This window comes from Amphibalanus amphitrite, unplaced genomic scaffold (assembly GCF_019059575.1).
Source record: "Amphibalanus amphitrite isolate SeventyFive unplaced genomic scaffold, NRLGWU_Aamphi_draft 002197F_arrow, whole genome shotgun sequence".
In the NCBI taxonomy this organism is placed as follows: Eukaryota; Metazoa; Arthropoda; class Thecostraca; order Balanomorpha; family Balanidae; genus Amphibalanus; species Amphibalanus amphitrite.
Genome location: NW_024883688.1, coordinates 1 through 50,537, shown reverse-complemented (window position 1 = coordinate 50,537; position 50,537 = coordinate 1). Strand labels below are relative to the sequence as shown.

Below are 50,537 nucleotides of genomic sequence, written 5' to 3'. Positions count from 1 at the left end.
AATGGACATTACAAATTGTTAATATTACTATATGTCACATTCGCAAAAGTGGCCGACCCTAAACCTGTAGCCGAAGCGCCTGTCCCCTGCCCTCGGCTAGCGCAGAGAATAGTTTCTTCGCATGTTTTTGTTAGTCAGTTCTCCCTTCGATCGTCAGCTTATCTAATGTCTATTCTAGTGAGAAAATCTCTTCGTTTGGAGAATGAAGCGCTGGACAGCCAGCGCAACGTTAGTTTCAGAGTCCCTATTTGTTTTAGATGGACCCTTCGTTAGAATTTCAATTTGGGCTTCCCGCGGAATATTTCTGAAGTTGTTTCAAGCACTGCTGATAAATTGTCGTATAATGTCGTTCGTTCTACATTAAATAGTGGGCATACGAGTAAGAAGTGTTCCACGTTTTCTTTAGCGCCTCCACATCTACAAGCTGTTGTATTGTTTTTTCCAAATTTATGTTGATCCTCGTGTAGATCCGAGGCCCTCAGTCTGATTCGTGTATGTAACATGTTTCCTATTTTGGACCCTACATTGAAGAAAAAACGCGGTGGCGTGATTCCTATATATGCGTGCAACGAGGTCTTGAACTGTCTGATGCTGTGTTCTGTCCGCATGGTGTCAGGCAGTTCGTTCCATGTTCTGGTCGTAGCTGGGACGAGAGACCTTGCATACGACGCGGAGCGAGCCGCTGGAATAGTGCGTTTGTTGTATTGCGTACAGCGTAATTGTCGTGTTAGCGCCGAATTTCTTGTTGCTGGTATTATATCTTTTATGTAAATGGGCACTCGTTCGTCGACGATAATCTTATGATAGAGTTTCAGCCTGTGGGTGCGGCGCCTATCTTGTAAGGTGGTCCAGCCAAGCTCAGTCCTAAGTCCGGAGGTGGGTGTCCGGCGGTGAGTGGCAGTGATGAGGCGTGCTGCCCTGTTCTGCGCCTTCTCCAGTCGTGATTTGTCAAATATTGTTATATGACAATCATATATGGTATCACAGTAGTCGAGGTGAGGACGCACGTACATTTGATATATATTCAACAATATCTGTCTGGGAATCAAGGGTGCGATTGGAAATAGAGGACTCAGCGTGCGATTGAATTTTAACAGGACATTATCTACATGTGACTTGAACCTTAGGTCGGTAGAAATCGTTACGCCAAGATGCTTATGGGAATCTCGAACGGGAATTCCTACGCCACCAAAAACCAGGGTGGGAATTTTACCGTTATTTTTCGTGAAAGTCTGCTGAGTAGTCTTCGTTGCGTTAAAAGTTACAATCCAATTATCTCCGTAGTGACTGATGCGTTCCAAGTCACGTTGCAGTGATCGTTGAACTTCGTTAACGTTGTCGGCATTGTGACTGGCATACAGTGAGCTGTCATCAGCAAAAAACAGCATTTCATTGTCGGTGATGCTACTAAGTCCGTTTAAATACAGGATGGCCAGAAGCGGGCCGAGAACAGATCCTTGCGGCACTCCTGTGAATAGTGTGCGCTGGGTGGATATGGCCTCCCCTACCTGAACTGATTGCTTCCTATCATGAAGGTAAGATTTAAGCCAATCGAGATTTGTGCCTCGTATTCCAAACTCAGTGTCACATTTTGCAACTAATCCTTCGTGCCATATCTTTTCGAAGTATCTTGATATGTCCAAGTTAGAGGTGGCAAAATGTGGACCCGAGGACCCGGTCCAAAGAACCAGTCTGGACCCATATGGGTCCAGACCGGTTCCTGGAAATTTTCTGACGGGTCCAACCGGGTCCTAACATAAACTATACATCTTGCACACTACACATTATTGCAAAATATGAAGTGAATGAAGTGAATGTTTCTTTGCACACAGTAGCGCATGAGTATTCCCTGTGGGAAATAGGCTGTTTTACATGATACAACTAAAGATACCTACAAGTAGTTTGTATTAGTTGACTTTTGGGGAACGGGTCCAACTGGTTCCGGTTCCAACTACGACCGGGTCCGACTGGTTCCAGAAATGTCCAGCCGGGTCTGGTTCGAGTCTGGTTCCCAAAATTTTCATCTTTTGCCACCTCTAGTCCAAGTATATGATGGTGTAATCGTTTAAATAAATCGGTCCAAAACCCCTAAAAACTGTTGCAGACGAGCCCATGCTCCGAAACTACTGGACCAATTTGGACCACTTAGGGTGGACTAATCAAAGAATTATCAAAAACGGCACCGTTTCAGACCACGACGCGTCTAATGGTGAAGGTTTCATTGAAATCGGCCCAGTAGTTTCGGAGCATGGGCTCATCGGCTTTTAAGGGGGTGTATAGTTCTGGACCATTTTGGTCCGATTGGTCTACTCAGAGTGAATCAATCGCCAAAAAACGATAAAACGTCACCTATGTTAGTTCCCTGCTATTGAATGGTGAAAGAATTATCAACATCGGTTCAGTAGTTACTGAGCATGGGCTCGTCTGCTAATATCGTCTGCTTTTAGCCCCCCCCCCCCCGAATCTGCCAGTAGTGCAATTCTGTCATGCATAAGCCACAGTGTATATACTCGTAAGTATAAACCAGTATAATTTCTCAGCCACCAGTCAGGGGAGAATATGAACTTTAGGGTGGGTAATGGGTACCTATACTATACTGCTATCGATGTTACCGTGCAAATGCGTGGGAGGAGAAACGAGCAGAGTTCACAGGATGGCCGAAACGCCCACCTCCCTCTGATGTTCTGCGCAGACCTCCCCTACATCACGAATTGATAAAGAAACGCTCATCACATCACACATATTTATTGATAAGTTTGCATTTCAACATAGATGAAATGTAATACCGTTTATTGTCGATAACCGGTGTGTTTATTGAAGTGCCTGCACATGTTCAAATATCACCTAAACATTCTCTATCCGACTAGAGCATCTTGTTCCTTCTTTCCAGAAGAAACCAAGTAAAACGGAACATGATCTGCTGAAAACGCAGCTCAAATGGCATCATCAAATTGCATAACCACGTGGCTATCATCGCGTTAGTTACAATTAATTCGTCAACTTTAGGCAAAGACGCCAATAAAGGTAAAGTCTGCAACACATCTTTTGACGCCGAAACAGCCGGGAGCGCTACACACTGTTGGTCTAGATGTATCCGGGGCCGGCGATACTGTTGCTGATGGGTTGCACAAATCGTGGGTAGCCAGCCATCAGAGGAGCCGGCGCTCCCGGGTAGCCGCCCGGCTGCGGCGCCAGGCTGATCACCTGCGGGCCGCCGAAACCGCCCGGTGGACCGCCCGGCGGGGGTCCGCCCGGCGGGGGACCACCCGGCGGTCCGCCCGGTGGGGGTCCGCCCGGCGGCGGCCCTCCCGGCGGGGGACCGCCGCCACCACCAGGAGGCGGGTTCAGGTATATCGGCACGTACTGCACCAGCGGAGCAGGCGCTCCTCCGCCACCCGGAGGTCCTCCACCTCCTGGCGGAGGTCCTCCACCGCCGCCGAACGGCGGACCGCCACCAAACGGCGGACCGCCTCCCCCACCATGCGGGGGAGGTCCGCCACCAGGGGGAGGTCCTCCGCCCGGGGGAGGACCTCCCCATGGGGGAGGTCCGCCTCCCGGTGGATGTCCGCCTCCAGGAGGAGGCCCGCCTCCAGGAGGAGGCCCGCCTCCAGGAGGAGGTCCGCCTCCAGGGGGAGGTCCGCCACCAGGAGGATGTCCGCCTCCAGGAGGAGGTCCTCCGCCGCCAGGAGGAGGTCCTCCGCCGCCAGGAGGAGGTCCTCCTCCAGGGGGAGGTCCGCCACCAGGAGGAGGTCCTCCGCCGCCTCCAGGAGGCGGTCCGCCACCGGGTGGAGGTCCGCCTCCAGGAGGAGGCCCACCTCCAGGGGGATGTCCGCCTCCTGGGGGAGGTCCTCCACCGCCTCCAGGAGGCGGTCCGCCTCCAGGGGGATGTCCACCTCCAGGAGGCGGTCCACCTCCTGGAGGATGCCCGCCTCCCGGGGGAGGCCCTCCGCCACCAGGTGGATGTCCACCTCCTGGGGGAGGTCCACCTCCCGGAGGAGGACCTCCACCTCCCGGGGGAGGTCCTCCACCTCCAGGGGGAGGTCCGCCTCCAGGGGGAGGCCCGCCTCCAGGGGGTGGTCCACCTCCAGGGGGAGGTCCTCCGCCTCCTCCTGGAGGATGTCCTCCGCCGCCTCCTCCGGGCGGCATCATGATGGGCAGGATGATCATCTGAGGTGGTGGTGGAGGACCGCCTCCACCGCCTCCGTGACCGCCTCCTCCGCCCCCTCCACCCATCTTCTTAATGAGAATAATTTGACGACCAGGAGCCCTGGAACGTAGGTAAACTTGGCTCAGTGCATCCAATAGTAAACAGCGGCCGGCTGCATGTTAAGTTTCGTAATCTGTGTACCACGTCGTTCACATCGTTACATCGCACCGTAGTTTCTTGTGAGCTCGCGGAGCGGACATTGACATGGACGATACCATGCATGTGGCTGCAGGTAGAACTAAGAGCTCGAACGTCATTAGGAAAATACGGTACCACTAACCGCATAAGCAACTACCACAGCTCTGTTTAGTGCGTTGCGTTCTTCAAGTAACAAGCACTGCATGCCGTATGGAAGCAAGCATACTCTAAGGTATGCTACAGACTGGATGAAACTGACACACAGTCGCAGCAGCCTGAGATATTCGTGCAGTTTGCACGTGTTTCGTCGCTTACTCACCCTCCTGGAAGGATGAAGGCCGTCTGGCCGACCGCTGTCGCCAGACATGCCGTCAGCAGGACCTGGCAGAACAGGGTCACTCTGTCAGTATCACATGCACGGGATGTATGCCGAGGCCTGGAGCTTTCAGCTTGGTCTTGGTCAAGGCCCTATTGGAAGCGTAAGATTGTTTACAGGTAAGCTATACTCGTATATAAATATTGTTCGAGTATCTCTCCTCCCACTTATCTAGAGCTATCAATCGTAAGAGTCCGTTTTATTGCGACACACTTTGGTATAATTGGGAAATTCAGAAAAGACTCAGCATATTTATAACCAAATAACCAAACGAACGTATTTACAACCAAACATTTCAACACCTTTGCTAGGTTGCCAATGTTTAAATGGTGTTACGTTTCCTCAAACTCATCAAGTTAATTTGCCGTTGTGGTATGCCTTATTGGCCTCAAATTTTATGATGATTTGAAGTAACGACTACGTAATAAATGTATCGAGCTCTGTTTGCCGCTCTATATAGAAAATATTTCTAGATATAAGGCTTCACATATTCTACTATGAAAATAAACATTTTGAAAAATTATTGATACGGTGCACACAGCAGGTGCAAAGAAGTGAGCCCGCGAGGCAACTTAAAGGAAATAAACAAAACCTGATGAAGGCATTACCAATATATCTGTCCGGCAACTTGCAGACAATATAACAAAAACCTCGCAGCAGTAGCACAGACGCAATCAACGCTCCTCCTAAACGCAGACACTTCCGCAGCAGTTCAAGAGTCGCGCACACTGATTGTCTGCTCGGAGCTGGTCTGCTTTACTCACCAGTTGCTCCATGTTGGTGTTGGAGGGCCTACTGCGCCTTCCCGTCCACTGTCCGGTCCTTTATAGGCTGACCACCGGTCCTGGCGGCACAAAAATCACCGGAACACACCACTCCGGCCGCCGCGCCGGAGACGGTTTTCCCTACGCCGTCCTGTGTCGGCTCCCCGGAACGGGCCCGGGTCGCAGGGGGAGACCGTGCTCCGCCTGCTGGGTGCTCCTCCGCAGTCTCCGCGGCTCCCCGGAACGGGCCCGGGTCGCAGGGGGAGACCGCGCTCCGTCTGCGGTACGCAGCTGTTTGTTTTGTTTATTTGTTTTGTTGGGTTAGGCCCTTTCGGTCTGACAAGACCATTTCAGAGCCGGGAGAATGATAGGATAAAGGGGGAGACACTGGTCTGGGCAGGCACCCTAGTGAGTCGCCGGGGCTGAGCCCGTCCTGAGGACAGGCCACCCAGCCCCAAGGCACTCACTGCACCCGGCTACGGGGTGCGCTCCCTCGGGAGCAGCGGTGCCGCTCCAAGGGAGCAGCCCGCATGAGATAAAGTTGCCTGTCCAGCCCGGAGGGGAGTTGCGGCGTGGAGGAGAAGGATTTCTGTATCCTGAGGATAGAAGCACGGAACGGTCGGGTACGCACTACGCAGCTGGAGGAGCCTCCAAAGTGATCGGCGCCATCAGAGGTCAGACTGGGCCGGGGACATGCGCAGAGCCGTGATACCCTGATTCATTCGGAACGGACTCATTACTCAGGTGAGTGGGACTGGAAGTTTACAGGGGTCAAACGTGCCTAGGGTGGGTGTGCAGCTCTAAAGCTGTTTGGTGTCATGTGCTTTATTTATTACATTTTTGAACTATGTTTCTTTATTTCTTTCAACTAACGAATTTCTGTTAATATCCTTGTCTCAAGTTTGTAGTCAAGTGGTCTGAGTTCATTCAAGCAACAATCGAACACCTGCTTTCTGTTTGCACTCCTTCCGGCCCGGAACTTTTTACCATCTATTGCATATTGTAACAGGAACAATATCTTGCCGGACCTAAACAGTGTTGTTTTACCTATGTAGCCGACCACAAACAAGCCAATCCCTAGTCTTTTAACCTTGGCAATGCCCGCTTCTTAGAACTTCCATTAGGTAGCAATATAAGAGGTGCTGCTTGGCGTGCTGGCACGCATTATGCCGGGCAGGGATAGGGAACTTATAGAGCAAAAGTAACACTGTTGATTTTGCCTCCATAAACAAAGAATTAGTCGATAGATAATGTATGACCGAATTAGTCGATACTCGATAGACTAATTCAGTCATTCACTCCCTCTCCCTCTCTCTCTCTCTCTCTCTCTCTCTCTCTCTCTCTCTCTCTCTCTTCTCTCTCTCTCTCTCTCTCTCTCTCTCTCTCTCTCTCTCTCTCTCTCTCTCTCTCTTTGTCTAACTTTTCTTCTCTCTCCCATTATCTCTCTCCCTCTCTCTTTCTCCCTCTCTTCTCTCTCTCTCTCTCTCTCTCTCTCTCTCTCTCTCTCTCTCTCTCTCTCTCTCTCTCTCTCTCTCTCTCTCTCTCTCTCTCTCTCTCTCTCCTTCACTCTCATCCCAAAAATTATTGTGTTATGAACTCAGATATGAAACAGACTGAATCGTCTTAATTCTTAGCTGCCATGTGTCCATAAAAAAGAGTAAAATGTAATGAACCACTGCACGTTCATAAATGAAGTTCCGAATAATTCCACGCCAGGGAGCGTATAATTAGTAATTACACAGTCCTACGCGCAAGGTTTGATATGTTTCAGTCGAGAATCATAAAAATAATTTATGCTTCCATGATGTATGTGTTTATACTGTCACTTTTTATAAACCAGCGCCGAGCCGGGGATGTTCGTAATCCCCTGCGGTTTTCGCAAATATCTCAAAAATAGCGGCGCCGAGCGCTGCCCTGTTTGGCATACCTCTTTTTGCAACTTTTCCGCACATGCTGTTGAAATTTCGGACCCAGCGCAAATGAGGTCACCAGGTGACGTCAAATGACCTCACCTTATATTTTTTAGAATACTGGTCATTCGTCAATAGCTACAACTACTGAAAGATCGCTTTGAAACTTTCAGTTGTTCATAAAAGTAGCGTAAAGTAAAATAAAAGATTTAAGTAACGTAGCGTAAGGTAAGTATGCATGAAGTATATGTTTCAGAGCTTTGATATTGGTAACCTTGGGTCAGGTCAATTTCGCGCCCTCTCCATTATAACTCATAAGGAGAAAATTGCTAGGCGTCTCTAAACAGCCTCAAACATCGGGATACAGGTAAACTTGACACAACGAATCGGAAATTGCGTCTGCCACCTTAGGTTAGGTGGCAGGCTTATATCCTTGAGGTCATCTCAGATCAAAAAGGTATCAAGCAGTTTTTGGCAATAACTTTTGATTGGGACATGCTATAGCGGTAACACTAGAGCGATGTGTTCAGGTCGACGATACGGATCGACTGATATGTAACATGATTTTTCCCGGCGAGGTCATGCACCTTGCCCTTCAAAATGACCATTTAAGGTCAAATCATAATTTATGTGATGCGTCTCGGCGAAAGTAACACGATGATAGCAAACTAAATACCGTGCCTTTCTTGAGTCAAAAGCTAGAAGCTACTGAAAAACATTTTTCGTAAAATGGCTACTATTGAATTTTTTGCCCTCTGGATGCTAAACCGTTGGTCCTAGCCCTAGGTCACGTCTGATCGCTTATTCGAGAAAGAGCGTCAACCCTCTCTGGGACAGGGGGGATGATGCAACCCCCTTAAGGTTTTCGCAAATAACTCGCGTAAAAAGCGGCCGATCGTGACGAAATTTTCAATCCCTTTGCATTAATCAATTTTACACCTACCATGACAATTTATTGACCCTGACCCAAATGACCTTTGACCTGTGACCTAATTTCCGAGACCATGTTTAGCCGGAATCGTGATTCGGCGTATGTCGGCTCGCATTAGCCGCGCGTTTGCAAGCTTTTCGTGGTTTCAAACGTTCAAACATGTGATTTGATTTTGCTTCCATGCATTAGGGTGAATGTCAGGGTCACTTGAAGGTCAGGTCAGGTCATCGACCTTTGGTGACCTCGGTTCACGTTTTCGAGTTTTACATATTTCTAGGCTAGTTTTTGGAGCTAAATTCGAATTAAGCAACCATTTGAACATTAACGAAGTAATTTTGGTGCCTTCGTAACATGTAGCGAAGCTGTCAGAGGCGGTTGACACGTACTACGAATACCCGTCACGAGCCCTACTGGTTGACCTGACCTGACCAGACCCGACCTGGTCTAAATACTGAAAGACATCATCGGTGTTTAAAACTAACACGATATTCGTGATCAGCACCCCGAAAAACCCTATTGCAGCCATACTTTACGACTTTCTAACAGGTCCCGATTTTCCCGACTTTTGGGTCATTGACCTGACCTGGAAGGTGAACCGATGACCAAGGACCTTAAAATTTGGTATCATCGGCTTCCTCTCGTGAAGGACAGCACGCTCGTTTTTCCGCAAAGCTCTAGCTCGATCAGGGGCCAAACGCGAGAGGGGTCCCTTTTTGCCGTCGAAGGTCTCAAAATGGCCTGTGCCGGCGAGGGTTAATAGAGTATTGAACACGATCTTCCGCAGCGCTGTAGCTCTATTGGCTCCTGGGTTATGCGCCGGTTTTTCGAACGATGTTGAAATAAGCAAAGTCTTACCTTTGATGACCTCTGGTTACCTGCCCTTTGACCTAACCTTAAACATGGCAAAAATTATTTTCGTCATAATTTTTGACGTTCTTTTGAATGCCGTTTACCGCACGCGGCTACGTGGCCCAGGAGCCGAGTTAGAGTGGGTGGGGTGTTCAATCCCCCGGCCAGGCGCAGTTAGCGTCAAGCACTGGCCCGTCGCGAATGAAGTATGTATTCTTTTTTTTGCTTACCTTCTTTTCTTTCAAAAGAACTAAATTTTATCAGGGTTAGTTGAGATCTTATCTTCTAAATGAAGAGCAGCATGATATACAAACACTTCAAATTGGCACTAGAAACAAAATGTGATTCATCTTAAAAGTCATCTTATAAGATGATTTCATCTTATCATCAGATAGGGAGTCTAAAATGTAATAATAATGTTGCAGTTTAACCCGCGCCCGGCTGGGGGTCCTGGATTTCCACGCCCTACTGGGGGGGGGGGTGTTTGAACACCCCCCCCCCTTGTAACTCGGCTCCTGGGCCACGTAGCGATACGCGGAAGGCGGCGTTCGAAAGAGCGTCAAAAATAATGACGAAATCACTTCGGTCAATTTTTTGGTCAGGTCAAAGGTCAGGTCACCAGAGGTCATTGAAGGCAAAATTTCGCCGATTTCCAGGTCGAATGTCGAAAATTTCCAAGAAGCCAACGCATAACTCGGGAAAAAATGGAGCTACAGCGCCGCAGAAAAGCGCATTCGATAGCCCTATTAACGCCCTTTCTGAGTAATTCTCTCAGATTTGACCTAACGTCAACGGTTTTGCCTGCAGGGGGCAAAAACTGCAAAAATAGCCGATTTTTTCGAAAACAGTTTTTCTGCAATAACTTTTGACCCAAGCCTTGTACGAGCTTACTTTTACCAGCATCGTGTTCCTCTCGTCAAGACGCATCGAATGAACTATAAGTTGACCTTGAAAGGTCAACTTGAAAATTTGACCTCAGGTCAAGGTCATGACCTGACCGAAAAGGGTCATGTTGCATATCAGTCGATCCGTATCGTCGAGCTGAACACATCTAAGGCGTTTTCATCGCTCTAGCATGCCTCTATCAAAAGTTATTTGCGAAAAACTGTTAGATACCATTCGTGACCTAAGATGACCTCAGGGCATAAACAAGGGTCACGGACACCATTTTCATGTTCAGTGTGTCTAAACCACTTGTGATTCGGTGATTGGGAGTGTTTATAATGTCTTGCATCCAAAAGAGGCGCATTTCAATTTTCTCCCATTGACTTATAATGGCGAGGTCGCAAAATTGACCTGACCTTAGGTCATCGATATCAAAATTCTGAGATATACATTTTGTACATGCTATTGCCCTTAGCAATCGCTGAAAGTTTTAAAGCGATCGGTCACTCGTTGTAGCTATGACAGACATTGAAAGTTTTTATGAGGTGAGGTCACTTCAAGTGACCTGGTGACCTGACCTTGAATGACCTTGGTCTGAAATTTTTACAACATGTGTAGAATTGATGTATGATAAGGTGTACCAAAAACGGCGGCGCTCCGCGCCGCCGTTTTTGAGATATTCGCGAAAAACCACAAGGGGGGGGTGTTCAAACACCCCCCCCAGCAGGGCGCGGGTTAAAAGACCTAATAACCTGGGCTACCATTACTTATATAATCATCAAGGCATAGGCCTTCAGTTGATCGCTCTGCTATATCAAATGTTGAAAGTGTCCAAGCGCCATTGCGGTTCGGCTGGAATTAAAGCTTGGCTTGTAACTGTGTGGCCAGCTGTTTCTACGGGTATAATCACTGACGGGTGCGTAGCTAAAAGTTGGGTATAGCTTTACAGTTGAGAAAACACTTCCAAACGCTGTGCACTTTTGTGTCGGTGACTGTCTGTCGGTCTATTATAGTTCGTTTATCTATGCTGTTTGTTCATGTTGCGCGCCGCCCAGACAGTAGGCCTTCTTCACTCTTCTGTGCCCAGCTACTAATTTGAACGAGTGATGGCCGACCATTTCGAGAAACCCATTACTTATTAAATGATTCAAAACAATATGGGCACCGCGCCACCGTCGTGCTTACCAATAAACAGTTCATTATAATTTCTAGGGAATGAATCAGGTTTGCCTGAGTAGAGGAAAACTTTCAATAACAATGGTTGCTTCACATCCGTGAGAAAACGACATACTGGGACAGGCTATTTTTGCCATTATTAATGTTAATAGGAACATTTGAATGTCATTGGTTTGTTTGACGAAGCTGAATGAAACGTCTCTTCAGAGCAAGGGGAAATAATACGGGCTACGGCTAGACTGGTGTTTGATTCACCCCTGCTTGAATTGATTGGATTGAATCAAACAAAATTTGTTGAATCAAAAAGGTTTGATTCACCGTCAGGATTGCTCGTTACGGAGCGAGCGAAGCGAGCGTAGTCTTTCCTTAGATTAACGGAAATTTCTGAGTATGAGCGGCCGGCCGGCCGGCCGGCCGGCCGGCCGTGGTCACGCTTTTGCGAGGCTTATATCTCAGCAACCACTTGACCGATTTACATGGGGTAAATTTTGTAGGGTAGCTTCATTCCTTCTACCAAGTATTGGACTATTCCCGATGCATGTGGGTGACCCCTTACGCACGTGCCACGTGCAAAACGAAGAGGTGTCACTTTTGTAATTGTTGCAATATCTCGGTAACTACTTGGCCGATTGCGCTGAAAGTTGGCATGTAGGTAGGCACCCACTAGGCACTGCATATCCATGTGCCAGAGTTGGGGTGCTGCTGCACGTGCGCACGTGCAGGGGTCGTTTCCAGATCTCGAGAATGGCTCGACCGATTGCGCTCAAATTTGGTACACAGTTAGGGACCGGTTAGTAGGGTGCCGTGCAAAACTCAGTTGGAACCCATTTTGCACGTGCGCACGTGCAGGGTGCCGCTTCCAGATCTCGAGAACGGCTGGGCCGATTGTGCCCAAATTTGGCACATCGCTAGAGACCGGTTAGTAGGGTGCCGTGCACAAGTCAGTTGGAGGTACCCCCTCGCAATTTCGCACGTGCAAGGCCCACCCTCTCGCTCGCTCCGTTAGTCGCCCCAAAAGGCGTTATACTGGTTTCACAACTGCCATGATTTAATCAAACGCATTGGTAATCAGGACTGATTGAATAAAAAGATAACAATTCATGAGCTTGCAAAAAATGAAATGAACATAGTTAATCATCAACAAATGTTAACACTGCTGCCATGTGATGGTATTAGGATGATAATAGGACAAGTCTTCTCTGGACTCTGAAACTGGCACCACCAGTACGCAATCACTCAGCTAATGCCTCTCGGGATCATTTAATACCTCAGGGCCGATGAAAGATGGGTCATATTTAGTAAATTTAACCTTAATGATAGGGATCGGAAGCCATTTATCGATCTGTCATTCTATGGTCTAAGAAACATGGATTGTAGTTACGGAGCGAGCGAAGCGAGCGTAGTCTTTCCTTAGATTAACAGAAATTTCTGAGTATGAGCGGCCGGCCGGCCGGCCGGCCGGCCGGCCGGCCGGCCGTGGTCACGCTTTTGCGAGGCTTATATCTCAGCAACCACTTGACCGATTTACACGCGGTAATTTTTGTAGGGTAGCTTCATTCCTTCTACCAAGTATTGGACTATTCCCGATGCATGTGGGTGACCCCTTATGCACGTGCCACGTGCAAAACGAAGAGGTGTCAGTTTTGTAATTGTTGCAATATCTCGGTAACTACTTGGCCGATTGCGCTGAAAGTTGGCATGTAGGTAGGCACCCACTAGGCACTGCATATACATGTGCCAGAGTTGGGGTGCTGCTGCACGTGCGCACGTGCAGGGGTCGTTTCCAGATCTCGGGAACGGCTGGACCGATTGCGCTCAAATTTGGTACACGGTTAGGGACCGGTTAGTAGGGTGCCGTGCACAAGTCAGTTGGGACCCATTTTGCACGTGCGCACGTGCAGGGTGCCGCTTCCAGATCTCGAGAACGGCTGGGCCGATTGTGCCCAAATTTGGCACATCGTTAGAGACCAGTTAGTAGGGTGCCGTGCACAAGTCAGTTGGAGGTACCCCCTCGCAATTTCGCACGTGCAAGGCCCACCCTCTCGCTCGCTCCGTTAGTCGCCCCAAAAGGCGTTATACTGGTTCTACTTCGACTTAACCGCTTCATGACGCATCATTATTACGGAGCGAGCGAAGCGAGCGTAGTCTTTCCTTAGATTAACGGAAATTTCTGAGTATGAGCGGCCGGCCGGCCGGCCGGCCGGCCGGCCGGCCGTGGTCACGCTTTTGCGAGGCTTATATCTCAGCAACCACTTGACCGATTTACATGCGGTAAATTTTGTAGGGTAGCTTCATTCCTTCTACCAAGTATTGGACTATTCCCGATGCATGTGGGTGACCCCTTATGCACGTGCCACGTGCAAAACGAAGAGGTGTCAGTTTTGTAATTGTTGCAATATCTCGGTAACTACTTGGCCGATTGCGCTGAAAGTTGGCATGTAGGTAGGCACCCACTAGGCACTGCATATCCATGTGCCAGAGTTGGGGTGCTGCTGCACGTGCGCACGTGCAGGGGTCGTTTCCAGATCTCGAGAACGGCTCGGCCGATTGCGCTCAAATTTGGTACACAGTTAGGGACCGGTTAGTAGGGTGCCGTGCACAAGTCAGTTGGGACCCATTTTGCACGTGCGCACGTGCAGGGTGCCGCTTCCAGATCTCGAGAACGGCTGGGCCGATTGTGCCCAAATTTGGCACATCGCTAGAGACCGGTTAGTAGGGTGCCGTGCACAAGTCAGTTGGAGGTACCCCCTCGCAATTTCGCACGTGCAAGGCCCACCCTCTCGCTCGCTCCGTTAGTCGCCCCAAAAGGCGTTATACTGGTAGGTATGTTGTGATTTATTTCTGCTGAATTATTAATAACCATAAAAAAGAAAATCAATTTGATTCAGAAATAAACACTATTTATGTTACCAACATGCCTATTGCCTAGGCTAATTTGCCTTGTGAGCATAAAAATGGCTCAAATGTGTGTCACTGCTGCTGCGCCAAAGCTTCTGATGTTTGGCCGGTAAATCGGTCTGCGGCCCGCTGACGAATGCGCGCACCTGTAGCGTAGCGAGTGTGGCTTCCAGGTAAACAAACCCCGGGGCCTGGCCGCGAGCAAACTATAATCCGGGAAATAATTTGTCTCCATTGTGTGGTTCAACGTACTAGGAGTGCGCCGAGTAGCTTATTACCTCAGCAATGGCGAACAATGACAAAGGGTGTGATTAATAATGTTTTTAACTAAGATGTTAGTAAAATACTGAGCTCAGCTTACCTGTATTGTATCTAATTTGACTTTAATAAGCATTTGGATTGTTCAACATATACCCGCAAATATGTTTTCATTTCATTGCTCTGTTTGACCCTCCCCGGCCAAGAGTGAAGGGATCGTGTGCCGCCCCTTCATATTTTTTTTTTTTACGATGGCTCGGAACACGCCGGGATAGAGAGCTGAAATGTAACATATCTGACTATGCCTAGAGCGAGATCTTGTGATATCAACTGCATTTTCAGGTCAGGTCAGGTCGCTGACCTATGACATCATTAGTAAACCTCTGCACGGTCCTAAAATGTCGTAACTTCGTAATGCTGTCAGTGCCAGAGGAGGTTTTACAGGATGATGAACGTACCGGACCCAGGTATCCTTTATTGGTCCTAAAACTTACATCTCTCTTATTTTTCCTCCAGAGGTCAGGTCGGTCGGTCACGTCACCTAGTCCTACCGATTACGTGACAAAAGATCGTAAGACAAAAAATCGTATGGAAAAAGATCGTACGAAAATGATCGTAAGATAAAGATCGTATGTTGTAAAAGATCGTACGGTAAAAAGATCGTAAGCAAAAGATCGTAAAGCAATTGATCGTATGTAAAAGATCGTACGAAAATGATCGTAAGATAAAGATCGTATGTTGTAAAAGATCGTACGACAAAAAGATCGTAAGCAAAAGATCGTAAAGCAATTGATCGTATGAAAATGATCGTAGGAAAATGATCGTAAGATAAATATTGTATGTCGCAAAAGATCGTACGACCAAGGATCGTAAGCAAAAGATCGTAAAGCAATGGATCGTACAAAAAAGATCGTAGGAAAATGATCGTAAGATAAAGATCATATGTTGTAAAAGATCGCTCGACAAAAGATCGTAACGTTACGTTCGTAAAGTAAATAATCGTATAGAATAGTGTTGTTACGAGCGAGCGAGCGCAGCGAGCGAAGCGAAGTCTTTTCAATATAACGGCTGGAAGTATGAGCAGAGAACTAGAAGCTGCCAGAGCGAACAGAGTGGCATGATATGGTCTGCGGGCCGCGGGCATTGAGCTTTCGTTAGGAGTCTTTTTAGAAGTCTTTTCAATATAACGGCTGGAAGTATGAGCAGAGAACTAGAAGCTGCCAGAGCGAACAGAGTGGCATGATATGGTCTGCGGGCCGCGGGCATTGAGCTTTCGTTAGGATGCAGGCATGCTATCGGGGAAACTGGCCGGGTGTTTGTCGTTTGAACGGCTTGTATTTTGCATTTTGTCAAAAGAAATGATCGCATACAAGTTGTTTGTGGTTATTACCAATAACGGACAATTGACATCTTTAACCGGCCTTCGATAACAATGACTCCTATAACTAGGATTGGATTGAAACTAGGATCCTATAACTAGGAGGATTGCGACTTCGATAGTGATAACGCGATAAACATCTGTTGATGAGTCGTAAAGCGATGACGATTCTACATGAAAATGTAACAGTGCGAAGGAAAAAGTATTTTTAACGCCGTTTACTTCAGCCGCTTAAGCAACATTTTAACCTTCCAGGCGGTGGGGGGGGAGGAACATGGGTTTAGTTGTATTCACTTCAAATAGGTACATGAAAACGGCAGCACATACATTCATTTATTCGGCACATATACAACGCGTTGCTTTTAGGTGTCATTGAGCCATCTAAGCTCTGAAATAACATCAATGTATGGTCGAGCTTACGACGGCCACTTACTAAGCGAAAATAGAAATTGATAAGCTTTGTATGCGCTGGAGTTGGGCTGCACCATGTGCCATGTGATTGTTTGTTTGTTTTGTTTTGTTGGGTTAGGCCCTTTCGGTCCAATGAGACCATTTCAGAGCCGGGAGGATGATAGGATATAGGGGGAGACATTGGTCTGGGCAGGCACCCTAGTGAGTCGCCGGGGCTGAGCCCGTCCAGAGGACAGGCCACCCAGCCCCAAGGCACTCACTGCACCCGGCTACGGGATGCGCTCCCTCGGGAGCAGCGGTGCCGCTCCAAGGGAGCAGCCCGCATGAGATAAAGTTGTCTGTCCAGCCCGGAGGGAGGTTGCGGCGTGGAGGAGAAGGATTTCAGTATCCTGAGGATAGAAGCACGGAACGGTGCCTGCCATGTGAATACCATATTTTGACTGTACGATCTTTATCTCTCATACGATCATTTGGCGTACGATCATTTTCCTTGACGATCTTTAGCGAATACGATCTTTTGTCCATACGAGCATTATGTCGTACGATCTTTATCCATTACGACTTTTTGGCATACGATCATTTTCCTTGACGAATGACGATCTTTAGCGAATACGATCTTTTGTCCATACGATCATTATGTCGTACGATCTTTATCCATTACGACTTTTTGACATACGATCATTTTCCTTGACGATCTTTAGCGAATACGATCTTTTGTCCATACGAGCATTATGTCGTGCGATCTTTATCCATTACGATATTTTGCATACGATCAACTGCCTACGATCTTCTGCCATACGATCTTCTGCTTTACGATCTTTTGTCCGGTTACCGTCCTACCATTGTAAGTGAACGTGGGAAAAATGGAAACTGTCACTTTGGCACCGAGAATAATTTTAAACTACCCAAGCACATCGAATCGTGATTTTATGGATTTCTTCAAGGTCCGATGCCTAACCTTTGCATCAATAACCCTGCGTCACGTCATTTACGACGTCAACAAGGTCTAGGACTTGTATAGGAGTTTTTGTCAATAAATCCCAATGAAATTGAACTAGAGAGTCGGGAAAGCCATCAACGGTTTTGGGAAGACCTGCCAAATCAAAAGATATGCAGCATGACCTCCTTCGACCAGCCTCGTAACATGCGTGGCTCTGACCTGACTTTGACCCAAGGCCGACACCTTTAGTTAATCTCACACACACGGACAAAAAGTATGATCATATCATTCGACGTATCGGAGCTTGGAAAACACCATGGTACCAAAATCGCGGCTCTGCGACCATTTTTTGGCGAAGTTAGTTACCAAGTGCCGAACCCACACCTTAGAGCACTTGACCTGACTTGACCAGGTTACCGGTTGACCTGAGAACTTCAAAACCGGTTAGCATATAAACACTAGTGATGCCAATTATAGACAATCGTGATACCGATACCAAACCAAATACCAACAATAACAATGGAAAAATAATGAAACCGAACGGACTTGGCAATATGAGGGAAATGCCAACTTTTTACCACATTCTCAGCCTCTTTTACATTAATGAGGATTCACATTAACAACGAAATACCAAATGCATTCGCTTTCAGATACCAAATACCAAGCTGGTATCGGCTTGGTATCGGTATACCTACCAAAAAGTTTATATCCGATTCACATCTCTACTAAACACGATTATAAAGATATGAGCCTGTCAATAGCAGCACAGGCCCGGAAATGGCATTTTGTTTCGTTTATCTTCGAAAGACTGAATATCCTTCTGGCCTCAGGGTTCCAGGACAACACATTATGACCTCCATGTATAGATAACTGTATATTTTCACCAGCCTCACAAGTTTCAAACATTGACACACATTAACCCACGCCGTGCCAGTGGTCTTGGTTATCAGTAAAAAACAAGACTTTTTGTTCTATTCCTATGTCGCTTCAGCTGCTGCACTACAAAGAGACAAGTCACGCCAAAGTTATTTTCCCGAATTAAGCGTTTCCTGATACATTGCTGCGAAAATTGTCAAGAAGATGAAGTCAGGCTGTGCTATGCGAGAACAATCGCCGAATCTTTTCATACATAATTTGACAGGATGTCAGCAAAATCGCTTCCAAAGAGCTGGGTTCCTTCCAGAGCCAGTCATAAACAACAGTGGCCATGTTTTTGTGGCCAAGCCAAGTGCGTTAGTTTTGGTCATTAAGGTGTCCAAACCTAACACAAAACATATAGGTATGTATTATATATGCATACAGGTCTTACCTCTTCACACATCAATAAATTTGTTCAAGGTTACCACCGTTGCAAAGACACAATTCTTGTTGTGTAGTTATGGAAATTAAAAAGCAAATACATTTAAATGTTATGAAAATATGCCAGTAAATAAGGAAACATGTGTGCTGCTGTACTGTTTTTCTCCATTTGAAGCCGAACCAGAAGAAGGAAAAGGAACATCTCCAACCCTGGCACGGAGCGGGTTACCAAAATAACAACATTAGGTACCTACAGAGCAGGGTATATGCCTACAGAGTCCAGGGATCAACATTCAACACTCAGCACAAGTGGACCGCGTTAAACACACACGATAGACGGCATGAAAACCGTATACAAAAGGTGTTTAGCCCTCTAATAATATTTTCCGTAAATGCACGATCAGCTAATGACTTTGCCTCGCGATATGCACCACAATCACATGTGCTAGATAGTGCAGTGATATTTCACCTGACGGAAATGTTTACGATAACATAATACCAACGAGGGGTTCTGACTTTATGACTGAAATATGATCACAGTTCACTTGCTTGACAGACAGTCGAATTATAAGACCAGCCTCTGATGTAATCCGATTTTAATATTTTGAAATGCCTGCTGATTCTACAATGATGTAGAATGCTGAGGTTTATTTGCACAAACGAAACATGAAAGAAACAAAGAGGACTGTGGGGCTAATTTATGTCCAATAGCAAAGCATTGCTGACTAATGGTTGTGATAAATGACAGAGGTCAAATCAGGACAGCTAGTGTCACCAGCGGAATAGAGGGCTGACCTAATGTGACCTCAGGTGCAGTGCTGACCTTCGTGAGACCTTGCGGGCTCTCCTAGCTCCGAGTGATTGAATTTTCATTACATTTTGCGCAAATGAGTCGTTGGGTGCTGCTTTGTTGACAAAACTTGACGGAACACTGGCATACACCCGCGATCTGTCGTGATGAAATCGGTTATTTGAACCTGCATATGACCACACAGTCGGTATCTGTCGCGCTTGCGTACTGGGTATCGAAGCCAGTGGCCCTTTGCCGCAGATAAGCACTGCAGTAGTTACAGAGTCAGACTGAGGTGCTGTCTGCAGTCTGATTATCCACGGAATGCAGTCGATATGTAAAGTCTGGATACCGGCAGCCTGACGCTGGTCCTCGTAAATAGACATCCTCCATTGGCTACCGCATTCAGACCGTCCGCAGTCTGGACACTCCCTGCCTGAGGCCGGTCCCGGCAGACACTCGCCGTCTGCTCCATGGGTCTGGTCCTCTGAGACTGCCCGCAGACAGTCTCCGGTCTCAGCCGTGGTCTGTGTGGTCTGCAGACCACCGTCCGAGGCCTGTCACGACAGACAGCGCTGTCTGCACTCCACACAGCTGACTGAGAGCTTCGGCAGACAGCCACTGTCCGCAGATATCTCGGTGTTTTCTCGGCTGTCGCCGTAGTGGAGCTCTAAGTTGTCTTGTAGATATCATAGATGCTGCTTTTTACCCGGCAGGCAGCAACTCGGTTCGCCTCCCGCTGGAAGAGCAACGGCAAGGTGTCAACCAGGAAACAAATACAGCTTTTCCTTACATTGATTTTGATGTCATGCATATACTTTTCGCAGCTAGTTGCAGCCATAGACAGTAGACACTGTTATGCAAGCATTTCAATCGCGGCAGCGTGGGCTCCGTGTTTCGCCATCCTCCAAGCGGGACACCGTCGACCGACAGTCTTCTACCCACGCCCCCAGGTGGCACTGGTGCCTACTTTGTGAGTATCGAGCTCTGTTCGGTCCCACCGAGCCAAACAGCTGATCCAGCTGAGTTTGATGTATCAATGGGTTGCACCTTTACAGACGCCTTTCTGCAGGAATCCAGTTTGTGCCCTAGGTAATGAAATCTGATGGCCAAGAGCTACAAATAAATAAATGATGCCTAATTAGGCTTATAATCTAAATCTCATATACCTAGTTTAGGGGCAGTAAAATATATCAGAATTATATGATAATCATTTATTTTTTATTTGTGACTCTCCGCCTTCAGATTTCATAAATAAGTCCAACAGTTTTGTTGTACCCTAATAGACGGGAGCTCTGGCTGTACAGAACAAAATTCTGTCACTCGACACCCCGGATACCGCTGTTATCTTTTGAAAGATATCAGAAAGGCCGTGGACTATTGCAAAAAGAATCGCAGACAGTGGCTTTGATCGAAGGACCTCAAACACTGAACTTGACGTCACTTACTAACTGGAACACACTGATAGACAGGAAAAAGTCCTTAGAAGTTATACTTGAACCCCTTTACTGGAAGTAAATTAACTGTGAGACGGGGGAGGGGAGGGAATTCGCTCCCTTCATATCTTGAGAAATGTTTGGTTGATTTCGATGCGTTGAACGATATCTGTGATTTTTAACTGTGAGTTACTTTGTAATGCATTAAATAGCGTACCTATTAATTTGCATACCTACCTATTGTAATTACCTATTTTTGTTTGCGTGCAATGCAAAAATGAGACCTGTGACAATGCCGTATTTATGACGAAACTTGCGTGATATGTATGGAAAGGGTCGAGCCGGTGCGGTGGGGGAATCATAGTCATATCGTTATGGTGCTCAATGTACATACTTTGAGTTACAGATAGCTGGTAAAACTACTCCCGTCTCTGTCCTTCGTAAGTGAGACAGTATTGGGTGAAAACGACTGTGCGGTAAAAAAACAATGCCTACATTGTTAAGCCCCTAATGCAGAGAGTCATTTGAGTCGATAGGATGAACTGTTTATAGTTTCAATAACCGTCCCTTAGAAATCCCAGCATACAGGCAGGGATTCGAGGCCCCAGGCAGTCAGCATTGTGTCCAGACATCGTTTGTCAGGCTTTATGCGAAATTTATGCCGTCAAATTCTGCAGATTATTGTATCGCTCGTCTAATAAACGCACGCGATACGCGACGTGGCTCAGATTAGAACCTGGGTATATGTGAAAGCACCAAGTGCTTTCAGGGGCGGATCCAGCCGAACCGTTTGGGGAGGGCAAAAGTTTAGCCGACCATCGGCGACCCCGACCCACCACCGCGCCAGTGACCAAGTTACTTTACAACGCCAGTTACACCATCTTACCGTAAGATGGTATAACATGTCTTATGTTAACCCGTGCCCAGCCGCGCTGGGGCTCCTGGATTTTCACGCCCCTGGGGGATGTTTGAACGCCCATATCCCTTCTAACTCGGCTCCTGGGCCACGTAACAACACGCGGTAGGTGGCGTTTGAAAAAGTGTCAAACATAATGACCAAATTACCCCAGTCACTTTTAAGGTCAGGTCAGATGTCAGATCACCAGAGCCCATCAAAGGCCAAATCCCGATAATATTTATGTCCAGTTTCGACAATTTTTGAAGAACTGGCGCATAACTCGGAAACGAATAGAGCTAGAGCGCCCCAGAAAAGCTAATTTGATGGCACTGTTGCTGCTCTTTCTGGATAATTCGCTCAGATTGGAACTAAGATCAACGGTTTAGCCTTCAGGGGAAACTTCCATAATATATACTATTTTTACGGGAACGGATTTTCTGCGATAGCTTTTGAATCAAACCTTGTGCGATCTTACTTTTACCGGCATCGTGTTCCTCTCGCGAAGACGCGTCGAATGAGTTATAATTTGATCTTAAAAAGTGAACTTACAACTTTGACATTTGGTCAAGTCATGACTTGACCGGAAAAGGTCGTGTTGCATATCAGTTGATCTGTATCGTAAAGCTGAACACATCTAAGGTATTTTTAATGCTCTAGAATGCCTCCAGCAGAAGTTATTAGCGAATTGCTGCAAACTATTGCATATCTTTCGTGACCTGAGATGATCTCAGGGACATAAGGAGGGGTCACGGGTGCTATTTTCCGGTTCATGTGTGCTGTTTAGTTTGTAACTCGGTATTGTTAAGAGTGACGTTTCTTATAAATTTAGCACGAATGTTTGAAAGGGCGGATTGACGGGAGCCGGAGCCTACGCTAAGCAGAGCTTGTTGCGTAGAGCCCGACCTCTACCGTCCGATCGCGTAATTCCGGGTGACAGGAGAATTTAGTTTAACGTTTAACAATGCCAATGTTTTATGTGCCCATCAAAGCCGGACACGGCCTGTCCCATTCCTGACTTTGACTGGCTGCGGCTGCTCCCACCAACCTCAGACCATCCCCGTCGGGAGTCTCAAATATCGAGCGCCGGAGCGACTCAAACCCGGGCTCTCACTACCGGGAGTCCACTGCTTTACCATCTGAGCTACCGGACAGGAGGTTTGCCAAAAAAAAAGGTGCCTTTCAATTTTCTCTTATTGACTTATAGTGAAGAGGTCGCAAAAAATGACCTAGCCCTAGGTCATCGATATAAAAATAATGTGACTAACATTTTGTAAATAGGTAGGTACTGTTACCCTTATTAACTGCTGAAAGTTTCAAAGCGATCCGTCACTCGGTTTAGCTATGGCAAGCATTGGAACTGTTTTTAGGTTATGTCACTTGACGTACAGCTTAGTGACTTCGTGACCTTGAGAGACCTTGGTCTGACATTTTCAGAACATATGCAAAAAATAGGTATAAAATGGCGGCTAGGCACGTCGCCGTTTTTTACGCGGAACGCTCCACAGCAATGAGGCTCCTAACAAATGACAAAACTGTGGATTGCTTAGGTAATTTCGAATATAGGGTGGTGGGCGTCTTACCCGACTGGGCATCTTGCCCCGTGTTACCCCACACCATGGCCATTGGCCACACTGCATATGCTTATGCATGCATTCAGTTCAGGGGGTTCAATCTAATATCAGCATATCGACCCAAAATATCAGCAGCCACTGGTCAGATCCTTCCTTCGGAATGGCCGTCACGGAAAGAAGCCCTGCTTTTCGTCCATATAGGCATCGACGCCGCATTAGATTTGCTCATCGCTACATGCTTTGGGAGGGGCAAAAAGATAGTCTTGCCCACACGATTTGGCTTTGGGGAGGGCAAATGCCCATTTTGCCCTCCCCTGGATCCGCCACTGAGTGCTTTGTATAACTGATTTCCATCAATGACAATGAAAATATTTTGCTTACGCTTGGAACTATCCCAGGGTTTCTTCTCTCCACGTTTATTATGGAATTTATAAGCTATTTTACAAGATTCCATTAAGTTTTCTCTCCCCCTAAAAGCTTGCAATCTAGAGAGGCTCAGTAGAATCTAAAAACAAAGGTCACACCACTGCACTGGTGCCAGAAGACGCCAAACCGGTGAGCAGAGAACACGAGTGAGTCTGACGCATTAATCGTGTCGAACCAAGAGCATCCTATATTGTATCCGTCGTTGGCCTCGGTGCCCAGCCTCTCTACCACGGTTGAGACTGGCTGGCTCACGTGTCCCCATCACCCCCCCCCCCACACACACACACACTGACTCCGCTCACCATAATCGTGTCGAAGACCTGGCGCAGGACGGCGCCGTCGACGGCACAGGATCGGCGCGGGCCGCGGTGGCCGCTCGGCGGCGGGCCGCTCAGCTGGTGGACCGCCGGAACGGAGATCTCGCCCGCGTCGAGCTCGTCGAGTAGCCTAAGTGCCGACGGCCCCGCCGGCCCCGCCGGCACCGGCGGCACCGCCGAGCGCTTGCCGTGCGCCCAGTCTACGGAGAACTGCATCTGAGCGGCGGCGACCGTGGCCTGGATCCAGAGCGGCAGCAGTGCCACCAGCACGGCCGGCGCGATCGGCATCTGAGGCACAGATAACAAGAGACACACTGAGTCAGTGAGCTGCAGCGCTCCCGGGTCCTGGACCTCGGGCAGCGCGCTAGGCATCTGAGGCATACACAGAGAGACACGGTTAGTGAGCTGCACTGCAGTGGCCGAGAGTTGCAGAGTCTCTGGGTCTGGAACTCGGCCGGCGCGCTCGGCATCTGAGGCACAGATAAAAGAGAGACACGTGGGCGTGGTGTCAGTAAGCTACATAAAGCGTCCGAAAATTGACTCCTGGGCCCTGGTTCGCCCTGCATCTTAGTCCATTCCAGCCCTCTTATCAGTCCCCCACATCATATCAGTCCCTAGCACTTCCGCACACCAGCTCTCGCTCACCATTAGTCTGCTAGCAGTTATCATGAGGAGGGGGCGAGCTGACGTTGGGCTGAGTAGCTCTCTAGGGAGTAGGTAGCCGGGGCCACCACTGGAAATATCGCGCCTTATCAACTGGCCGACAGGCACCGGGCATTTCCGACCGTTGAGTGTGGACACTGCCGGCGGTGGAGTGTGGACACTAGACAGTGGCCTGCCGAGTGTGGACGGCGCTGGAGGGACGTCCATCTACCCCCTCCCCACCTCCCACCCACGTCCGGTCGAACCGTCCGCCGAAATCCCAGAGAAATGACGCCCACACTTCACCGTCGGCTGGATCAGGCCACCGTCACAGGACGAAACAATTACAAAGGTACGAGCTAGACAAGGTATGAGGAGGAGGGGTAACACAACTCAGACTAGTAAATTGCAGCTCCACCGAGTGCTTGGCAACCGGTGATGGCTGACAACTCGTTGCGAGATAAACGATGGTAGTACAAGTATGTATACTGAGAGAATCAGCCACCAACACCAATACATCAACTCATTCTAATCTGCATCTGCTTGACAACTTCCTTGTTGAAATTCGTCGGTTTTGACCCGGTATAGTTGCTGGGGTATTTCGCCCACCGCCGTTTGCTGGGGGGAGGGGGGGGTGGCTAAACGCCAGCCGCAGCTCGAGAACCAATAAGCACAGCGCAACGCTCGAGGTGACAAACGAAAGAACGTGACGAGACGCTTCGAATGAGTATTTGAAATTTGAATTTCGAGGTCACAGGTCGGGTCAATGTCAGGTCAAACACCTGAAAATGGGCTTACAAATTTCGATAGCATGGATTTAAGAACCTCGTACACAGCGTTTCTCGTCATAAGGTTTCCTCTTTTTACAAGCAATAAGTAAGTGCGCTCTTTTTGCGAAGCTCTAGCTCGATCAGAGGTTAATTGACCCGCCCCCCCCCCTCCTTCCCCGTTAGCGACTATGAAGACAGTACGTGCATTAACAATGGAATGTTCAAAATTACAAGGAAAAAAGTGAGAAACAATCTTGAATCTGCCAACATTGGTAGGGTAGACCGGGGCAAGTCGCCCCGCCGAGGTAAAACGCCTCACCGATGTTTCTCGGAACTGGCAAGGATCTGGGGAAATATTCTCTCTTCTATAAAACGTGCACTATATGATCATTATATGACCAGACTTGAAAGAAATTGTGATGACTCCTTAGGGAGATATAGCCAAAAATGTGTTTTTGGAGTGATTTTTATGTTTTGTTGTCAGGTTATGCATCATGGCGTTCTTTTATGGTCTACATCAGGTTAACGACTTTTATGTATTTTGAACAGCTATTATCTAACGCTTATAATGCCGGGTTGGTTCGTGTTAAATTATGTCTTGCTGGAGTGCAAGGCGTTGTTTTCTGACCGAACTACGTGATGGGGTAAAACGCCCCAGCAGGTCGCGGGGCAAAAAGCCCCATGGGGCGTTTTGCCTCATGTGTTGTTCGTACTACCCATTTCCTAATGTTCGGTAGCTGGCAAACAGTAAGTTTCTATGCATTTATGTGTAGTTTTCTCAGCAACCGGATGGCAAAGGAAGTATTTGGTTGACAGTTGCATGGCAATAATTTATTATTTGGCCTTATGAGGCAGGTGAAAAACCTGCTCATACAATAGTGTCATAGCTGAACACCTGATAGGATGGAAGGTGCTAACTTCAGTGCCGTGCCTCCCAAGGTCTAACGGACCTCTCATATAAGATTTGGTCAACTAGCATGTTTAATCTTTAATCTAGAGTATGGGGCTTCTTGCCCCGGGCCGTGGGGCGTTTTGCCCTGGGGTTGGGGCAAAATGCCCCATTTGCAGTTGCTTCACAAATCACTTCCTAACTTGGAGTCCGATCATGAGTGAATGAATTTGAGGGGTGGAATTTAAAGTAAAATGTCCAAAGAACGCATTGAGCACAAATTTGGCCTTCCAGGTGATGTAGGACAAAAGTTATGTAGCAAAATAAATTATCTGGGGCGTCTTGCCCCAGGCTACCCTACCAGACGAAAGAAAAATGATCCTGTTAAAACGTTTTAACTAGTTAGCACGGATACAAAAACGAAGCTTTAACAGGCAATGAGCAGCGAAGAAGCAATTTTCTGAAATTAATGACCTAGGTAATTGGCAGAGTAACTTTGAGAAAAAAACAGCGGGCTCGCCATTCGTTTAGATTTCGACACTTAGCAGTAAACGGCGAGTGCAGGCCGCCAAGCGCCTCTGGGTCATGACACATGCAACGAGATCAACGTCTCTTTAAAGGCCGCCCCACACTGGACGTCGCATGCGGGTTGCGAGTTTTTGGATTTTCGGGTTTCTTCAAAATCAAAAGATACAATCTAGGCTGAGTGACCCACACTACCATCTAACAAGCGAGTCTGCGTGTTTTTAGCTTGCGAGCGACTTCGCATCACACTCCAAAAGTAGATTTTGAGTCAACTTTCGATTTTCCTCGCTGCTAGGTCTGCGAGTTCTGCGAGGTTTGCGGGTTTTTCGTTGGAGTCGAATTTTGGTTCGTTGCGCTGGTATTGCGACTATATGTAAGTTTCTGAAGGTGCACCGGCTTCACTGCATTCGTGAAGTTACCATAAGGGAACGGTCTAATCACTCATGAATTAGTATTATGCCCGCAAACTCAAAACCCGCAAACTCGCAACCCGCATGCGAGTTCCAGTGTGGGGCAGCCTTAACCCGCGACCGTTCTGGTGTTCTGAGTTTTCCATGCAGTGCTGGGGAGGAAGCGTTTCACCGCCCCCCCCCCCCCCCCCCGTCTAACTCTGCTCCTGGGCCAGGTATATAGTGACTTGCGGTAAGGTAAGCGGTATTGAAAAGAGCGTCAAAACTCAAAAGTAATTAAAATATTTACTTAGCCGTTTTTCTAGGTCAAGTCAGGGAAAGACCAGGTCACTAGTGGTCATCAAGGGTCAAACTTTTGCCTATTTCAACAATTTTTGACAAACGGCGGCAAAACTCGGGAGCCAATAAGACTACAGCGCCACAGAAAAGCGCATTCGATAACTCATTAAACGTTCTTTCTGCAGACCGCCCTCAGATTCGAGTTAAAATCAACGGTTTAGGCTTTTGAGGGAAATACTCATAAAATAGCCGTTTTTTACGAAAAGCGTTTCTGAAAACATTTTACTCAGGAATACCTATACGACATGGCTTTTGCCAGCACCGTGTCCCTCTCTTCAAGACGCGTCGAATGGACCTTGAAAGATCGTTTTAAGAATTTGACCTAAGATCAGGATATGACCTGACCGGAAAAGGCCATTCGCATAAAAGTCGATCCGTATCGTTGAGCTTATCTCAGCTCAGGTGTTTTCATCGCGCTAGTATATATCTAGGTATCTCAAAAGTTACTGAAAAACTGCTGAAACTTTTCGTGGCCTGAGATGACCTCAGGGAGATAAGGAGAGGTCATGGGTGCAATTTTCCGAATCAGTGTGCCATTTTCACCTGCATAGATAACATGATTCATGTCACCTGTTATCCGATGTTTGAGAGTGTTTAGTTTGACATTCGTCTCGAAAAGGTGCATTTCAATTTCCGCCTTACAATGGAGAGGTCGCAAAATTGACCTGACCATATGGTTACCGATATCAAAATTCCGAGATACCCATTTTATACATTGTCTTTTTTCTCTAATACATTATAATACATTATTTTTTCTAATGTTTGTCAATCGCCTGAAGTTTCAAAGCGATCGCTCTGTCGGCATGGCTATGGCGAGCATCGGAACTTTTTCTAAGAAGAGGTTACTTGACGTGAACTGGTGACCTGACCTTGATCGACCCGGGTCTGAAATTTTCACATGGGCAGAATAGATGCACGCTAAGGTCTGCCAAAAACCTTAGGGGTAAGCCCCCCCCCTCCCAGCACGGCGCGAGTTAACCCGCGCCCAGATGGGGTCTGCCGAGCAACGCGGTCTGATGGGGGGGGGGGCCATTTTGGCCCCCCCCCCCCTCAGATCTCGAGAACCACGCAACATAGCGACAAGCGGTAAACGGTGTTGGATAGCCCCAACAGGGAACTACCTTGTGACCCAATTTCATTGACCTCGGTCAAACCGATGACGTCACAGGTCAGGTCAAAGGTCGAATTTTCACCGTTTACAGGCATTTCAAGAAATACGTTGTAAAATCGTGTAAAATGCATTTCATTGAAAATCATCGATGGGGAAATGTTCTTCAAACACATATTTTGCTATTTGAGGTCACTGATACCAGGTCAGGTCACAGAGGTCAGGTCACTGGGGGTCACAATATGAAAGTGTCGTGTGATACATGTTTTATGGTCCATTTTACATGACAAATGCGATTATGTGGGTCAGACAGACTTTAGGGCCAGCTTAGGTCACGTTTTGGTCAAGGTTAGGTCAAGGTCAGGTCAAGGTCAGGTCAAATTAGGTCAAATTTCAAAGTTGATATTTTTGCATAAAATGGGTATCGATTCGATGCAGCTCGTCACGGGGAGTTCAATGGTGGTCTCCGTTTTGCGCTACGAGGTCTAGAATTGCTAAAAATTGAGTTCAAAAATTTGACGTCATCAATTTTTAACAGTTTTTTCGCTATAACTTGGCCAAAAAAAGAGGTATCGATCTAAAATTTGGTATGTATATCGAAGAGCGCAGGGACTATCACATATATTCCTGTTTTTACGAAATTCGAAAAAATTTTGGAAATTTTTTGAGTTTTTCTAAAAAAATCATTTTTTTTATTTTTGGGGGTCAAAATCCAAAAATTTCAAAAATCCGAGATAGCAGTTTTGTAGCACCGTCTTTTCTCTACACAAACACATAAAGAACTTTAAAATTGCTTGTGAACTGTAGAATTGGTGAGCGTTTCAAGATGTCATGTTTTTTGCTCATTTTTACTCGAACATGACCTCAGTTTGACCTCAATAACTCCTGACCTGAGGTGACCTGTGACTTGAAATTTTGTGTGAAGGTGTCAAATTGATGTCCGGTAAGGTACCCAAAATTTGGCGGCGCTGCGCGCCGCCGTTTTCTCGCTATTTAAGAAAAACCACAGGGGGGGGCCAAAATGGCCCCCCCCATCAGGGCGCGGGTTAACAGGAGTTTGACGGCAGCAGATTGGCGGCGGTTTTCTGTGCGAAAGGTCAAGGTACTTGATTATGACGTAACTGAAATGTGAATTTCCACTTAAGTAGATGCATTTATTACACGTGTACTACTACTCTTGTGTACATGCAAAAATGTTGTGTGTATGCGTGTGACTTTTCACGTACCGTTGCGGAGTCTCGCCTCCCTCTGCTGACGTGACCCGACCACGCTGAGGGCCGCGGCGCGGCGCGCTGAGCAGCTCTGACACCAGCTCGGCCCGCACGCACCACCTTTGTATCGGCACGACCCGCCCACAGCCGTGACGTCATCAAAGCGGGGGCGGGGCCTGCACAGCTGGGAAATTCGTCAGCCGTAGATAGCAATGGAAAATTTCACTTACGAAACGCAGCGAAAAAAAAAAACTGAACCTTCATCAAACCAAAACGTATACGTAAATTTTAATAGGGTCAGATAATGATTTTCTCATTTTCCTTTGAACTGTGGCAAATATTTCCTATTGGGGCTGATGTAACTTCACATAACATTTTTTTCAAGCGATTCATCTTTTTTTCTATCCCAAAAATATTCGGAATGGCTGTCGAATTCGCGCTTACGATTCATGAATATTTGCATACTCTTTTTTAGTTTTAGGCAGCGCGTACAAAAAGCGCAACTGAACTCACTTTTTTACAAGTCTCGAAGTGCAAAATGTTTATCATGGTGAGCACTTTTGAGTGCTGCCTTTTACTCTACGCCAACGGCTCCAGAGTTGACATCACCTTCTCCAGAACGGCGCGTTTACCAGGAGACCCTGCAGCGATGCGCGTGCAATCCATTCACTAGGAATCGAGAGGGCATGGATCATTGGACCCATGATAATAAGTATTGATAAATTCGAAGCGTTTTTTATTCAATTTAGCATTGCGTTTTATTTTCATATTGCATAGGTAAAGTTATCATGCTTATTGAAGGCACTCGGCAAAGTTCGATAGAATCGTGCAACGCGGATAAATGGAGGTGTGTTCGCTTTTTTCTTGGTGTAAAACCGCATGGTCTTGCTGCCATCGTGTGATTTTAAACGACATTGAAAATGTTATCTCGCTAATATTTCAAAATAGATAGAGGAACCTAGGGATCAGTGCACTTTACGGTCATTCAGCAAAATTCATTGTGAACCATGTCACGACCCGACGGCCCTTCGAGGATAGGTAGGTACTGCTGACTAAATGAAATTGCGCTTTCATCCAACACCACCAAGTGTTAAAATCGTGCACTCGCATTTAAACAATAGCTCATGAGCAGCGTGGAGAGGACGGTTGTTTGCGCGTTATCGGTCACACAGCCTCTATATAACGGGTGGAACTGTGACTGACGGCTCCGACGTGCCCCTGGGAGGCGCGCCCTCGGGCAGACAGCCGCCGTCGAGCCTGGGATAACGCTCTGGCCCGACACCTGTGGAACAAACAATCGGCGGCGACTGTGGGCGCCCGCCGTCACGGCCTGTCAGCAGAGCCCCGGCCCCGCCGCCATAGATGGTCTCCCTGCAGGAATCCGAACCGGTGTGCACGCGATCAATCACAGAGCGATCCGAGTCTGAGTGCCGGCGCGCCGCCGGTAGCCCGGTGCCGCTGATATCGCTCAGGTATCGGACGGCGGCCCAAACAGTTCAATTAGGGACGGCCCGGAGAGGGATTAGCCGCTGACGGAGCCCGTGCCGGAGCGCCGCGCGCTGTTACCAGTCCGTGTCACCGGCGGCCCCCCTTCCTCCCCGGGGGCGGCACCTGCGCACACCTGCTGCTGAGCCATAACGAGCCGACAATCACGCACTGACGGCGCGCGCTGCAGAGCGCAATTATCGCGCCTCACTGCAGCAGTGGAGAGGCAGCCGGATGGCCGGCGGGGCGGTCGGCTGGAGTCAATCAGAAGCGCCGGCGCGCGGACCCGTCCCAACTCAACTCCGTCCGCGCGCGGCTCTTCACCCACTCGAGAGCTCACTCAGTCCTCTTCCAAACGCATATTGAGTGGGTTTGATATGGCGCTAGCAACCAACAAAGATGTGGATCTGGGAGCATGAATCGTCGGCTATAGGGCCGTGGGTGCCCCAAATCGACCTAAGCCTGAGCTACGAGTACGAGTTGGTCAGGTTTGGGAGACTGGGAAAGTACTGGGTAGGACGCTCGGCCGGTACGGTGGGCATTGCTCATTGCTCACGGAGACAGCAACACCTCATCGGATGGAGGTAGAGCTTGATCGCTAGCGACAAACACTCTAAGACGGCTTGATCTGTGTGTAGAAATGAGGCGATGCGAGTGCAATGCTTACACACTTCAATGTCACTCTTTGACAGTCGAGAATTAAAAAAAAAAACTATCAAATACCCTGCCTGTTCATAACATAGCAGACGTTGAACCGTTCTCTCGATTCTATTGTTGTGTCTCTCTTATCGAGAGGCGGTAAATTATCTAAAGTTTGACCTAAATTCAGTTGAATCATGCATGCTCTAACCGAAAAAGGTCATACTGTACATTGACTGATCTGTGTTGTTGAGCTGAAGCCTGAAGGTATTATTTATTTATTTATTTATTTATTTATTTCACATATCAAACACATCCATTGTAAAATGGCTATTACGTGTTTTCGTCAGGTAACAAAAGACAAGATGAGTAAGATAAAGATAGGAATAAACATGTCACATATCACATTCTCGCATACACACTCCCATACGTACGGCGCAGTCACGATGTCGGTGCAAATAAAAGCGACGCAGAACGGTGACATTAGTCAGGATTCAGCATGTGCTGCTTGAGCGCTTTGCCGAACGTTGTCCTCGGATCTTCCGGCCATTGCTAACATCTGGTGGTAACGAGTTGTACAGCGTGGCGGCTCTGTAAGCGAAACGCTTCCTTCCAAACTCGTTCCTGATGCGCGGCGGACGGTACTGACTGCTTGACCTGGTGTCTCGCGCGTGCACCTCCCGGTTACGCACAAACAGCGCGGTCAGTGCCTCAGGCTCGGATACGTCAGTCAGTCCACGCAGCGCCATCACAGTGTAGTACTGATGGAGCTGACCAGCGGACAGCCAGCCCAGAGATTTTAGAGTGCCACTAATATGATCATGTTTACGTTTGCCAGACAGAACCCTAGCACAAAAGTTAATGCATTTTTGGATTCTCTGGGGCAACTGCCCACCGCGCCGGTCGCCCCGTACACAGACACACAGTAGCGAATCGACGACATCACGAGACCATCCACCAAACGAGGCAGCACCTCAGCCGGCAGGCCATGGTTGGCGTGGTGCAGCGACAGCAGCGTACCCGAACATCGCCTCACAACACGGTTGACATGACTGTCGAACAGCATGTGTCTATCAAATATGACACCAAGGCTCTGAACGGTCGCGCTCTCGTTGATAACAGTATCGTCAATTTTCACTGAGACTGGCGCCAGTTCAATTCAATTCAATTCAATGTGTATTCGCGATAGATCCACGCAAACTGGTGGCTTTTCGCCATCGTACGTAGTAAAAATAAAACAGTGATAAAAGGTAAACATACAGTAGCATCCATCCAAAGCACAGATACACAAACAAAAACGTAAGGCAGGTGACAGTATACCCATTATCCATATAGGGCGCACAGGTAATCACAGCACTCGCCAACAAACCTCCCGGCTCCAGCTCTCGTCACGTTTCGACGGCACGCAGGTGGCGCTTTGCAGCAGTCTTGAATGAGGTTCCTGCAGGCTTCGGTACCTCATTATACAATTTCACACCGCTGAAACACAAGCGCTTGCGACCAGTCTCGGTACGAATACGTGGCACAGTCAGGAGGTCAGCAGACCGTGTGTCGTGATCGTGCTGGCGGCGAGCAGGAGCACCGATAGTCTGCGCTAATGGCGGCGGAACGAGGCATGACATGAGTCGGTGAATGACAAGAACTCGATGATAGGAAATGAGCTCGTCTGCTTTGAACCAACCCAGCGATCGAACCACGTCAGAAATATGGTCGGTCTTCCGACGTCCAGACACAACACGCGCAGCGAAGTTAATCAACTTTTGAATTCGGTGGACCTGCGTTTTGTTACAAATGCCGTATACAGACATGCAGTATCGCATCACGGGAAAAACTAGCGCGGTAATGAGATATTTTACAGTGGCCATTGGAATCACGTGTTTTGCATGGTTCAAAGCGAGTAACATGCCGGTGCACTTCGGTACAAGCTGGTCTACATGCAGACGAAAGTCGAGGTGTTGGTCAAATATCACTCCTAGGTTGCGGGCCTGGTTCATAGATCTAATGGTGGCACCATTAAATTTAACGGTCACCTCCGCGATATCTCTCAGCATTTGCCTTGTTCCGAATAACTTGAGCTCAGTTTTTGCCTCGTTCACTTTCATGTTGTTGCTACAAAACCAGTCGAACATACTCTGGAGAGCGGTCTCGAGTTGTGTCACCAGCTGAGGCAAGTCTTGTTTCTTGCCCGTGATCCAGATCTGGGTGTCGTCTGCGAACTGCACTACCTTTACAGGCGGCGGCACATGCAGACAGAGGTCGTTGGAAAACACACACCACAGTATACAACTTAACCCGCGCCCTGCTGGGGGTCCTGGATTTCCACGCCCTGCTGGGGGGGGGGGTGTTTGAACACCCCCCCCCCTTGTAACTCGGCTCCTGGGCCACGTAGCGATACGCGGAAGGCGGCGTTCGAAAGAGCGTAAAAAATAATGACGAAATCACTTCGGTCAATTTTTTGGTCAGGTCAAAGGTCAGGTCACCAGAGGTCATTGAAGGCAAAATTTCGCCGATTTCCAGGTCGAATGTCGAAAATTTCCAAGAAGCCAACGCATAACTCGGGAACCAATAGAGCTACAGCGCCGCGGAAAAGCGCATTCGATAGCCCTATTAACGCCCTTTCCGAGTAATTCTCTCAGATTTGACCTAACGTCAACGGTTTTGCCTGCAGGGGGCAAAAACTGCAAAAATAGCCGATTTTTTTGAAAACAGTTTTTCTGCAATAACTTTTGACCCAAGCCTTGTACGAGCTTACTTTTACCGGCATCGTGTTCCTCTCGTCAAGACGCATCGAATGAACTATAACTTGACCTTGAAAGGTCAACTTGAAAATTTGACCTCAGGTCAAGGTCATGACCTGACCGGAAAGGGTCATGTTGCATATCAGTCGATCCGTATCGTCGAGCTGAACACATCTAAGGCGTTTTCATCGCTCTAGCATGCCTCTATCAAAAGTTATTTGCGAAAAACTGTTAGATACCATTCGTGACCTAAGATGACCTCAGGGCATAAACAAGGGTCACGGACACTATTTTTAAGTTCAGTGTGTCTAAACCACTTGTAATTCGGTGTTTGGGAGTGTTTATAATGTCTTTCATCCAAAAGAGGCGCATTTCAATTTTCTCCCATTGACTTATAATGGGGAGGTCGCAAAATTGACCTGACCTTAGGTCATCGATATCAAAATTCTGAGATATACATTTTGTACATGCTATTGCTCTTAGCAATCGCTGAAAGTTTCAAAGCGATCGGTCACTCGGTGTAGCTATGACAGACATTGAAAGTTTTTATGAGGTGAGGTCACTTCAAGTGACCTGGTGACCTGACCTTGAATGACCTTGGTCTGAAATTTTCACAACATGTGTAGAATTGATGTATGATAAGGTGTACCAAAAACGGCGGCGCTCCGCGCCGCCGTTTTTGAGATATTCGCGAAAAACCACAAGGGGGGGTGTTCAAACACCCCCCCCCCCCAGCAGGGCGCGGGTTAACGAACCTCCCTGGTACACACCGACTGCATTCTGTTTCACGGCTGATTTGATCTCGTGTCCTTCATGATTCACCGTCTGCACGTGCTGTGTGTGACCGTTTAAATAGTCCGTGAACCAAAAAGGGTCAACGCCATATAGAAGTAGTTTGTCGATCAGCCTGTCATGCGGCACCATGTCAAAGCACTTTGAGAGGTCGACCATCGCCCAGAGGGCGATTTCACCGCTGTCCATCGCTCGCAGTATGTCGTCGGTCACTACGTGAAGTGCCGTCTCGCAGGAGTGACTCTTCCGATAGCCGTGCTGCGTCTCGCTGAGCAGATGGTGCCTCTCCATGTACTCGGCGAGCTGGAGCTGGACGGCCCTCTCGGTGATTTTGGTGATCGCCGGCAGCATGGAGATAGGCCGCGTGCTAGATGGGTCGGATGAGATTAGCTTCCCCTTGGGGATCGGTGTTATGGTAGCGTGTTTCCACGATGCAGGAACCGTGCCCGTCTCGAGGCTCGCGTTAACCAGGTCCAGCACAATGTGTCCGAAGCCGTCGAAGAAGGTCTGAATCGTCTTCACGCTGAGTCCGTCGGGGCCCTCGAAGCTGGACGGCTTCATCCCCTGGATTATCCCCCACAGTGCCTCCATGGTCACCGGCTGGACTCGGAGTCCTCCAGTACAGACCCGCGGTAGACGGACGTGGTGTTTGACATTTTGACGAGAGCCAAAAACGATCAGTTGAGACTTATTTGCATTAAGCTTCATGACATTCTTTCGAAACCACCATGACAGGTCGGCCAAACTGCGCTCCATATTCAAAACATTCTGAGTCATGTCATGCTTCGAACCAGTGACTAAAACCTGGGTGTCATCGGCGTACTGAATAATGTGGGCGTCTTCAACGTACAGCGGCATGTCATTACTGTAAATGCTGTACAATAACGGACCGAGCGCAGACCCCTGATACGTTCCGAGTGGGTTAGGGAGCACGCGAGACAGTCTGCGTCCAGTGGTACGGGAAGACAGAGACACCTGCTGCCTGTGATTCGACAAATAACTTTCGAACCAGAGCGTATGTACACCATACAGTTCCAGTTTTTCCAACAGTCTAGAATGGTCTACGACATCAAAACATTTCGATAAATCAAGCAACACAAGTAGCGATACATGTCCAGAATCCATGGCATGATACACTTTGTCAGTTAGACATAAAAGAGCCGTCTCGGTAGAATGATGCGCACGAAATCCATGCTGACTAGCGTTAAAAAGATGATTGTCATTAAAGTAACTGTAAAGCTGCTCCTGGACAGCTCTTTCTACAATTTTGGCGATGGTCGGAACAATATCCATCGGTCGGAAATTGGTCAAATCAGATGAGGACGGACCGTCTTTGGTATCGGGTGAATAATTGACAGCTTCCATGAGTCGGGAACAATGCCGGTACGCAGGCTAGTATTAACATTGTGCAGCAGACTTGATCCAATGGTAGGAAAGCACATTTTTACAAATCTGATACACAGACCATCGGCACCAGCTGATGTCGAAATTTTCATGCGAGATACAATGCGCCGCAGCTCACCCAGACTGATAGTTCGCAGTGCGAAAGCCGCAGTCGACACGCGCGGTAACCTCACAGGGAGGTCTGGCCCCGACCTGTCAACCTGAGCCACAGTCTTTGGTCCGAGGTTAACAAAGTGTCGGTTCAGGGCGTCGACATCGACATCCACGAGCTGCGCCGCGCCGTCCTTTTTACCGGCCACGACCGGCCGCACACTGCGCCACACCGAGGACGGACCGCCGTCCCGCAGCCGATCACGGATCGCGTTCCGGCTGTCACGCAGTATGCTGCCACGCACACGCCTGTTCAGCTGCTTATACAGCTGCCGGTCGCCGTCACGGAGAGCGGCACGACGGTCGGCCATAAGCTCTTTTGTAGCGTTACTGACGGGCGGCGCAGTCGGGTTGCGAATTCTTACTCGCCGGACCGGTGCCAAGTCATCAAGCACGCGGATTGTGCTGGCGACGAAGTAGTCCCACTGCTTCTCCGGGTCCTCCGAGTCGAACACTGGGGCCCAGTTGACGATGGACAGTCGCTGGTTGAGCTCAGCCGAGTCCAGCCCAGTCCACTTTCTCGCCGTCACGACGGCGTGTGATGGTGGTCGGTGCTGTGGAAGGCGGACGATTGCACGGGTGAAGTTGTGCGCGCTGATGTTGCAGTGGACTGTTCCGGCTCGGATGACAGATGTCGCCTGGTTGGTGAAGATGAGGTCGAGCACAGATCCAGATGGCCGGTATGTGGGGTCCGTGATCAGCTGCCGCATCGAAAAGTCCGAGAACAGAGCACTGAATCGGTTCGAGGCGCGTCCAGAGGCCCGACCCGACTGGTCAAAGTTGAAGTCGCCGACGACCAACATTATCCCGCTGTGGCCGATTAGCATGTGCTGCAGCTGGTGGTCCAGCTCGTCGATGTCGTCGTCGTCCTGTTGGGCGGTGGTGTGGGGCGGTCTGTAAGCGGCGCAGATCAGTACGCCACCAGTCTCACCACACTGCACCTTCGCCCACAGGGCCTCCAGCCTTGATCGCTGATTGTGCCGGTTGGGCGCGGCGACCGTCTTAACGGAGATACCGTCACGGACGACCATCGCAACACCTCCGTAACCACTACCATCCGGACGATCCGCACGCAAGACCTGGTATCCCGGCACTGTGATGAAGCGGTTAGTCACTCCAGGTTTCAGCCAAGTCTCGTTCAGTATCAGGAGGTCATATCCGTAGGCGGCGAGCTCCTGGTTTAGTTCGAGCCGTTTACCGAGCGGGCGCACTGACTGCACGTTAAGCTGGGCGATGTACAGCTCCCCGGGCCGCGCGCCGCGCCTCCATACCCGGCCGGCCCTCGTACCGCGCTTCCTGCTGCGCCTGCCTCGGTGCGTGGGGCGCCGGCGCTGGGGTAGGGGCGGGAGCGGGCCGGCGCCAGACTGCAGGGCGGTCAGCCTGTCAGGTCCGTGCCCCGGGGCACCGGCGCGAGCGACCTCGGTAGGATCGCGCTGCGGTCGGGCCGGCCTCGATCCGGCCAGGGTGGCCGCCAGTGAGTCGGCTGACCCGGCACGGCCGTCGCCCGGCGCGTGACGGCGCGACAGTGCAGCACGTTCGGTGACGCTGTGTGACACGATGACGGACGTGAGCAGTCGCACAACCGTCAGAAACACCAGCCAGCGCAGGAGGTCACGGTGAGTCGCCATCTTCGTAGGACACAAACAGGTGAGGCCGATCACGTTGCCAATCAATCCGAGTACTGCGTTGTCTGGTCAGGACAGGCGCCGCCAGTCAATCACTCACTGACCCATTGACACACCTAGTCACACCAGCTAATCACCGACCCACGGATTCACTCAGAACTCACTCACGGATTCACTCAGAAAGCCAGACGCAGACTATGAAGCACTGACACATGCGGCGGAGAGGGGAGAACAGGGGCGGGACGGAGCGACCCGCGGGCACGTCCGCCGCTGGCGCCGCGCACACGCGAAGTGTGCGCGGCGCACTTCGCGTCGGCAAAATAAATTACAAAATACGTCGGCTTTCAACACTACCATGTCTTCTTTTAAAGTTAAAATCACAATATAGGCTTTCAAATAGGATAAATGATAACAATAACAAGTCAAATGTATATTTAGACACACAAAGCTTTCGGTATGAAAATACCTTGATCACTGTGTTAACACGCGCAGCACCGACGGGGGGGTGGATATCCGCTCTCCTGAGGTTTTTCGCAAATAGCGGGAAAACCGCGGCGCGTAGCGCCGCGAAATTTGGTACGACTATTCTCTCATTAATTTTACACATGGTATGCAAGTTTGAACCTCTTAACTTTTAAGGTCAGGTCACCAGGTCACTTTGAATGACCCAACCTCAAGTCACTTTTTTGCAACTTTGTCACCGTGCCAGAGCTACAGTGGATGTCGGAGGCCTTTGAAAGTCACAGGATGTTATGAAGTTATTAGTGGCTACAATTTGTATATCTCGGAATTTTGATATCGATGACCTAAAGTCAGGTCAATTTCTCGACCTCCCCATTATAAGTCAACGGGGGAAAAATCAACTCCCTGTTTTTCCCACTAAAACTGGTCGGAATGGCCCCATATACCATATATGACTTCATATACGATCAACCTTCACTACCTTATGGTCTGTTTTGCTGTTGGGCAGCTGTAAGGTCATGTGACGTCATCAAAGGCCACCAGCGGTTTTTTGCCAGTAACTCCGTACAGGAACAAGATACAGCCGCGCGGATGGTCTCATTGTGTTCAGCTCGTCAAGACGCATCGATTGATATACATGTTGACCTCGAGGTCACGTGACCTGAGGTCAACCTTTGACCTTGACCTTTCGAGGTCAACTCATATATCATTCGATGCGTATTGACGAGAGTATCACGATGGTGCCCTTAGTTTGTTCCTATCTTTACTAGTTCGAAAGTTATTCGAGAAAAACTCGCCATATCTAGCGCCACCATTTTGACTTTTTTGACCCCTGTGACGTCATCTTTGACCTGACCTGAAAATGACCTTAGTAAAAATTGTAGACCTTGTCCGTGCGTATCCGATGCCGTTTACCGCTTGTCGCCATCTTGCTTAGTTCTCGAGATCTCAGGGGGGGGCGGTCATCCGCCCCCCCCCCCGTCGGTACGAAGTTGGCGCAGACCCCCGTCGGTGCGAGTGTTAAACAGAAATGAGGACAGAAATGATCACCGGCATTGACCGGCAGCTTGTACACAAATATAAAATAGCACTAGAAAAATATATCACAATCACGAGATTATCTATCGGGGTCCTGCTACCACGAAATATATAGTCTATAACAGGGGTCGGCAAATGGTGAGGCATGCCCCCTTTGGGGGTAATGGGGGTAAACCCTTTCGGTGGGGGTAATGAGGGATTCTGAGAAAGCCTATCTTTTTTAGATTTTGTAGCTCCAGTGATGGAGCCATCGTGACTGTTGCATCTGGTCTGGTCAGCTGCAGCTGCAACTTTTAACCGTCGCCCGTCTGTTGGCGTTTCAACAGCCGCTAACGTAAGGGGGAGGAGTCGATCGGACCCCCGCGGCCTCTCGGACTCTGAGATGGAGCTGTGCATAAAAAAGACGAGCGTGCTACCCGTGACAATAGGAAGCCGCCGCTGCCCATTTTAAAGGTCCTTGGTCATTCCGTCTCATTCAAGAGGGCAATGACAAGTGTCGAGAAAATCGGGACCCGCTATAACTTCTTGAAGTGAGATTTTATGGCTCAAGATGATCTCCAGAAAAAGCTCATAAGCCAACGGTCATTATGGGTCCAGAGGCCAGTTTTACCAACAGAAATATAGCCGCCTGCCGGAATTGTTTGCCTAAAGATCGTTTCACATATGGAGCGTAAGCGGTAAAGCCCTATCCGCTTACGAGCCCATCGCGTTTACGCTCCGTATGTGAAGCGGTCTTGAGGCAAAAATTCCGGCAGGCGGTTACTTTTCTGTTGGTAGAACTGGTCTCAGGTCATGATATTTTCCGGACTGGTAAAAAAAGATGGGCTCGAGGGTACAATTTGGTCGTGATCCAATGCCTTTTTCGTGAGCTTTTAACGAAAAACCACCCGCCGCCCCTATACGTACAAGGGTTAAATGGGAACACTGAACCGGCAAATGGCAACTGTGACCCCTCGTTATGTCCCCGAGGTCATCTCAGGTCACGAACAGAATCTAACAGTTTTTCGCTAATAACTTCTGATAGAGGCGTGCTAGAGCGCTGAAAACGCCTTAGCTGTGTTTGGCTCGACGTTGCGGATCGACTGATATGCAAGATTACCTTTTCCGGTCAGATCATGACCTTGACCTGAGGTCAAATTTTCAAGTTGACCTTTCAAGGTCAAACTATAGTTAATTCGACGCGTCTCGACAAGAGGAACACGATGCTGGCAAAAGCAATGTCATGGCTCTTTTGAGTCAAAAGTTATTGCCGAAAAAAAAAATATTTCGTAATAACGGCTAAATAGTTTTTTCCCTCTGGAGGCTAAGCCGTTGACCTGAGGTCAAATCTGAGAGCATTATTCAGAAAGATCTGTAAAAGTGCTATCGAATGCGCTTTTCCGCAGCGCTGTAGCTCTATCGGTTCCCGAGATAGCCGTCGGCAGTTTCCAAAATGCTGAAATAGTCAACATTTTACCTTTGTCGACCACTGGTGACCTGACCTTTGACCTGACCAAAAAATGACCGAGTGTTTTCGTCCTTATTTTGGACAATCTTTCGATTGCCGCTTACCGCGTGTCGCTACGTGGCCCAGGAGCCGAGTTAGAAGGGGGTGTTCACGTTCAGACACTTACCGCGTGCTCTGAGATTCCCCCCGGCCCGGCGCGGAATCTCAGAGCACCTCGGGCTCGGCAGCAGGCTCGGGTTAATATCGAAATTAAAATTGTTAATCAAAAATATATTTTCGTGACTGTCACTGAACGGTCGGTGTCATTCACGTTACGGAGGATACGAAACACTTTGCTTTGTTTTCCCATCAATTCTGCATATTAATCCACCGACGAAGTGACATTCACGAAAATATATTCTGGATTAACATTTTTAATTTCGATATTATTGAGCATGAGGTTATTTCTTTTCGCTCTTATAAATCAAATTACTATTATAAAACTCTAAAACTATGTATGAATGTATGTGACTTGTGAGTCTGTCTCTGTTGGCGGGTTATTGCTCTGAAACTGTGCGAACTGCGCCGGTAAAATTTTCAGACAAAGTAAAAGCCTGCAAAAATTGGTTGCATTAAAATTTGGAGCGTGCACGACTCAATTCTCAAATACCATCACAAAATAACACGGAAAATTAATCACGAAATTTATTTTCCCATACTCATGAGCGGGTCGATCGGGTGCAGCCTTATGTTGATGCAGACCCGGGTGTGGCAATGGATATTGGGTACAGCTCACTTGCATATCCTTAACTGCTGCAGCGTTTCAAAATTGCCTCTCTCGCTTCTTGCAGAGTTCAGCACATTCTCAATACAAAAAAAAAAATTGACAGATGACGCCGACCACCACGGACGGACGACAGGGACCATAACGAGCAGAGTACACGGACCATAACAAACAGAGGACAAGGACCATAACGGACAGAGTACACGGACCATAATAAACAGAGGACAGGGACCATAACGGACAGAGTACACGGACCATAATAAACAGAGGACAAGGACCATAACGGACAGAGTACACGGACCATGATAAACAGAGGACAAGGACCATAACGGACAGAGTACACGGACCATAACGGACAGAGGACACGGACCAAGCCGAGCCAGTGCGATCCGAGAACAGACATGAGATCATAATAATAAACGGATTAACACCACTTAATTTGCCACCTGCCCACCTCTTCGGCTCCAAAACCAAAGCTGATGCGCATCTTCGTGGGCATTTCCCTCTCTGTCCCAGCCCTCTGTTGAAAGTTCTCCCCGTTATCCCTCTCCTTCATACGTCCGTGACCCGCCACGCACCGCCCTGCTCCGTCACTCAGCACGGTTAACAACAGGGACCAAAAATGCGCCGGGCCTTGCCTTCCTACTGATCCCCGAGTTCGACGGCGAGAGGGGAGACGTCGTCGAGTGGTTCACTCGGGCAGAGGTGCTGTGCAGCCACCATGACCAGCGTGCTGCCTGTGCGACTCATGGGGGCGGTGCCTTCGCCGCCTGGCTGCAGATACCAGAGGCGGCAGCGACTCTGCCGACGCTGTCAGAGACCCATTGTATGATGTGTGGAGCCATGGACGCGCTGGCGGCGTATGACGCGTACTCAAGCCGCCCACCGCAGCCCGGAGAGTCGGCGGACGTCTACCTGGCGGAGCTGCGCCGACTCACCACGCTGTATGGCGACGGGCCGCACAGGGCGCTGGCCAGTGCTTTCATCGCCGGGCTAGCCTACCAGACGTCGTTAGCAGCACAATTCGGGCCGACACGCGCGCAGAAGGCCTGGATCTGGCCAGCATCCTGGCGCGGGCAGTGTTGAGTGACGAACGTGTTCTCGGCAGCAGCGGGTGTGATACGCCAAGACACCGGCGGGTCGGTCAGACCAGCGGGTCGCCACGGTCCACGGCGGACCCGGGGCACGGCGTTATTAGACCTGCAGCAAGACCGGTCACCTCGCCAGGAGCTGCCTAAACGTCGAGGAAACAGCGTCAGCGCGAGCGCCGTCTCCCAGTCAGTAGCTCGCGCACTTCCGGTCGTGAAATTTACACGGAGAGCACTGTTCTTGTGGCCTGCGTGCGCAGGCCAGCTACTTCACCGAGCGTGTGACCCGTGCCGGCACAGCGCGCGGGCCGTGAAGACTGACGGACCGTCCTCTGGCGTCCTCCGTGCATGGTGGCAACACTGCGATGCAGTACCTGGAGCCTGGAGGGAGAACCGAAACACCAATCAGTCCTCCGGAGTGTGCCGTCGGTTACTGCTTAGAATAAGCGGCTGAAAAGAAAAACAGACGAATGTTGTGCTGACATGATAGTCAACAGAGAGGAATGGAATGGCGATTCCACTGCCGCGGCCCGCGACATTTTTATTCCGCTAGATGGCAGGAAGGGAGAGCGCCTGAAGTTATGCTGTACCGCAAAGCTTTAGAGATCGAGAATCTCCGCCAGCAGTGCGGAAAATGGCTCCAGATATAGAGCTGTTGAAGGAGCTGCCATTCGTGGTTCCGAATCTAACGGCTTTCAAACTGCAGGGTATGCTTCGGTCGGCCCTCTTGCACCTACCAGTGAAATGTGCGCGCTCTTGCTCGACAGCGTCAGCTGGTAGGTACCGCGGTCGCCGTGCATCGACGGGTCTGGCTGGCACCTCGCCGGCATCAGGGGCGACGGGAAAACCAGAGGCGGATCCAGCTCAGAGTTTTTTTTTGGGAGGGACAAACCATAACAAGTTATCGATTCTTTCCATGCCTCGTCCACAGGCGTAATGTTAAAATTATGCCGTTTGGGAGGGGCAAATGCCCATTTTGCCCCCCCCCCCTGGATCCGCCACTGGGGAAAAACACCGTCACTCGTCAGTGTCGGGGCAAGCTGGTGCGCCTGCACCGAACCTGACACAGGCAAAGCACGTGTCTGCATGAGGGGTAACGAGTAGCGAGTGCCTGTACCTGTTGTATAATAAAGTCAATTTCTGAAGGAACTACGGACCGGAACACAATGTCGGCTGCTGATACCAGCCGCGGGCCGGACGTCAGATCGTCCGGGGCCGGATCCGGCCCGCGGGCCGTAGGTTGCCGACCCCTGCTATAGAGTAGGGGAGAGTGGGGCAAAGCGGCCACCCGGGGCAAAGCGGCCACCCATCGTTTTAGCCCTTCATAGCTGGCGTCAGTTCCAATTTATGGTTTCTAATTATACTTCTCTTCACGGTCGTTCGAATGAGCCAGACCGGGGTTTCAGGCCCATCACCATTGTTCTGTGAAACACGGAAAAGCATTTCTTGCCAGGTTACCAACTATGTTTACAATTTTTAAATGTTATGTTATTTCATAACCGTTTGGAATTTTTATAAGCGTTCTTGTCCATACATTGCATTGTTATCGTACATGTATTCTACCAATTTTAATGTTTTTTACCCCACTAATAGCTAAGCTGGAATATTTTTGTCTCGGACGGTATGCGCGGGGCAAAGTGGCCGGGGCAAAGTGGCCACCCCCCAATTGGCCATAAGTTGTTTCCATCTGGATAAAAACATTATTTATATTCAAATGTGTCGTCATGCATTCATCTTGGCCACTTTTCAGTTGCATGAGTTACCAAATAATGCAATTAAATGTTTTTTCATGAAAATCCTTTCTTTGTTTACCTACAGGTGGGATGCTAACAAAGCAAACATCCATCCTCGCTTTAACCTTGTCACCATCGAATACCCTAGTCGTACATGTGGCAACTATTTTGTTTCTCATATCGGGACTTGAGAAGACGCCGGTGGCCGCTTTGCCCCAGGGTATGGGGCAAAGTGGCCAATATGCATAGGTTTAAAGTTATGTCAATATCTTCCATATGTGAACGCCTTTGGAAATAAAACGCAGTTGAAATGAAAGGCAACTTAATAGGGATCACATTGGTATAGAAAGAATCTTTCCAAGTTTAAAAATCAAGCGTTGGCATCGTGAGAAGCGTTAGGGTGGCCGCTTTGCCCCACTCTCCCCTATAGACACTAGTCGATTGGTACCCTTTCCTTTAGGTAGTTTCGATCGGCCCGGTGGTTTCGTCTTTCGATGTGGCTGCGGAGTTCTATGATGTTTTACCCTGGAGTTCTATAGCCTTGGTAGCTGCAGCACTGCAAGCCAAGAGTGGTAATAATGGCATGGGCCTTCTGTGTACCTACTGTAGTTTTAGGCATAGGCATTAGGCGGCGGAACGGGGAGGGCACCGGCCAGAGCACCGTACCCCCCTTTGATTTTGGCATTTTCACTGTTCACATTAGTCCTATGGGTGTTGCATGGAAAGAATGGGACCAAAAGTCGGCAGTAATTGAAGGTGTTCCGCCACTACTGCCGGGCCTTGGCCTGAACGAAGACTACCCAGGACTCACCCAGGAACCTTCTGCCGGGGGCCTGCAGCTTTTTCTTGGCCAAGCTGCAATATGAAGTTTTTTCCGGGATCTGGAAGCAAAATGTAACAGACAATACCTGCGCAGTATTTCTCAACCATTCTGACCATTCTGTTCACAAAGCGTATCAGCGGGTCACAAATGATTCGTAGCCTTCTCTGATTAGCCTGTATCTGAAACTTGCTTTTAACTTAGTTCAAAATTGAACAGTCTCAGCTTATCCTGTGTGTTGTGCCAGCCAACCAACCGTTCGGGTTGTGCCCGTAGCTGTGTGTGTAGGTACTATCTTTCGTCCGCGATTCCCTAGGCTTTTTCTCTGCCTCATTCACCTATTGTGTTCATATACATACCAGTTTTCCTGGTTAACCAAGTAAGTGGAGTAAATTTTTGATCGTGATTATTATAGATTGTAGAATGTAGGTATCAGTCTGGTATAAGACTGAGATGGCCGTTTTTTTCTTAGCACAAATTGACTGATAATGATGAGATTGAGATTCTCCACAACTTCATTTTGTACTTTATTTCAACTAGGTACTTGCAATTGAATATGGTAATTCCTGTATAATTCTTTTAGTTTTTTTTTAAAGGGTGCCAAAGGCAGGGGGATGCCACCACTTCGCTTCACCGGCATGGGTTGAGTACTGATGCCATTGGTTTTTAGTTCGGTTACATCGGTGCTGTGCACATCTGGGCACTGGTAAATGTGTAGATGACTGTATAGTGAAGATAGAAAACATATTCTAACCTGACCTTACCTTACTTATTAACTTACAACCTTGAACCTACCAACCTAAAACCTACAACCTAGGGTATTAGTAGAGGAGACGTCATAGTCACACGGAGGTTTTCCAACCAAGGAGAGGCACTATACCCGGAGGTGCTTTTTTCTAACAAAACCTAAACAAACCTAACCTAACCTGACCTAACCTACAACCTACCCTACAACCTACAAACCTACAGCGCCTCTCCTCAATTGGAAAACCTTTGTGTGACGGCTGCTCTACTAATGCTCAACCTAGGTACTAACCTACCATTCAGACTTCATCTTCAGTTCACATTTACCTGATATACCAGAACTTCTTAAACTTGTTTCTCCCAGAGGCAGCCATATTGTTTTGCCCAGTGACAACACAGTTGCATCATCATGTTTGTTAAATGTTACCAGCTGTAAGCTAATCGCTTAGTGTGGCGGTATATGTCAAGTTTAGGTCCTAACTACAATTGTGACGCTGTTGATACGAATATGAAACAGCAAAAATTTTAGGTTTTAGGTTAGGTTAGGTTGTAGGTTAGGTTAGGTTGTAGGTTTGTAGGTTTTAGGTTGTAGGTAGGTAGGTATGTAGGTTAGGTTAGGTTAGGGTAGGTTTGTAGGTTGTAGGTTGGTAGGTTATAGGTAAGTAGGTAAGGTTAGGTCAGGTTTGATTATGTTTTTTCTTTTATTTGCGAGACAAATGAGTATCATTTATGGATTCAGGATGTCAAATAATGTAAGAATATGGAAAATTTATCAATGAAATCTTCTTAGGACTTTAACTTGACATTTACCAGTGTGGCTACCTCCTATGAGTCCTGTATATGGCCTTGGCAAAAGGAGGAAATCATCAAACCTGAGAAGGTGATATTGGATGCTTCTTATTTATCCTGCCTATGGGATGCTATCTTAGATCAGATATCTTGCCTTATTCAATGGTAAGGTCATCTCAAAACAGCCACTTTACAATTATGGTCATTTATTGAATTCTGACATTCAAATAGCTGATTGCTCTGGAAATGTTTTTTTGCACATCAGTGCAAAGTTAGGTACCACATTTTTTATCCTTTCGTCATAGAGAAGTGTAAGGTAGAAATAGGGTCTGCATTGTTTTTAGGCCAGATGTCTCATGAAGCTCTTTTAAAAAGAGAAACATGTGTCCTATATAAAATCACATTTTTATATTGTCCATGCCTTTTTATCAGTTTAGAGGTCTCTGGTTAGTCTTCTCTGTCTCGTATCCTCCTGTTGTGAAGTTCAGGTGAAAAAGTTTGGCCCTGTCGCCCTGTATGACAAACATTCCATTTTAGGAATGCATTTAGTTGCATGTCTCTGCTTTCTCTCTAGCTTCTTAATTTTTCCAATCTTTTAATTTACCTGCCTATTTATGTGAAGAAATTTGTGAATATTCATAATAGGCAGCACGTGCCAGGGGCAAAATGTGCCTGAGCTGAAAGTGCAAAGAGCTCTGTTCGTGTGCTTGAGCAGTGGCGGCCGGCTGCGACACATTCCTCTCATGTGGCATCATCGGGGTCACAATCAGCGCTCCAGCTCCTCCGCCGCGGTGCACTCCCTCTTCGGCGGAGCCACTCGACCATATCCTGGGCCCTGTTTCAGCGGTGAATCACACGTGTCAAATTGGGTTTCCATGGAAACATCAACAAACCATGACACCGTCAATCTGTGTGATGTCATCAAATATCGCTGCTAACATCTTCACGGCCGTGCGATCAAACAAATGTATCAAACGCAATTCAACGAGACAACATTTATGTTCCAAACGCAGCTCACGGATTACACGAAACGTCATTAGTGTGACCTCATCACATTACGTCAGCTCGCGCAATTTGATAGTAGCGTGCTGCTATCACCGGTGAAACAGGGCCCTGGTGGCGTCCGCCGGGAATGCTGCTAACAGCTCCTACCGTTCATACGATGGAGGAGGGCAGTACGGGGTTGCACTCTCTTGCGCCGATCGCTGCGGTGGCCGTCGAAGTTCAGCAAACGGTCGGAGGTGGCGCGCAGGAGACGCATTGTGGCTCCACCACTAACTAGAGCTCCTGTGATCCAGATTGAGAGCTTCGAGGCGTCGCGGGCCCATTGGGACAGAACGAGCTCCTGGGTCTTCACTCCCGCGACGCGCATCTTTCAGCGGTCACCGGAGGCGGTGATGATGTCTGTCGCTTGTTGGAGTCGTCTCCCCGCCTTCTCGATTGTGTCGCCTGTATTTAGGCCTTGGTGTCGCCATTGCTCATTCTCGCTGTGTCGCTGCATACATGATTTCCATGAAGGTCTCGGTACCGGGAACAGACCTCAGGGCGGTGATCAGATCCGCCGCTCACAGCGTGTAGAGTGTGGGGGACAGCACGCTGCCCTGACGGAGGCCGGCTCGGTAGGGGCGCTCTACTTCTTGCGCCAGTGACCACCACAGCCGCTCTACGGTCTGGGAGGGACGTCCAGACCCAGTTGGTCAGACACTTGGGGTCCTACTTCGAGCTGGAGCAGTTCAGTCAAAGCATGCTTTGGTTTACAAGGAGAAGCCGAATGCGAGCAGGGCGAACTTCTCGGCAGTATTCCCGTCAGCGGCCCTTCTCCTAACTAGGTTTCGGTTTGTTGCAACCATCTTGCACAAGCTGGATGAGTCTTGCCAGGAAATTACCTTGGCTCGAATGCTTGAATGGATGGAATGACAGCTGGAGTCCACTCTAAGCAGAGCTTGTTGCGTAGGCCCCGACCCCCTACCGTCCGATCGTGCGATTCCGGGCAGCGGGAGAATTTTAATGCCAAAGTTCAGCATGCTCATCAAGCCGGACACGCTCCGTACCATTCAACTGATCTGAGCTGTCTGCGGCTGCTCCCACCAACCATTCCGTCAGGAGTCTCATAATATTGAGCGCCGGAGCGACTCGAACCCGGGCTCTATTTACCGGGATTTAAGTGCTCTATCATTACCAACTGAGCTTCGGAACGAAGAGGGCTAAAGGTTTAGGCTGTGCCTCAGGCATTTTAGCTATCCTGGGCCTCTGTATAATTGTTTAGAGCAAAATGATTTCGTACTCATGAGTTCACCATATCAGGGTTATTTTAGGTGATATATCAAAATAAAACCTTACGTTTCCAAATAAAAATTGTGACATTTTACGCATCTCATACGACCATCTCATTGGGACCAAGATCATTGCTCTTTTGCTCTGTTGTTAGAAAAACTGAAACCTCATTTCAGAGTCATCAAACTGACCTTTGAAACTGTCATTTGAAGGACAACTGGTGTTTGTTCATATACACCGGTTAACCAGAGACCTTTAAGGTCATTACCAGTCGCCACTTTTCGTCACGGTGGTGCCTCACGTTTCTCCTTGACGCGCTTCCATAATAAGGGGCGAAACGACGAGAGATGGTGATACTGACCATGGGTACACTCGCCCGCTTCTCGACCAGAACATTTGTAGACAACTGATAGGAAAGGTTCGATCTCTGATCCGAGAAGGGTGACCGTTAGGGTGGTGCCGTAACTAGTGCCGTATCTCTGTGGCTAATGAATGTGACTAATGAACCGTGGCATTCGTTTTCGTATGTTGAGCCTTCTGCCTTAGTATCCTTCCAATGTCATACAATACAAAACAATCTTACACATACATTCATTCTTACACTGCCCCACCCCTCACTTCGCACTGCCCTCCCTGTCTTACCCTCTCTCCCTCTCTCCCAGTACCTCCCACCCTCCCCCCTACCCCCCTGCCGCACACACTCGGCCGTCTCCCGTTTCGCGGCAGCCGTCGGTGTGTGGTAAACTCGGTCGGTGCTGGTCGGCAACCGTGCCGAGTTATTCACGCCGGCCGGC

General features: G+C 48.6%; 2 protein-coding genes across 3 annotated transcripts; both read right to left on the bottom strand.

Moving 5' to 3' along the window:
* Nucleotides 1–3,364: 3,364 nt before the first annotated feature.
* Nucleotides 3,365–4,712, bottom strand: LOC122376554 (the record flags this gene model as incomplete). The annotated part of the gene is made up of 2 exons (XM_043356453.1): nucleotides 4,665–4,712; nucleotides 3,365–4,133 (listed from the first exon to the last, which is right to left on the bottom strand). Coding segments are annotated over exons 1-2 (817 nt in total), but the record flags the coding sequence as incomplete, so codon positions are not given.
* A 14,339-nt stretch (nucleotides 4,713–19,051) lies between these two features.
* LOC122376553 lies at nucleotides 19,052–43,613 on the bottom strand. Of its 2 annotated transcripts, none has more exons than XM_043356451.1 (3): nucleotides 29,768–29,932; nucleotides 23,844–24,146; nucleotides 19,052–19,949 (listed from the first exon to the last, which is right to left on the bottom strand). In XM_043356451.1, exons 1-3 carry the CDS (start codon nucleotides 29,909–29,911, stop codon nucleotides 19,881–19,883), a joined length of 516 nt encoding a protein of 171 aa, XP_043212386.1. In that variant the 5' UTR covers nucleotides 29,912–29,932; the 3' UTR covers nucleotides 19,052–19,880. The 2 variants fall into 2 exon arrangements, with proteins under 2 accessions (XP_043212386.1, XP_043212387.1); XM_043356452.1 differs by lacking the exon at nucleotides 29,768–29,932 and adding an exon at nucleotides 43,234–43,613 and having other exon boundaries at nucleotides 19,628–19,949.
* Between the last annotated feature and the right edge of the window lie 6,924 nt (nucleotides 43,614–50,537).

What these genes read in the sequence shown, in the direction of transcription:
- LOC122376553 (XM_043356451.1), bottom strand. Translation starts at nt 29,911, where the DNA reads ATGACGTCACGGCTGTGGGCGGGTCGTGCCGATACAAAGGTGGTGCGT. An exon ending in GGAGGCGAGACTCCGCAACG is followed by an intron (nt 24,147 to 29,767) that starts GTACGTGAAAAG and finishes TCTGTGCCTCAG; the next exon opens with ATGCCGATCGCGCCGGCCGT. An exon ending in AGGTCTTCGACACGATTATG is followed by an intron (nt 19,950 to 23,843) that starts GTGAGCGGAGTC and finishes TTGCTCTTCCAG; the next exon opens with CGGGAGGCGAACCGAGTTGC.